The sequence below is a fragment of the Nicotiana tomentosiformis genome, chromosome 9 (genome assembly GCF_000390325.3).
Source record: "Nicotiana tomentosiformis chromosome 9, ASM39032v3, whole genome shotgun sequence".
Taxonomy (NCBI): Eukaryota; Viridiplantae; Streptophyta; class Magnoliopsida; order Solanales; family Solanaceae; genus Nicotiana; species Nicotiana tomentosiformis.
In genome coordinates this window covers 39,538,196-39,599,143 of record NC_090820.1, presented here as the reverse complement: position 1 = coordinate 39,599,143, position 60,948 = coordinate 39,538,196, and the positions used below count along the sequence as shown (strand labels likewise).

The following is a 60,948-nucleotide window of genomic DNA, read 5'->3' as shown; positions in this document are numbered from 1 at the left end:
AAAGTATGTACAAAGAGAGTCTGCAGCTCAACTCAGTCTTTAGACTATCTAAAAAGGAGATTTACGATATATACAAACGTATAAATGAAACGAAAAAACGATCCAATAACAAGCATAAAGAAGGTGCCTGTGCCTCAGTAATCAATAGACCATCCACCCAGCATATAAGAGTTGAATAATCACGGCTTTAGGATTAAACAGTTAAGAAGCATCAGCCAAGTACTGCAATAACAGCAATTTCTCCATTCAACTTGGCGATTTCTTACCTATATTAGTTGCCTATGCATGATCGCGTCTATAGCAGATAATTTTGAGAAGCAATGAAGAAAATTAGTATCAGATTGATCTGAAGTTAAAGTATTTTGACAAATTTCAAGTAAAGATTACGAATTGTAGAACTCTCATTTCATTTCACATGTTGGTGATAATTCACCAATTTTTACGTCCACATGATAAGAAAGAGTTACAAAAATGGAGGTATTCCCTATCAACCTCGTCAGTTACTGCATTTTGCTCATGCGTTGAACTAGAGAAAAATTAGAGGAAGGAAAGAAGTAGGCTTACCAGAAACAAGTAAAAGGCTAATGGATAACTGAAAATTAAGCTCCACCAGCCATGTCCATATCTGTAACTCCATCAATTCCCTTGAAAACAACACGTAATTTCCTTGAACATGATTGCTTTGTATCTCCTTTTCCGGCTGTACCAGTAACATGAACAATGTCTCTTGGAGTTTTGCTCATAAGCTCAAACAATGGTAAATCCAAATTCGATCGAGTCATCTCTTCCAGTACTGGAGGTGCTTGCATGTACAGATTCTTCCCTCGATACGTCACACTTACTCTAGTTAATAGTAGCTTAGAGTGATCTTCTAGCAGACCAATGAACTGCACAACACCAGAAAAGAGACGAAAGCTCAAACATTATTACTTGTATCACCAACCAATCCATTTATTACCCTTTTGTTGTGGTAGAATGTCTAACATGCTCAAACAATAAGGCGAAATTGACAGGAAGTTAGTGCATCAATTTATATGGTCTTCAATATAGGTATATTCCCATGAGATTTTTATGGCAGATACCTCAATGTATCAGAGAGAGTAATTCCGAAAGTTCTTTAGCAATTTCCAGCTTTCAATACAGAGAAACTATGTGAATGAGATCCTGCACACAGTCGCAGATCTTCCAGACATCATAAAGGGCAAATCAGTGGGAGTAGTGAACTCCGACCCCCCCCCCCCCAAATAAGAAGGTCTCTCCTCTCTTATGCTTATTCAATTGTTCAAAAGATAGTTTAATTAAGCTTTTATCCAACCGAGAGTATGATCAGGTCCTATGTGATCATTCCAACTTTTACTACAAGCAATCCATACCAGGAAGTTACTATGAACAGCACAAAGAACATTGAAGCATCTAAATGGAACTTCCAACGAATTGTATTCTGCTTTTTCATTTTTGGTATAAAGAAAACTATGTAAATGATGAAGAATCCATTTTAGACATTATAAAATTCTTGTAAGAAGAGCAAAGATAGGTTTTTGATTACTTTCTGGAATCTGTAAATAGTTACCACTTACCAGCACAGCTTTTGTGCTGTGTTTTTAATATAACTATTACCATTCTAAAAAAAAAAATGGAACTTCCAACTTATCTGCTGTACGAGAGATTCTTGTTTCAAGGGTGCCATACTTTGATTATTGTTTAATGTAATTACTGCAGTTGCCAAGTTATCTCATAAGTTCCAATTTCTGCTTTATTTCCTTTTACAATTATCCTTCTTTAGATGGGTTTAATAATATTATATTGGGTGGTTAAGAAACGAAATATTTTCATAATTAAGATTACCAATTTTCTGTCTTTGAGGCTGTATACATTGGTTTTCAGACATTTTCAAACTTTCATGACAAGTTTTTCCCTTTTCTTACAACAGGTTCTAGGGACCTTAGGATTTCTTGCTTGTTCCTAGTTCCTACTACTCCGCTTCATGAAGCTTATCTGGTCTTGACACTACTTTGCCTGTAGTGACAGCAGTAACACCACTCATGATCATTATCAGGAGTGACCTAATATAGTTAGGTGGCCAACATACTAACTCCAGTATTTCAGCCGAATTCTATTCTCTTTTTTGATACTACTAACTCCAGTATTTCAGCCGAGTTCTATTCTCAAGAATCAAAAGAACAGTCATATCAAGGACACATTGAAACATGCACGATAAGTTGACAAGGTCAATACTGGGACGTTCTTCCCCAGTTCAGCTGGTTTCTTTTTTCTGAATGTAGATTAGGAAGCACTCTATTAGCTGCTTTTGAGATACGATATATCAAAAAGTTGCTGAGGAGGTGTCTTAGTGTTTTACTGAACAATCTTGTGAGTGATTAGTAATCTTAAAGAGCTGGGAAATAAAAAGAACAAGAACCTTTTTCAAAGTAACTGAAGCTTCTAACTCAATGAGAACGCCAGGACCACAAACAAGACATTCTTTGTCCCTCACAAACTCGGTCACTTTGGTGTGCAGACCTTCAACTCCATTGTACCTTCAACAGGTACAGAATTCCACATAAGTCAACAGAGCTTAGCCAAATGTTTTAAAGGGAAATTCAATTTGTAAGTAATGATAATGCAAAAAAAGAGAGAGAGAGAGAGAGAGAGAGAGAGAGAGAGAGAGAGAGAGAGAGAGAAGAAGAGGAACGCAGATGAGCTGTTGCAAGGGGAGAACCATGGAATACAAATTAGGGTAAAAAATCCTAACATAATGTTACAGGCATAAACAAAGTAAACAACTCATTAATCAAACAGAAAGCAAGATACAAGACATTAACAGAGAAGACAGGAAACTAAGACTTCTATTGCTTCAGGATAACTTAGTTCTTAATTTCAAATGAATCACAAGTACATAATTGCATTTCTGTTGAAGAAGTCATAAGGAAAGATTAACCTTCAAGATGTTATCAAATTAAAGTGCAAATGTTGACGCTAAGATCATGGATTCATAAAGACACAACCTGCAACAGTGGCGGAGCTAAGTAAATTAGGATTTAAACAGACTTACGTCAAGTAATTTGATAAAGTTTTGCTGCATCCAGAGACAAGCTTCAAGGTCTCCAAAGCACAGGCAGCAGAAATTATAGCATTGGTGGATGCTATAGCAGGAATGATATTTTTAACAACACCCTGTAAGCAATAAAGAAAGATTATTCAATATGAACTGAGAACACATGACTGCACAAAACCACTATACCAGCCTAATATGGCTGGAGTAGATAGGTTCTCACCTCAATGCATAATGAAATAAATACTTTGTTTGGCCATATCTATAGGAGGATGTCTAGTTGTCTACAGAAGGCTAAAACTTCCATACCATGAGCTTACCTGGGTCAAAGAATAGGTAACTCCCGGAATTCCAAAGAGCTCTGCTCTCTTAACAGCCTACAGCACATGATCAGAGAAGTCGAGGATTGAGAAAGGAAACATGAGAAATGTAGCATACGTCTAAGTACTAGGAATGGAGAAAGCAAAGAGCATAAATTAACCTCTGAATACACCCATTGCATGTGTTCAGGGTCATCTGGATCAAAAGTTTTGCCACTATGAACCTGCATAAAACTTTTGGGGTGAAAAACAGTGCAGTTGGTCTAGAAGCATGGAAAACCAAGGGCTGGGAAGTTCAATACTTACCTCATCCCATTTGATTAGATGTGCATACTCAATGCAGTGAGCAGCAGTTCTTGGAGTTTCAGCAAGAGTACATAATGGAAACTTCACTTGTGGGGGAAAGAGCCATATTGTACACTCAAAGCAGGGGGTAACACCTGGCATTATAATCCTTGCGTGGCCCTTGAATCCTTCAGTCCCACCATCAACCATAGGCTTAATTGTCTCTTCTCGTGGGTTATCATCAGAATCGTACTCTACACATAATGTCAGATGGATGAGCTAAATCTAGTGCACTTTCACCGACCTCCTTCCACTAAGTATGAAAACTAGCCAGGAGCATGAGACACATTTCCCCATGGTCTGAAGGAGCTGCAACCCACACTTTGGCTTCTGAAAATGCCTAGTTAGTTGAATATCTTTATTTAAAATTTATTCAATCAGATCCATCTCTCCCTCCTTACTTCGGTATCTTCTTAATTCATGTCTGTTTAATCAATTTGGTTTTCCTATACAATAAAAGGGCTGGTTCAAGCTTGCAAAAGTGGAGTAAATTGGGGGGAAAAAGATCCATTCCCTCTCAGTTTGCATCTCCCCAAAATTGGAAGAGAATTTCAGAGTTACATTTCAAAATCAAATAAACTGATAGCACTCAGAAGTTCAAATACATCCATAGTTCTATAAGACTGTCAATTTTAATATGATCATTGAATTTGTGAATCAATTTTGTACCACAAAATTAAAATGTGTTTTTAAAAATAGGAGCAGTTTGACTAAGAAATTGGTTGACGTAACAGTTAATGGTCTTCAACTTATAACAAGGGTTCCACAACCTTGATGTCAATGACATTCCTGTTTATCTTTGGGGGCTAGACGTTTTGGGGGTTGGAGGTCACAGGTTGGTATGGGCCACTCTGGCCCTGAGGCTAAAGACCACTCTTGGACAGTAACGGGCCAGTTACGCAAATGGGAAGGGCCAATCCAAACCGCACAGGAGTTGAGATCGGTTTCAGTTCCATATTTTAGTTGCACCAATTTAATCATACTATCACTTTTCTCCTCCTTATGATCAGATCACTTCTCATGGTTTATGCAAATTTTTGATTGGTCATATTTTGTACAAAATTTAATTAAACAAACACTTGCACGAGAGATTGATTAGTAGTGATGTGGAAAAGATTATATATTAGTTCTTTTCTAATGCTAAGGCTCCTTTTAGTTTATTTAATTATGTTAGGTCATCGGTAATGAGGTCCATATCTGTTAGTTAGCTGCCAATTATCTAATACATACACGCATAAACAACTAGAAGCAATTCGCAAAATCTGGACACATTTTAAACAATAAAATCCTAATATAACAGCCCCTTAGTTTAACCACATTAAGGTTTTCAGGACTAAAATATCATCTCACTTTCATTTGAGGGTTTTGATAAAGGTCCCCCTTCCCCAAGGATTATTTGATAAAACTGCGTATATCACATCAGTACTCTGACTGTATAAGTACAAGTAATAGTCCCCATTTGCTCTTTAGTCAGTGTTTTCCCTTTCAAAGTCAAATGCAAACAACAACAGAATAAATAAGAAACAGCCGTGAAAGAAGAACATTAAATACAACAACTACGCCTCAATCCCAAACAAGTTGGGGTCGGCGAAAGAAGAACATTAAATGATGCATATTTTTTCTCTCATGTATGTACACTTGTTTTTTTCCATTGGAAACTGTTTAGTATGTTACTTATTTCAGTATTTGCACGTTATCTTCAAAGTTGAACACTCTTATATGTCTAGTTGATGATACAGATATACAAATATGAGCAACATAAGATGGAAGAAGCGTCTTTGTGCAAATCCAAGCATGTGGGGATTCATATATTTCATTTTTACATCTTGATGCTTAGACAAATATCCAAGTCAAACTACTCTATCTTCATACTAGAATCTAATATCTGTTACTTTGCATTTATCTCCTTTTCTTACTTCAATTTTGGCCTCTTATAAAAGTTATAGAAACTGGTTTCAATAAGCATGTGCCATAAATGGTAACGGGAAAATAGAAATGGATATATACTTGTCTCATTGTTGATCTGGGCCCAATCTTTATTCATCTAGAACACATCTAGCTAGAAGCCTAAGGATCTGATGTTCCACAGTAAAAAGAATGGCTCTCCATTTTATTCATCAAAGAAAGAAAAAAGGTGGTTTTGCATTTTACGAAGAAGTATCACTTACAACCTTCCCATTCACCCACATTGTTTCAAGATCAGCAACAAGATGACAGGAGAGAGGGGATGAGTGGTTGGATAATCAAACAGAAAAAATCTAATAATCTACTACTACTCAATCAGAAACTTTTGTTCTCCTAAGCAATTAATAAAAGAATGGGCACAATAAGCATTCAAGTAAACTACTCAGAATATAATTTGAACAGCCAATGCAGCCCATGCAGCTTGTTTGAAAAGCATAAGTAGAAAAGACAAACCTAGAAAGCCGCAAGCTACAGAATTTATATAGCTTCGAGCTTCGACAGAATCAAGACCAAGAACAATAATTTGGAAATCACTGTAGAAGCTTATTGGTTTGTCCTCAATCCGACAGAAATGTGGCTTGATATCTACACCATTGACTCTCTCCATCACTTTTTTAGCAGCAACTTCTGCCTTTGGTTTCCCTACATCTTCAAGTCTACATAGGAAGAACTATAAGAAGAAACACTAATAAACATATTGTTGCTAAAATTTATAAAACAAATTGTGCCTGCAAGCAAGCTAAGGGGATACATCTATACCCTAAATCCATAGTGAAAGTAGACTCAAGGATCATATACTTGTACATAGCTATAATCATACATTAGAAACTACAAAATGGAAGAAGGATAAACCCTCCTTTCATAAACAGGGAGAAGGACATTATCCTCCTCGAAAATAACAGCTACACGAATGAAAATGCTCTGTGCACCATCCCACACCATTCACTTCATCTTGGGTTTTGTAACCCTAAAGTGCCTTTTTGAAGAAGTGAATAAAAATTACAATTTCAACAATGAGAATTTAACCATAAGGTCGAATTGCATAAATTCAGAAAACGATGCAACTCAAAAAATACTCCGCACCTGAATAAAAGTTAGCAATTGAGATTGGTAACTTTATTACACTACTTTATAATGTATTCCTCTATTCTATTAAGACCGAGAAATTCGTGTGGGTCAAACTCATAAGACCAACCACAACCTTCGAAACTTGGGGATAATGGGTCCGCCCCTCTACTCTTCTATATTTAAATTCCAGGCTTACTTTGCATGGCACAGGGCTAGAACTTGTGATCTAAGTCACTCTAAGTCACAAGTCCCTCAACCTCCTCCACTTGAACTAATGCACCCAAGGGTGTGGCCTAGTAGTCAATGAAATGGGTTGAGAACTTGAGGTCTCAAGTTCAAATCCCAGCAGAGACAAAAACACTAGGTGATTTCTTCTCACCTGTCCAATCCTTGGTGGATAGAGTTACCTCTAGTGGAAGGTAGCATGTATCCCGTGGATTTAGTCAAGTTGCGCGCAAGCTCGTCCGGACACCATGGTTATTAAAAAATAAAAACAAAAACTTGTGATCTAAGTCACAAGTCCCTCAACCTTTGCCACTTGAACTAAGCCCTTGGGCTACTACATAATGTGTTCTTTAAAGTAAACTACAGGTTCTCTAAAACTAGATTGTTTCAAAAATCTCATACTTAATAATTCTAACTAGTTTGTATCGCCTATTATTTCTTTTGCTTTCACAATGTACTTTTTTTAGCTGAATTTGCATAGGAAAAGGAAATTGCTATCAGGAAAGAAGATAAGGCCAAAAATCAGTCAATACAAACCACTTCAATAATACACACATTACAAATTCAACAAAAATGTCGAATTGCATAGTTTAAAAACGAAAATATTACGGCACCTGAAGAGAAACTGGCGATTAAGATTGGTAACTTCAATTCGGTCCATATCAATGACCTCGAGGTTACGAAATCCTGAGAAAGCCAAATCCTTGAGCAATTCGCAACCTAATCCACCAGCACCTATCACTAACACTCTTACATACTCCTTTAAATCATCTCTCAACTGTTAAAAGAATACAAGCGATCAATATTATATTCGTCGATTAGTTGCAACATGATCGACTTAAAGAAAATAAAAAGGAGTAGGGTTTTTGATGGGGGATTTTACCTCCGTACCGGCCTCGAAGGTCGGCCCAACGAGATTTCCGGGGCGGAGGAGGAGCTTGTCGAGGTCCCTTGATCTGCTTTGTGATGTCGAAACCGCCATCGGAGCAGCGAAAGGGAGAAGTTCGCGTTTATGTTGGACCTACTAGCTTCCACTTTACGCAGGTGTTTATAGTCGCACTCCCCCCCTTATTGCAAGCAGATGATGAAAAAAACAAATTGTTGTATTTCAGAAAAAAGGGACTTTAACTTATGCGAAAAAGAATGATGGATTAGAAATATGAGACTTAAACCATACAAAGGATATACTTAAAAAACGATATTTTTATTAGTAGAAATTTATACAACGTATTTTAATTTGTACTTTTTTAACTAAGGTAGCTCAAAATAATTTAAATATCACAATAAAAAATTGTTGACTCCTTGTATGCCATGTAAGATGGAAATGGAGTTGTAATAATAATAATAATTGTATTCATTATAAGATAAGTTGGTATGATACACACAAAGAAGTCATAGTTAGCTATTTTTAGGATTAACTAGTATCTATAAACGTGCGTTGCGCGTTAATAATAATACATGATGGTTTAAATATTTATTTATATGAATGAACAAAACAATTAATTAATGAGAAAAATATTATTACATTATCATAATACGTGAATTTAAAATAAAAATATGTCATCAAAACTTATACAAATGATCAATTTAATCATATTGATTAGATAATAATTATAGCTTAAAGGTATCTAATGTGATGGTATCTTACCAAACACTTCTTTGTAGACGATATTTTTTTGTGTATGTTTACTTTTAATGCTTTGGTTGTTCTGCCATAACCAGAACTCTTGTTGTCGATATTGATATCCCTCTTGAAAGTGCAACATATAGTTATTCGTGCAAGAAAATATATTGTTGTAAATATAGTCCAATATTTAGGATGTATGTCCTTGTACTTTATTTATTATAATAATTATAAAACATAAACATACTGAAAAATATTTTTACACAAATTTAAAAGGATATTCTTTAGTTTCAAAAGACGAAAGTTGATTTTAGGGATAAACACATACTTAGAAGCACATTGACCAGTATCATAATTTCTGCATGTATATGACGTTATTGTCAAAAATTCTACATACTATATATGTACTATTACATATGCTATTCGGCGGATTTAAGTTTAGTAAATTATATATATGGTGACACTAACATACGTAAAAAATAATGAACTTGACAACAAACCTGGATGGTAGAAGGCCATTTGATATTAAAGTATTTGAGTATTCTTTTTAGTAGTAATTGTTGGTATCATCTTTTGCTGAATCAAAACTGAAAAATATTTTGTTTTTACCATAAAACTTAGCAATCAACATTTTATTTAGTTGATCAATTTATTTCTGCTAGCTAAGATAACTCTTTAATTTCTATCATGTAATTTGCACAAATTGCATTTAATCTAATGATGATAATATTTTTTCTTATTAAATGCACTACTATTACCATTGTGGTTGATAACCAAGTGTTCTAGAAGAACCAAATCATCTTTTTTGTTTTCGACCGCAAGAAAGAAGGCACTGAATGTTAGATCTATTCTTATTTTTATATTTCTTGTCATTTGAATATTTTTTCATTTGAGGCTATAAGTATAATTTTGGCAAGCTAGCTTATATGGTCTTTGCTTTTATAGATTTTGGAACTGCTGATATTACTTGACAGAAACCATCTCACAACAATTACTTTTCTACCAAACGGTTCATTGATATCAAATATATCTCTAGAACTCTAGGCAATTGTTTCGATTCGTTGATGCTTAGTCATAAGTGTTTCATCCCATATTATTAATTTGGCTTTCCTTGTAAATTTAGCACTATCGCTCTGCTTTGATATATTTATGATGGTTATTTTAATTTTTTGAAGAGGTATATCAAATCTAAAGTGAGTCGTACGACCTCATAAAAAAATTATTGTTGGTACACTACTTATTATTATTACTAACAATATCATGCCTCTTGATATGATATTTACAAGTAATGACATAGTAATATTATTTCGATTCCGCCAGAGACATCTACAAAGGATAATCCTGTTATACCATAGTCGACTCTTTATAATATAGTTTTAAAAGTTTGTTCTTATTCAGAATTTAGCTTTGACTGTGCTTCCTCAGACACTTGTATGGCCTTCGTAATACTATATTAATCTTTTTTACTTTGTGATCAAATTTCTTTTAATCTCTACCGCTCCTTTTATATAATAAATTTATGTATCTTAAGATTTTTTTTTAACTTGAAAAATAATTTTACTCATGCTGAATTTAAAAGATAATTGAATTGGATTCTCTTGTTAAAGATTTGATTATTTGGTCTTAACATAAAAAAATAATTTATTTTCTGTTCATTCAGATTCTTAAGATTAGTCCACCTCTTTGTTTTAATATTTAATTGTAATTATAATTTTATCCACCATAAATTTTATTTTCAAAGAGTAAAAGACTAATCTGACATTTCACTTTTAAATCTTTATATTTGTAAAATCATCAATGGTATTAACTCTTACCAACCTCTTTCTTTCTCTTTCTCACACATTTATATTCTTAAAAAAAATTTTAGTTCTTTAATAATTGGGAAATAATAATTACTTTATAAATTTTCTCATTAAATTTGTTATCTTCTAAAAATTGTATCACAAAAAGAATTCTTTTGCATCTTGTTCGTGAAACTAATATTTAGGAGGAAATTACAAAAAATTACGATCAAGACAAAAGTAATGTTTATCTAGCACAATAAAATTTTGAAGGATAAATTTAATTCGCATAGGATTATACGGTGATATCTTATTACTTTACTTTATATATAAGTGACTTACTTTGAAAAACGGAATGGATTCTTATAAATTTGTGATCTTTGGTTCTAGAGTTGCTGTAGAAATACACATGTAGTCTCCTACTCTCCTACACGACAACAAAGAGGGTTTTGGCGTTAAATTAGTAAAGTATTCCCTTTTTTCTCGCGATTTTATTAACTATGATTGACTTCATAGTTAATTATAATTTTATCCTAAATAAAGTTATTAAATTGTTCAATATTTTAAGGTTATTTTGGTAAACCGATATTATATTCATATTTTTATAATAATATAGATATAGATAGATATGTTTGAAGGTGTCCAAATCAAAGTTTTACTTATGTATCAAAAAGGGAGAATATACCATTGTGGTTTTATTTTGGCAAATACCCGTTTGTTTATAGATTTTATTCATATTTTGGCAAATTTTTAAATTCCAAAACCAGCTCAAGAGCTGTGTTTATACAAAATATTACCGTTTGATTTTTTAAAAAAAAGTAAAATTGCCCTAAACTTTTGTATTTTATAAAAAAGCTCATTTTCTGTTATTATGACCAACTAATCCATATTTACCAACATTTTCCTCATTAAACTCACGCGGCTTTGCCCTTCTTTATAAACAGAAGAAAACCTCCGCCAAAGTTGTTGTGCCAATCTATGGCAATCCACCGCAAAGATAAAATTTAAAGATAATTTGCTAAAATCTACTAATGTTTGTATAAATTTTCTTCATGTTTATTTCGCTTGTTTTGTATGAATTTTCTTCAGATTTGTTTCGCTTGTTTTGTAATAACTTTCTTCAGAGTAGTTGGGTATTTTTAATAGTTTTTAAATCTTATGGGTATAGGTTATATTTCATAATTTTTTCAAAAAATAAGTGAAATATATTTTGAAAAATTATGTCCAAATTTTCTTCTTCAAACCAAACTTCATCCAAATCAGATTTTTTAAAATAAATTTGAGAATTTATGGCCAAATGCTAGCTAAATGTATAGTAATCATTTAAAATTTATTAATTTTACAAGAATATGATTGAGAAGCATAGGCTTAAAAACATTATCTAATCAATAGCTTGACACAGTGCATAGACTATAAAAGAAGATAGATTTGTTGTTTGATTGGAACATCGAATATCATGCCAAAATTCATTTCTCATACATAAGATAGAAAAAAGTACTAAAATAGATGATTATTGTATACGGTCAAAATAGATTTCGGCCTTCGTATGTTTGATCGAGTTCGAATGGTAATCGACCGAAGTGAGACTTCGAGATGAGTTTCAAAGATAGTACAAACAAGCTCCAAGACCGATCGAGGAATCACCTCGGTATCATTATCGAGCCCATGACCAAATCGAACCACAGGGCAACGTGAAGGTTGTCGGAGATGCACATACCGATTGACACTCACCCCGAATGTCGAACTCAAACCAAGGCCGAGGGTTCGACCCAATACCGAGCTCGAGCCAGTATCGAGCTCGCAGACAAGAACCGTTGCAACCGCACAGGGGGAGAGAATCTTGCGGGAATCGAGGAAGAGACAATTCATCATGGGTTCTCCACTATATATTTTTTATTATAAATAAAGTAAGATCCCTCAACTATAAAAGGGAAAATCCTAGTAAGCACATGGCAGGTTCACATATTGTAAGAAAAGACTACCTCTCTTATTGAATAATAAATCTTTTGAGCTTGTTTTACTCAGCATACTCACTCTTCTTGTTCAATAATTTATCTCCCGTTTTTATAGCCAAGAATCTAAATATTTTCACTCCTACGAACGATTTATGTCAAGTTATATCACATATCCTTAGAGCTACTTATAACTTTAACTATATCTTATTTTTCGGGTAAACAGTTTGGCGCCCACCATGAGGCTAAGGGTAATAGCGGTTGTTTGATACAAATATGCAATACACACCAGTTTACAACTTCGAATCAGCAATGGCAAACCCTCGATTGATGGCTTTACCTATCACCACGAAGTTGTCCTTCAAGATGAAACTAACAACTTGATACCCAGGACCGGAAGGCCACTTAACGATGTCACTGAAGCTCGAGTCGAAGTACCTGAAATCCGAGTCGAAGTACCGCTTGATGTCAATTCACAAGTGGCTCTTGAGGCGAACCAACATTCCGAACTGGAAAAAAACATTCAAGGTGGTACTCGATCCGTAGCTCGAGACACCCATAACGTGGAAGAGATCAGAGTCAGTTTACGGATGATCTTCGAGATGTTACAAGCCCAGCAAATAGCAATAGCTCAGTTGCAGAGACAAACTCAGGTAAAAAGCAGGCCGGAAGCCCAACCCGCTTCGAGAAATCACCCACAGAACGGAGCCAACCATAGTGAAATCAAATGAGCAAGAATCGGGGACTACTCCCGAAATTACTAAATTGCTCGAGGAACTCACAAAACGAGTCGAAGCCAACGATAAAAAAGTAAAAACATATAATTCCAGGGTCGATCAGATCCTGGGAGATCCACCAATGATAAAAGGGTTGGATTCGAAAAAATTCATATAAAAGCCTTTTTCCTCGAGTGCAACCCCTACGATCGATCACAACGAACACATCACCTCTTACACGTGTGCCATCAAGGGTAATGATTTGGAAGACGATGAGATCGAATCCGTGTTATTGAAAAAATTCTGAGAGACCCTTTCGAAGGAAGCGATGATTTGGTATCAGAATCTGCCACCAAATTCCATCGATTTTTTTGCCATGTTAGCGGATTCGATTGTAAAGGCATATGCTGGTGCCATAAATCAAGGAAATCTGACCTCTTCAAAGCAAAACAAAGGGGTAATGAAATGCTAAGGGAGTTCGTGTCCCGATTTCAAATGGAACGCATGGAATTGCCACCGGTCACAGACGACTTGGCCGTCCAAGCTTTCACCCAAGGGTTGAACGAGAAAAGTTTAATAGCATCACGTCGGCTGAAGCAAAATTTGATTGAGTATCCAGCAATAACTTGGGCGAATGTACACAACCGATATCAGTCAAAAATTAGGGTTGAAGACGACCAGTTAGGAGCTCCTTCCGGATCCATGCATCAGAATAGGACAGCTATTAAAAACCAGAGGGACATTGACATAGAGCAAAGGTCGAACAAAGACCGATATCAACCGTATGTCGCAGATCGAATGAACAACGATTCAATGCGCAATGCCACTCGGAACAATCAAAGGAGTGATCGAGGACAAAATTCTCGGGGGCTTATGAGCAAGAGTGGCTTTGATAAATATGTTGATCCTATAGAGGTACCTCGGCTATCGGAGTACAATTTCAGCGTCGATGTATCGGGCATTGTATCGGCGATCGAAAGAATCAAAGATACTAGGTGGCACAGACCCATGCAAACCGACCCTTCCCAAAGGAACACGAATTCGATGTGCAAGTATCATGGTACGCATGGCCACAGGACCGAGAATTACAGACAATTAAGAGAAGAGGTAGCCCGTCTATTAAATGAGGGCCACCTTTGAGAGTTCCTCTGTGACCGAGCTAAGAATCACTTCAGAGAAAGGGACGCCAGCAAAAAAGATAAACAAGAGGAACCTCTGCATATCATTCATATGATCATCGGTGGGGTCGATACTCCACAGGGACCCATGCTCAAATACGGCAAGATATCAGCCACAGGGGAAAAACGAACTCGAGGTTATGTACCCGAGGGCACTTTATCATTCAGAATTAAAGAAGACGAGGGCATCTCTTAACCTTACAACGACGCTATGGTAATTTCTATCCTATTAAATAAAGTTCAAGTTAATAGTGTCTTAGTAGATCCAGGTAACTCTGCGAATATCATCTGATCTTGGGTAGTGGAGAAGCTCGGTTTATAGAATCAAGTCGTGCCCGTATCTCGGGTCTTAAACGACTTCAATATAGCCAGTGAAACGACTAAAGGGGAAATTATTGTGCCCGTAAATATGGCTGGAACCATCCAAAACACCAAGTTCCACGTAATCGAAGGCGATATGAGGTACAATGCCCTACTCGAAAGACCATGGATCCACAATATGAGGCCAGTGCCTTCGACTCTACACCAAGTGATGAAATTCCCTACGTCGGATGGCGTGAAGACAGTATACGGGGAGCAATATGCTGCGAAGAAAATGTTTGCGGTCAATGAGATAACGCCGATACCAACGTTATCGGCCTCAGAAAGGTCGAGCACAAAAGATAGGTGAGAAACCAAATAGCAATCACAACAACCAGTCTCGACCGAATTAGTGAAGCAGGAAATAGAAGATGACGAGGAAGAGTTTCCGACACCTCGAGCTCTCATCGTCCCTGACGACTACGACGCCACCAAGTCGACGATCGAAGAGCTGGAGCAGGTTATATTAATCGAACGTCTGCCTGAGAGAAAGATATACGTGGGAACGGGGTTGACCCCCGAACTCAGGAAAAAACTTATTCAATTTCTTATTGATAACATAGATTGTTTTGCTTGGTCCCATTTAGACATGATAGGGATCCCACCATCGATAACAATGCACCATCTGAGTTTGGACCCTAGGTTCAAACCGGTGAAGAAAAAATGAAGACCTCAATCCGAGGTAAAACACGCATTTGTAATAGATGAGGTAACTAAACTTCTCACAATAGGGTCAATTCGGGAAGTAAAATATCCTGAATGGTTAGCCAATGTGGTTGTAGTCCCCAAAAAAGGGAACAAACTTAGAATGTGTATAGATTATAAAGATCTAAACAAAGCATGCCCCAAATATTCTTTTCCACTGCCTAGCATCGATCGCTTGATCGATGCCACAACCGGCCATGAGGTCCTCACTTTTATCGATGCCTATTCCGGGTACAATCAAATTAGCATGAACTCGGAGGACCAAGAAAAAACTTCATTTGTCACTAAGTATGGAACCTATTGCTATAATGTAATGTCATTCGGGCTAAAAACGCAGGGGCTACGCACCAACGCCTAGTGAATAAAGTGTTCGAAGAACAAATAGGTAAATCGATGGAAGTTTACATTGATGGCATGCTAGTTAAGTCCCTGCGCGTAGAGGACCATTTGACTCATTTGCAGGAAACGTTCAAAATTTTAAGGAAATAAAACATGAAGCTCAACCCCGAGAAATGTGCTTTCAGGGTTGAATCGGGCAAGTTCCTCCGGTTCATGGTGTCCGATCGGGGGATCGAGTTCAACCCCGACAAAATCAAAGCCATCGAAGACATCACCGTCGTGGATAGTGTGAAAGCAGTGCAAAGGCTAACCAGACAGATAGCTGCCTTAGGCCGATTCATTTCAAGGTCATCAGACCGAAGCCACAAAATCTTCTCTCTACTAAAAAAGAAGAACGATTTCACCCGGACCCCAGAATTCCAACAGACACTAGAACAACTGAAGCAATACCTATCGAGCCCACCATTACTTCACACTTCGAAGATAGATGAGAAGCTTTACTTATACTTAGCGGTATTTGAAATCGCGGTAAGTGGTGTCCTAGTTCGAGAAGAGCAAGGTACACAGTTTTCTGTTTATTATGTAAGTCGGACCTTAGGAGAGACAGAGACTAGATACCCATACTTAGAGAAATTGACGCTTGCATTGATAAGCGCCTCTAGAAAGTTAAGACCATACTTTCAATGTCACCCCGTATGCATTTTAACAACTTGCCCACTTCGAAATATTTTGCACAAGCCTGAACTATCGGGCTGACTATACAGATGGTGCTTCAAATGTGAAAGGATTCGGGCTTGGCATCGTATTAAAACCTCCCACAAGTGGCATTATTAGGCAATCCATCAAAACTACTAGATTAACTAACAATGAGGTCGAGTACGAGGCCATGATTGCAGGTCTCTAGCTAGCTATGAGTTTGGGAGCAGAATCATTGAAGCCAAATGTGACTCTTTGCTAGTGGTGAACCAAGTGAACAAAACTTTCGAAGTTAGAGAAGATAGGATGCAATGGTATTTGGTCAAACTACAGGTAACTCTACACCGTTTCAAAGAATGGACCTTACAACATGTGCCTCGAGAACAAAACAGTGAGGCCGACGCACTCGCAAATCTGGGGTCGTCGGTCGAAGAAGATAAGATTGACTCAGGGACAGTCGTTCAATTTTCGAGATCTATAATCGAGAGAGGGAATGCCGAGATAAATTCCATAGGCTTAACCTGGGATTGGAGGAATAAGTATATTGAATACTTAAAGAACGGAAAACTTCCATCGAACTCTAAAGAATCGAGGGTTCTACGAACCAAGGCTGCTCGATTCACGTTGGTTGAAGATGGAACATTGTATAGAAGGACGTTCGACGGACCACTGGTAGTATGCTTGGGACCAGGGGACATCGATTATGTTTTACGGGAGGTCCTGAAGGCACCTGTGGAAACCACTCGGGCACCGAACCACTAATTCGCAAAATCATCATAGCAGGATACTACTGGGATAGCATGGAGAGGGACACTAAGGAGTTGGTTTGAAAATGCGATAAATGTCAAAGGTTTACACATGATCCATCAACCCGGAGAGCAGCTTCATTCAGGCATTTCTCCATGGCCATTCATGAAATGGGGAATGGATATCGTCGGCCCTCTACCATCGGCCCCAGGTAAAGCTAAATTCATTTTGTTTGTGACTGACTATTCTCTTAATGGGTTGAAGCACAGGCGTTCGAAAAAGTAAGAGAGAAAGAGGTTAAAGATTTCACCTGGGATCACATCGTGTGTAGATTTGGTATACCAACATAAATAACATGTGACAATGGTAAGCAATTTATCGGCGGTAAAGTGACAAAATTTCTCGAAGATCATAAAATAAAAAAGGATACCGTCAACACCATATCATCCTAGTGGGAACGGACATGCCGAATCAACGAACAAGATTATCATCCAAAACCTAAAGAAAAGATTGAACGAAGCTAAAGGAAAGTGGAGAGAAAATTTACCCGAAGTCCTTTGGGCATATCGGACAACATCTAAATCTAGTATAGGAGCGACTCCATTTTTCTTAGTGTATGGCTCCGAAGCTTTAATTCCGGTCGAAGTCGGGGAACCAAGCGCAAGGTTCCGACATACATCGGAAGAATCGAACTATGGGGCAATGAATACTAGCCTCGAATAATTAGATGAAAAATGAGAAGCGGCACTGGTTCGAATAGCTGCACAAAAACAACGAATCGAAAGGTACTACAACAGAAGAACCAACCTCTGCCATTTCAAGACCGGGGACTTGGTCCTAAGGAAGGTCACCGTCAACACTCGAGATTCAAATGAAGGGAAGCTCTGACCAAATTGGGAAGGACCCTATCAAGTCCTCGATATAGTCGGTAAAGGGTCTTATAAACTTGGAGCAATGGATGGAAAACCATTACCAAACAATTGGAACATATCGCTTCTCAAACGATATTACTGTTAAGGTATGATTTTCTCTTCTCTGTCGTCTATATACGTATATTCGACACTAACTCATTACAGGAATTCGACAAAAAAATCAAGACCTCTGGTTTCAAAGCACGCGTTGTACTCTTTTTTTCCTTAGTTCGGCTTTTATCCCAAATGAGTTTTTTCGGCAAGGTTTTTAACGAGGCAACAACTATGTGCTACCCGAGGACAAATCAATAGTATCCGAGGCTCCTTCGTAATCAACCTCGAATATTGGGGAGCTACCAATCGAATAAATCAAGTTCGGCATAAGAAAGTTATTTCATATCAAATTCATGTCGAACAGGGTCTCGATAAAGAAAAATGTAAGGGTCAAATGGTCAAAACGAACCATGCCCACGTAGTTTAGCTCGAACTGTGGCACAAGATACAAACACATGTATAATGACTTATAAAGGAGTACTTTTTTCCCCCCAAATATCTCATACTTTGAAAAGATCTTCCTGCTTCATGATTCAAACAGGCTTAAAGGCCAACCACCATCAAAAGAATTTTTGATAAAGTGATCATAAAAAAGCCTAGGGGCTAAGATACATTGAGTTCGAGTTCGAAATAATCACTCTCTCAATTATTAAAGCCTAAGGGCTATCTTACTTCGAGTTCGAGCAATCACTCACTCGATCATAAAAAGCCTACTGGCTAAGATACTTTGAGTTCTAGTTCGAAACAATCATTCACTCAATTATTAAAGCCTAAAGGCTATATTACTTCGAGTTCGAGCAATCACTCACTCGATCATAAAAAGCCTACGGGCTAAGATACTTTGAGTTCGAGTTCGAGTTCGAAAGAATCACTCACTCAATTATTAAAGCCTAAGGGCTATCTTACTTCGAGTTCGAGCAATCATTCACTCGATCATAAAATGCCTACAGGCTAAGATACATCGAGTTCGAGTTCAAAACAATAAGTCACTCAATTATCAAAGCCTAAGGGCTATCGTACTTCGAGTTCGAGCAATCACTCACTCAATCATAAAAGGCCTACGGGCTAAGATAATTTGAATTCGAGTTCGAAACAATCACTTACTCAATTATCAAAGCCTAAGGGCTATCTTACTTCGAGTTCGAGCAATCACTCACTCGATCATAAAAATCCTACGGGCTACGATACTTTAAGTTCGAGTTCGAATCATTCACTTGATTGCTAAGCCTACGGGCCACTTTTATTTCGAGTTCGAGCAAACACCCACTCGACTATTATGCCTACGGGCTACTTTACTTCGAGTTCAAAACGTTCACTCGACTACTAAGCCTGTGGGCTATTTTTATTTCGAGTTCGAGCAAGCACCCACTCAACCATTACACCTACGAGCTACTTTACTTTGAGTTCAAAACGTTCACTCGACTACTAAGTCTATGGACTACTTTTATTTCGAGTTCGAGAAAACACTCACTAGGCCATAAAGGCTATGAAGGTCGAATTCGATGAGATCGCCTAAATACTTATGAAAACATTTGCAAGGCATGAATGAAATCTTCACAAGGCAAGAAAGCAGAAGCAAGTCAGTAAAAGAAAAAGATATTTGTATAAATATACAAAGATTGTTTACATGAATAAATGCAACATAGAAGCTAAGGGCTAAGCTTCTGGGTTATCATCGAGAGTGGTCTCTTCTCCACCGGGCTCCCCCGGACCCACTCTTGCTACCATCATCATCATCATCATCATCATCATCGTCGTCAGAAGCCAAGGCTTCAGCATCAACTTCGAGTTCTTTGCCCCTTTTTATCTCTTCAGCAAGATCGAAACCTCGAGCGTGTATCTCCTCGAGGGTCTCCCTCCGAGATCGACACTTAGCAAGTTCGGCAACCCAATGTTCTTGAGAGTCGGCAGTATCCGCTGCCTCTCTTGCCTCCATTTGAGCAGCCTCAGCATCGGCCCGATACACAGCAATAGACTTGTCCACCATGACTTTTGATGACTCAATATCCGCCTTGGCCTCAGCAAGCCTTGTTTCAAGATCCTCGATCCTCTTGGCCTGAGCCGAACCTTTTTGCTTGACTCTTCGAAGCTGAACATTGGCCGATGATAATTTGGCCAAGATAGTTTCTTTTTCTGCAGCTAGGCGGTTGATAGTCTCCTTCCACCGATCACATTCGACCTTGATTTGATCGACTTCTTCCCGAAGAAACCCGATCTTTTCAACCTTTTGCTGCAGCTGAGATAATGAAAGGTTAGCTTCCACAGTCGGGTCAAACCCATACTCTAACAGAACAAGGCTCACCTGCTTATCTAGTTCGGCCTCTTCTTCACGAGCCTTAGCCAAATCTGCTTGGAGGTCCTTTATAACCTCGTCCTTTTGGTCGCAAAGAAGCCGCAGAGCATCTCTCTCCCCCGAGACCTTCTGAAGCTCGACCTCACACTGGATGAGGTCGGCTCGAAACTTGCTAATGGCCTACACAGAAGCGAAAAAACACAAATCAGGTTTAGAAAAGAACGAAGAAACCAAGCGCAGTAAAATCATTACCCGAGAAATGAAATGTTGGGCCTCTTCTAGGAGAAGAGAAGCGTCACTAATATCGGAGGCATCATCGACTCCAGTAAAGCAATCCCGAAAAGGATCCCCTACACTAGAGCCTCCGCCCATACCAGGGTTCTTCAATTCTCGAGCTTCCTTTAACGCCTCCTCAGAAAAGGTCGGAAGAGAAGGCAAATGACTCACTATCATGGTCCCGAGCGAATCGCTTGGGATGCTCTGATCGAGACTTGGGGTATCGGAACCAGCCCCGACCGGTGTAGCCGTCATCGGCTCAGAAGGTCTGGCGACCTCGATAGCTTTCGCAGACTAGACCACCAAAGTCAAAGCATCTTCTTCTTCTTCTTCTCTCAGTCGTTAGACCGAGTCCATCGAAAGAGCGATTTCCTTCCTCCTCACCCTTCGAGTTTTGGGATTGAGGTCCTCTGACCGAGAGACAACTTTTCGCTTTTTATCTTTCCCCGGTATCGAGACTGGGGACTTGGTTCCTTCCTCACAACTCGAGGGCCTCAAAACGACATCCTTGGTTACGCCTGCATGAAAGGAAGTCAGTAACGAATGGAGCATAAAAAAGGTTTCGAAAAACATGAGAAATGACCTTTAACGTGATTCTTGGCTTCCCACCTACCTTTCGCCAAATCACGCCAAACGCGTTCGGCATAAGAGGAAGTCGAGGCTCACTTCCGAACCCAATCCTCGAGGTCGGGGACCGCTTGTGGCATCCAGGGGGCAGCTGTATATCAGAGGGAGATATCAGATAGAATCAGAGAAAGATACTAAAAGCAACGCCTTATGAAAATCACTTACGGTCGAAATTCCATTCATCGGGGAACGACATCTTCTCTTCCGGGATAAGGTCACGGGTTCTCACCCGAATATAACGACCCCTCAAACCCCGATCCTTGTCTTCGTCGATGCTCGAAATTAAAGCTTTCGTTGCCCGACGATGGAGCCTGATTAATCTTCGAAAGATTTGAGGCCAATACAATTGTATGAGGTAATTTAGGGTAAAATCCATCCCCACAGCCTTGTTGGAGAAGAAGCAAAGTAAGATTACTATGCGCCATAGAGAAGGATGAATTTGACTGAGGGTGACCATCATCTTTTGCAAAAATCAATGATCACTGGGTCGACGGGACCCAACTTGAAGGGGTAAGTATAAACACCTAAAACCCCTCCACATGAGTAATGATGCTCTCTTCGGAAGAGGGAATTTGCAACACAACCTCGGAACCCCAGTTGTAGTCTTTCCTCACAGCCTTGAGATGGCCCTCTGTTATCGAGCACATGTACATCGACACATGCTCATATCGACCCAGAACCGACGAAGGATTTTCAATCTTAAAATCGATCTTTAGAGGACACGGGCCAGGAACATACTCATGGGGAGGCGGCTCCATCGGCGCCTTGTCGCCGGACGACCGTGAAGAAGAAGCTTTCTCCTTCTAAGATACGGTTTTTAAAGTTTTTGCCATTGATATAAGAAAAAGAAAAACAAAGGAAGATGAAAGGTTGATGGTGCCAAACGCTGGTGAAGGTGACTCTACAAGCGGTGAAAGAGGGACAGAGAGAGTAAGAAAATTTGGAAGATTGAAGATGTAAAAGTGGTAAATGATAAATGGAAGGGTTATTTATATGTTTATACCGTGACGGTTCAGTATCAGCGGTGGCCGACCACCGTATGACATGTATTAAATACCTTGAAAGACTAAATCGACGGGACAACTATCACGTATGTCATGATCGAGCCCAGTAAAAACGTCAGCTTATAATTCGATCAAGGAAAATCATATCGCTTCTCATCACATTCTTCCTGAGAAACGAGGGGACTATCTGTATACGGTCGAAATAAATTTAGGCCTTCGTACATTTGATCGAGTTCGGATGGTAAGCGACCGAAGTGAGACTTCGAGATGAGTTCCGAAGATAGTACAAACATGCTTCGAGCTCCAAGACCAATCGAGGAATCGACTCGGTATCGTTATCGAGCCCATGACCAAATCGAACCGCAAGGCAATGTGAAGATTGTCGGAGACGCACAGACCGATTGATACTCACCCCGAATGTCGAACTCGAACCAAGACCGAGTGTTCGACCCAATACCGAGCTCGAGCCAGTATCGAGCTCGCAGACAAGAGCCGTTGCAACCGCACTAGGGGAGAGAATCTTGGCGGAAATCGAGAAAGACAATTCATCATGTGTTCTCCACTATATATTTTTTATTATAAATAAAGTAAGATCCCTCTACTATAAAGGGGGAATCCTTGTAAGCACAGGGCAGGTTCACACATTGTAAGAAAAGACTACTTCTCTTATTGAATGATAAATCTCTTGAGCTTGTTTTACTCAGCATACTCACTCTTCTTGTTCAATAATTTATCTCCCGTTTTTATAGCCAAAAATCTAAATATTTCCACTGCTACGTACGATTTATGTCAAGCTATATCACATATCCTTAGAACTACATATAAATTCAACTATATCCGATTTTCCGGGTAAACACTTATAACTTTAAAATATCTACGTTCGTTATCCCATGTTAACGTGAAGCACTCCTATTCAATGAGAATTAATATGGCTAGAGCTTTGTTTGGGCTTTCAGCTCTCCCTTTTAGAAACCCAAATTCAGTTTATTTAAAATTTTAAGAAAATTACCTTGAACCTCCGAATTTAAGTAAAGTAACATTGTGTATTGTTAGTACCAATTTAGCATTTTTCTTTTCATAACCATGGTGTTCAGGCTTGCCTCACCACTAAATCCACGAGGTACATGCTGCCTCCCAGCACATATACCAAATAACTCTGTCCACCGAGACTTCGATAGATTTGAAGAAATCATCAAGTGTTTTTGCCATCTATATTTGAAGTTAATATTGGAAATTTGTGGACAATTCTAACATTAAGGATAGACTTAAAAGCAAAAGAGTTAGTACTTAGATATTGAAGGAGTAGAATTGCTTCATTTTTGGAATCCGGATATGCAGGCTAAGTTTAGTTGCATTATGTATGTCTCAATGCAATCAAAGAATACAGACAGAATAGTTTAATTGACAGAACTATTTCAAGTTAGATTCTTTTCTTTGTCCAGCTACAAGTTGTAACCAAAACTTGATATCTCTACATTTGATGCCCTAAAAGCATGATAATCACTACATTTGAAATACTCCTATCTATGAGGTTATATCTATTTTATTCTATGACCCTGTTTACAACTTGCCCCTAAATTGGGCTTCTCTTCAGTCAATACCCACTCTACATAGAAGCAAGTCTTGAAACAGCCACGAGACAGGTTCTTGCCTTGCCTCCTGTGTCTGGTAATTTTTTGTATCTCCTCGATACTGTATTTTATCGGACAAGCATCCTTATATTTGACACATCTTAGTCCTGTGGAGAGCGTACAGATGTAGTTTACATCTCTTAGCAGCAACCTCCGATCATTGTACCTGGATGGTTGAGGTATTCCAAGTTTGAGTTGCTTCGCGCTTCATAAATAGGGCATAGAGTAGCTCATTCCATGTATCTGGGACTCCTGGCAGGCACCAGTGGCTGCAATCTTGCCTATTGATAGGTGCGGGGCCTACCTCAGGACCCAAATAGTACATAGATGAATGTCCATCTTTTCTTCTGGAGGTCAGATGTGTTACGTTTAGAACATGTAATGCTCCTAGATTTGACGAGTTTGAGCGAGTTGACATTACATCACGAAATATACTGTATCGAGCCCACGTGTGGGGTGGCACCAATGAAGAGCCTAAATCTGGAAGTGCCTCCAGGTGACAGCTTCCCCCGGTTCTCCAGTCTCCACCTCTGCAAATCACGCAATATATAGCTTTGTCAATAACCACAGGCTATCACCAAAACAAGCAGAAATGATCATATCATCCAGGTTAACAGCAAGGTGAGGGAGCGGAAGTTTTTTTTTCCCTACAGAACCCCCTGCCTAAAAACAGGTGCCCACATATAAGAAAAATGAAGGGGCAAAAGGAACTAAAGAAAAAGACAACCACTCAAGAAATAACTAAAAGAAGACTGTCTGTTTTTTTAATATAGAAATTAATATAGGGTAAAAAAGAAGACCATCTGTTCAAAGGTCAGCGTATTGAACTTATGAACAGAAACAGGATTCATGCCCTTTGGAGCACTAAAGAAAGCTCTAGAGCACACAAAAAATGGTATTTCCGCTTATGCTTTATGCTTTGAAGTATAGAACAATGTGTCAGAAAGTGCTCTGACCAATAGCCAACTCCAGTGCCAAGTCAATCGACCATAGATGTTACATGTATGTACCAAGTCCATTCTATTGAGGTCATATTCGTGTCTTATGATCCTCAAGTAGCACAAACTCCGGGTTTGTCAACATGAGGGTATAGTAAAGCTTAAGATCGCTAACCAAGTTATGTCATGACTGCAAGGTGAGTAGAGGTGCAAAGTGTTTAACAATTATAGGCCCAAAGAACAAATTAGCAAGGACAAAGAAACTTGGAACCAACCTGAAATGTACCGGGGCATACGTCCGAAAGAAGACCTGGGTTTTATTGGAGTTTACTTCACGATTTACCCAGTCTAACACCGTTTGCAAAGACCTCTCATAGGCAGTATCCACTCTCATATTCATCTTCACCTCTGACCCCTCTTGGAAGTAACAACCCCTGAAAACATTTTCATATTGCAGTTTAATACATAAGATAGCACAGTATCACAAACGATGAAGACAATGTCTACATCAAAGACACTGCTTAGTTTCAGAATGGCTCGACTAAGCACGGCAGAATCAGTATACTAACATTAACAGTTCATCTTGAGAATCATAAGCAGATCGAAAGGAAAAACAAGAGTTAAAAAAATAGAGTTAAGTGGGAAAATTTACCCTCTTATGGTCTTCTCATAGTTCCACCAATGTCCGGTATTGAAAACAATGACATCTGCATCCCTCCATTTTAAAGAACTCCAGTCCATTTTATCTAACTTTAGAGTTGTTCTTATATTGGCTGGGGATCCAGCAGGAGGTCGGCTCTGCAGCACGAGAAACGGCGCCCTATAGTATTCCACGGTGCAATTGTAATCAGCAAACTTGAAGACCAAAAACCCTTTGTGTTTCGTGATAGGATTGCCATTTACTTCATAGATTGTGTCCTTGTTGGCTATAGCTGAAGAAAGGATGCAAAGCAAAGACTCCCACTGGTTTCTCCCAATTGAGTCTCCGGCAAACACTATACGTTTATTCCGCAGTTTCTCTAGCATGGTCCTGGGATTAAATCTGTTTCATGGATTGAAAAAGTAAATCTCTAATTTCTTTGGTTGAATTGTGACTTTTAAGACCAAGTGATAATCTCTGTTTCTGTGACTTTTTGGTTGAACAAGTTTAACACTACCCCTTTGATTAAGAAAAGCAATATGCTGAATAGACATCACAATCAAGTCACCTTCACATAACGTTATATTGTTAAGTAGTGTGGATTATGCCATTATAAATGCTAATAAAATAAACATAGACTAAAAGAAGGACAAATTTACAAATGCAAATTTCATCAAAAACATGTTTCACCAGAAAGCAACCCAAATTGACATGTCCAATGCTAGTTTTCTCCAAAATATTGCAAATAAAAATAAACTCAAAATACAAATACTATTTCACAAACAGAATTCAAGATACTATCACAAAATTAGGGTAAAATTTAAAATTAAAAAAATGCAAACTTTGGATAAAAACCTGGGCAAATTGCAATGTTTAGGCTGCCATCTCCATTTTGTATAGAACAAATCAGGCCTTCCATTTTCAGTACACCTGAAACCTTCATCTAAGAATTTACAATCTCTAGAATTATACAAAGGATAACTGTCATCCCAAACCCAATCACCATCAAACACATTACAAACACTGCCATTTTCACTCAAAAAATCAACTCTTTTACTTTCAGCAATATTATTTGGCCTATTAAACCTCAACCATAAAAACCTCTGAGACTCTGCAGAATATTTCAAGACTTTAGCCACACTTCTGTAATCCAACAAGGCAAAGCACAAAACAAGACATATAACTAAGAAGAATCCAAGAATGCTCAAAGAGGGCTCAAAAAGCCTGAATCTCTTCATTTTCTTAACAACAATCAAGAAAGTAACTTTTTCATATTCTTTCTGAGATGGGGTTTCAGCCATTGTTGTGAATTTCTTGATAAAATACAAACTTTATAATTTAAAAAAAATAGTAAAGCAAAGAAGAGTTGTGGGGTTCAAGCAAGAATGAAGGGGAAATAATCATAACAAGTTGGTTCGAATCATTGTTCTTTACTTGCTACAAGAGTAAGGCAAGAATTATTAACTTTGGGGCTTTTTTTTTTCTTTTTTTTTTTTTGTTGAGTAAAGATTAGTTAGAACAGAGAGGGGTGTGGAGAAAGCAAGTTACTAAACATGGAAGAAAGAAAATGGAGAAAAAGGGGAAAAGAGGGGGGTGAAATGGGAAGTGATGAGTGTACTTTGTATTTGTAAGGGGTGGCACTAGTAATGAAGGGTTAAATTTCAAACCTAGTAAGGATCTTAAAATAATACTGCATTTATGGTATGGAATTTTTTAACTTATTTCAAATTTTACCTGTTAACTGTTTAAAAAATTCAGAAACTGGCAAATTCTGTCCAAACCCATTCTTGAAGAAATAAATGCAAGAGAAAAGGGAAAAATTTCCTACATTTTAGCCGGTAAAAATGTTTACGTGTGTTTACACATAATCAATGAATAAAAAATATTTTTTTCCATGCATATAAGTAGTACTGTTATTTTTTACTACTAAAGTTAAATTATTTGATGTAAACATCTTATACGAATAATTTTTTACCTTAATTCTGATAAAACATTTTTTCTATTTTGAAAATTGGAAGTATTAGTTTTCAAGGAAAGGACATGAGTTTTGCAAAGTAAGTATTGTTACACAAAGAGGGACTTCTATATATACAAAAGTTACCTTTCTATTAGAAAGAATTAAAATCTAGATTTAGACAATCTTTGTGATCTCAAATATTTGGTAGACTTTATTATTAGTAAAGAATGTAGTATTGTGCAAAAGTATAAGTCTTACGGTTATAGGTATTTAACTCAATCTCGCCAATATAGGAAAATGAGGATTAAATCTCTTCATTCCTTTCTTGTTTAGAATAAAGTAATAAACCACGTGAATATCTTTAAATGTTTCGCTGTGCTCTTTTTCCTTTTGTAATTTAGGAATTTTCATCTCTTGTTTGAACAAAAGAAGATATTTAGAGTTCATTTTTACGATATTATCATAAATGCTACCAGATTCGAATTCATAACACTGTAATACTAAACTAGTCTTACAACAACAACAGTATAATCTCACTAGTGGGTATGAGGAGGGTAGTGTGTATACATACCTTACCCCTACCCTGAGATAGAGAGGCTGTTTCCAATAGAAACTCGGCATCCTTTACTCCAAGAACTCCTCATCTTGCTCTTGGAATGACTCGAACTCACAACCTCTTGATTGGAAGTGAATTGTGCTTATCGTCATAGCAACCACCTTATCTTACATAAATTAAATACTAAGATATTTGAAGTATTTGCTTTATTTTCAAGATACCAAGGCAAGATTGGGTGAGGACAAGATGGTTATAGGTCCACCCTTCTTCAATTCAACCTTTGTCAAATAAAGGTCAACGGAGTAGGAAACATTTGCATGAAGCCCACTTAAATATGAACCATATTTGGATGCTGTGGCAATCATTTTATAATTTTATTTAATACGAGAAAAGGGGAAAAAAAAGAAAAGAAATCCCATTAGAAAAGAGAAAGAAAATGGACAAAATTGTCGTTAGTAGTTGTGAGAGCGAAAATGAAAGAAAAGACATTAATAGCATATGTAGAGAAAAAGGGAGTTTTATATCAGTCCCCACGAGTGGGGGAAGTTAACTAGGTGTCTGCCCACGATTTTTATGTACATCCCCACTAAATACTAATACATCCTACCACAATGTAATATTTTTATTCTTTTTTGTTTTTAATTGTTCACTCTATTAATTCACTCTTATCCAAACTATAAATTATTTAATATCCTAATACAAACAGCACTTAATTTTCCTATAAGCAAACGCACATTTAAAATTTTAATTAGTTTGTGAACGTGTACTACCATTCTACCGAGTTCATTACTCAAATGGTCACTCAACTATCCCAAATTATCTGGTAAAGTCATTTTTCTTTCGTTTGTAACAACAAAGTCACTTAACTATGCATATAGCACTCAGAAGGTCACTCAACTATTTTTCAAATTTTTGATTGTCAAATACTTATTTTACCCTCTAAATTATCAATTTTTTTTAACTTTTTAAATATTATAAGTTTTCTCTCTCTTTAATCTACATTGTGGACTTACACCAATAGAAAAATATATTTTATTTATAAAATAAAAAATTAGTTTTCAGCTCATATAATGACAGAATAATAATATAATTGAGCATAATTTTCAACCATATATAATGTATATTATAAAAATACCTTTATTTAATAAAATTATTTATATTACGTGCATGAAATATATATTTTACAACCTTTATTTTCTTTCATTCTCAATTATGTAAATAATTTTTAAAATTTTTGTGGTTAATACGAACAAATTATTCTAATTAATTTTTTTACTTGCTCATTATTTTGTTATTCCAGCATTATATATGCTTAAATACTTTTTATTTTTTTAATTTATAAATAAAATTTATTTATTATATAGGTAAGTCCAAAATATAAACTAAAAAGAGAAAAATCATAATTTTAAAAAGTTAAAAAATAAAAAGAAGATAAATGTTTATAATTTAGAGGGTAAAATAGATATTTGATAATCCAAAATTTAAAAATTCTAGTTGAGTGACCCTCTGAGTGCTATAGGCATAGTTAAGTGACTTTGTTGTTACAAAAGAAAGAAAAATAACTTTAGCAAATAATTTGGAATAGTTGAGTGACCATTTGAGTAATGAACTATCATTCTACCTATTATTTTGGCTCGAAATTTGTAATGAATATAGAATTATGAGGGAAAAAGAAATACGAAATTTATAGTTCAATATTTAACATTTAAGTTAATTTGCCCATTCAGATATTAGGCCCCCCCCAACTTTTTAATTCAAAATGTTCTAAAAAATTAGAAGCTGTTAAAAGACAAAGTTCTTGACAACTAGGATAAGAATAGACAACTGATGCTTTCTCTAGTAGTTTAGATATTAGAAGCCATATACACGAAAGAGAGAACACTATTGATTTGATAAGTGATAACACCATTGATCCGGATAATTGAGAAAATGTAAAAAAGAACTAAGGAGATAAATATGAAGGAAAACTGATAGGTCCAAATAAATTAAAAAGAGTCTATTGTCCTCTCGAACTGCACTTCATCAACTTTCTCTTTTCTAGAACCAAAAAAATAGAAGAATATTTTTTTTCAAAGTTTCATTCCACTTATTCCTTTTTCTAATTGACAAATAGACTAAGCTTTTAAAATCAGTTTATTTTGTGAAGTATTTAAAAAAAAGATATTTTTCAAAAAAAAAGAACCTTTCAAAAAAAGCTACTTTTTCTGTTTATTCAAACACTACTTATGCTTCTATTCAAATTACTTTTTTCCTTCTAAAAGTATGGTGAATCGCCTTAATTTTGATTTGATCTAAAGAAAACTAAAGGAATATAGATCTAAAGAAAACTAAAAAATTAACTAAGAAATCCCCACAGACGACGTCAAATTATTTGATCGAGAATATAGATCTTGAGTCAACCAATTAAATTTATATAAGGAAGAGTTAATCTAAGCTAAAAATAATATCTGGAATATAAAGGTACAAGTGTCAAGACAAAACAACTAGTATATTTTGTCTAGAGGGCAAAGAATGATAACAATATTCAAAGATCTAAAAAGATGGAATATGACATTAAATAGTAATAAATAGCAATAAATATTAATTAAGTAAATAAAGCATGTGAGTCACCCGAAAAGGGATGAGATCAGTGGGTATTTTTTCTCACAATGATGAATGATAGGGATAGCCACTTTTTAATATGGTATTTAGTTTTTATTCAGTATTTTTAATGCTGAGCAAAAATAGCCACTACTCCATTAAAATTAATACGAAAATATATTTTTACCCTTTCTTCATGAGTGTTGTGTAAATATTAGGGACATGGTGTCCTTAACATTTACACTGCACACATGAAGTTAAGGACGCCATGTCCTTAATATTTACACTACACATATGAAGTTAAGGACATGATGTCCTAAAGTTTAACAACGGAAGGTGCAAATACATGACACTTTGTCCTTAATATTTACACAACATTCATGAAGTTAATGACACAATGTCCTTAATATTTACATAACACTCATAAAGTTAAGGACACTATGTCCTTAACATTTACACTGCACAAATGAAGTTACGGACACCATGTCCTTAACATTTACACCGCACATATGAAATTAAGGACATGAGGTCTTAAAGTTTAACAACAGAAGGTGCAATACAAGTTAAGGATACTATATCCTTAACATTTACACTACACATATGAAGTTAATGACACCATGTCCTTAACATTTACACTAGATATATGAAGTTAAGGACATGAGGTCCTAAAGTTCAACAATAGAAGGTGCAATACAAGTTAAGGACATTATATCCTTAACATTTACACAACACACGGACGCCATGTCCTTAACATTTACACTGCACATATGAAGTTAAGGACATGATGTCCTAAAGTTTAACAACGGAAGGTGCAAATACAAGACACTTTGTCCTTAATATTTACACAACATTCATGAAATTAAGGACACCATGTCCTTATTATTTACACATTACCCATGTCTAGCCCATTGGTATTTTTGTCCGGGCGGGTAAAAATTTATTAAGCATTAGCTAAAGAGTAAATACATTTTAAACAGTGGCTAAAGAGTAAAGACATCTCTAATTAGTGGCTAACTGTACACTTTCCCTTGTAATAGGACCAGATTCCCTCTATATAATCAATGTGTTCTTTACAAAAAAATATCTCATGTCCCATATCATTGTATCTCTTTTTATTTATAGGGAGTGTGTCCTAGAAACCCTAATAGTACATGTGCAGAGAATATTCACTAGAATATTCTCTTTTATTTCTGATCTTAGAACTAACCGTTATTACTCTGTATAGGATGCTCGACCTCGACATCGACCTTGAACTACGATGATTTCGCGACCTTGATCTTTGATGACTCTTCGACCGCACCTTTTATTATCTCGAGGCTACTTCGCCCCGAGGACAATCTTTGTAGGGACCTTACTGATAGCACGTGGCGGTTGATGAAGGCTATAATGGTGCTGACGTGGCTTGCCCATTTCAAAGATATTTTTTTGCCCATATAGCTATAATTGTCAATCACATAATTGGGGATACAAAGATCATGTCAGTCATTCAATACCAAAGTAAATGTTATACTCCTAAATCCTAATACCAAAGAATACTAATAACACATAATCATTAGTTTCAAATTTGTCATTAGTTATTGTTCTAAATGTTTGTAATTAACTATAATCATTAGCTGTAATTATTCAGTGATTTGAGGAAAAATCGGCCCCAAATTAAATGGTGCCACGAGCGGGAAAGAGAAACAAGCGTTCATATATGTTGCTGACGGCATGAGACACGGCTATATATATGCTATCCAAAAACGTTTAGGACTTTCTGTAATAATCCCAGCTGTTAAAATTTTCAGTGCCAATTCATTGTCATTTATATTTCACGTAATATTTAATTTGCTTGTCATTTCTATCTCAGAAACTCTATATTGGAGTAAGAACTAAGAAGACAATATGAAATTTATATTTTGCTCCAAGTGAAGTAAGTCTAGGTTTTTCAATTGTTAATTATATGGAATAGTCATAATTTTTCCTATTAGTTTTTATATTTATCGATAAAGAATGATATAATACAAAGGTAATTTATCGTACCCTCTCAATCAAAGTTCCCAATGTAGAACAAAAAATAACGAGATTGAAGTTGCAGCGTATTGATCTCATCTTCCTCTATTCACCAGCCATCTTACTCCAAACAAATTTAGGTAAAGAAGAAAAAAGCCATGAAAGACAAATTTTTAAACTTTCAAACAGGGCGCTAACTTAAACAAATAGAGAACAAAGGAAGAGAATAATAAATTTTATTTTCCCAAGATAGAATTATACCACATTAATCTATGAGGATCTTCAAGTGTTGACTCACATTTCACATTAATATCCAACTAAGCTCTGAACAACATAACGTATCAGTTGTGTATAATGTCTAGTCTTAGTTAAATACAAGTAATGAGATTTCCCTTTTTCTCTTGCTAATTCAGTGCTAAAGCGTGTGTTTAGATTTGCAAGGGCCAAGGTCTCTCAAGTTTGACTATTCATTTGACACCCATTACTTAAAATGTCTAATATATACTACTAAAATCATTTAGGTATATTTCAAGGAAAGTTCTAAGTTGACTTCATTGTCAGTGTTTTCAGATTTGCATTGGCCAAGGTCTCTCAAGATTGACATACATTTTTTAAACAAAATACTTGGTATGATGTCTACTATTATTTCCTTAAAAAAACCATTTAAGACTATTTCATGGAAAGTTCTGGGTTGTCATCCCAAGAGAACTTTACATCTCATCAGCCTTGATTTCTATAGAAATAATTTCATTTAACCAAATGCTTCAACCGACAGTTTTTTTTCTGAATTACAAATGTGGAGCTATAAGGTTTTATAGTGATGAGAAACTATAATAGGCATTTGTGATGTTGCTTCGGCGAACTCCATCTTGAAGTAAAGTTAAAGAAATCACTATCTTTTTCTTTTGATCTTGAATAGTGTTATGTTCTGCTGACTTACTGCAACGACGATTTATCCGAAAATGGATAATAATTGAATTTATACGTGTCACACCTCCTTTCTACCCCAAATGATATAATGTTTGTTATTGATTGTGGATGGTGGGTTAAAAAGTTTCTTCAATTAAAGTGACAAATTTGAGTAGGGATTATTTTATTTATAGAGTCGCCACTTGGAATTGATTTTTTGGTGTTCCAAGTCACCTTTTATTTGAATCCCTAATCGAAGGAAGGTTTGACTCTTTTATTATTGGTCTGCGAAAATAAAGTCCGGATAAGGAATTCTGTTGACCGGGGAGAAGGTTCAAGGCATTCCCCGAGTTCCGTGGTTCTAGCACGGTCGCTTTATTGACTACATTTGGCTTGAATTAATTTTGGATAAACTGTAATTTATTGATTTTCGTGCTTTATCTATCAGCTTTTAATTATTAAAATTATTAAAGAAAATTTTGAATAACATTAAATTGTCCTAACCACACCACGCAGGCAAACGTGCGACCGAATTTACTTTTAAAATTACTAAATTCGAATAAATTAATTTTTGGAATTTGTTAAATGTCAACTATCGCGCTACGCAAACGAATACGCGATTTATATCAAGGGATTAACTAATTTAGTAATTAATTAAAGCTAATGGATATGATATGAGATTGTTTGAATCAATTGAATATTAAACATCACGCTACGCAAGCGAGTCCGTAAAGTTAAAGCGCGACTACTAATTGTCTAGCATTTAAATTAATTACTAAAAAATAATGAGTTAATTAATTAGTAACAAAAATCTTATTTTTATTGGAATTAATTGCTGTACACATGAAACTTTAAAGCTTGGTCCAACTTGAGGCCAAAATTGTTTCATGACTGTTTTACAATTGAACCCATTTGAATCACATACAACAGATTATTCTCAAAAAACTTAAAACTAATATTTTAACAAGCTACTTTGAGATGAAAACGACATAATACATTATACTCTACAATTTCCAACACACTGCCTTAAAAAACGGAAAAAAGTTAAACCTCATAATTACTACGCTCATTCAAGTGCACAAAGAGCCGGACTCTTTTAGAAATAGATATGTCCAAATAACGGTTGAATTTGAAAGCATACTACTCTTAAAATCGACTCACAACATAGACTATTATTTAAACATGGTATAATCTCTAATAATGAAATAATTATGTGAGCAGATATCAATGGACATTCTATCCCCTTTTTTAACACATAATCAATATCACAAAACAGTAAGGAATCCAAACAATTTAAACAACCAGAACATGCCGATTCTAAGTGAACAAACACAAATATGGAACACAATACCCAATTTCTCATATTATAGTTGAAAAGTAATTTTCAGTTGGATTGTACATACCTAAGAGCAGAATAATAACAGAATAGGAATCCAAACAAAGGTGTTGAACTCTGAAGATGAATCCCAACTACAACAGTACAATTACCAGCAGTAATAAAATTTTCAATAGCCAAACAAAGGCTTGACAGCAACAGTAAGGCCTCAAGAATAGTCAAATGACGACTGAAAATCAGCTACAACTCTATTTTTCCTTCTCTTCTTCAAAACCCTTTTTTTTAATCTCAAATTTTGAAGCTTTTCTCGTTTTTGAATTTCAGATGCTATTGTATGCGAGTGCAGTGAGTGAGGTCAATATCTACGAGTCTATGAAAGTGAGTGAGTGAGATGAGTGAAATGAGAGAGTTTGGAGGCTGTTTTCTTTTTCAAGAAGAAATGAGCAGAAGGGTGTTAGTCATGGGAGGATGCGGTTGTTGCTTCCCTGTTCAAGATGAGAGAATGAGTGAGTCCCTCTTTGTGTGTTATGTGTGTCTTTTAATAGCTGAAAATGGGTATGGGGTTTATGATAGGGGACAAGCATGAGGGACAAGGAGTGGGGAACAATGGAGAGTGGAATGGGGAGCAAACATGGGGGGACAAGGTATGGTGGGGAGGGGACAAGAATGGCGGGACAAGGTAGAGTGGGGACACACGCGGGGGACAAAGTAAAGTGAGGACACGCGTGGGAAGATGGGAGCGGGAAATATTCAAATACGGTAAAAAAATTAGGTGCTCACAGCATGCCCCTCTTGGCTTGGAAACATTAAAAGTTTTCAGGCAAAGATAAAGTGAGCCGTGTGACTAAGTTTTGACCATATCGTTACTCAAAAGAGGACGAAAATAAAAGAAAAAGGTACAACCGAGTCCTGGTTTTGGACAGCCTATATATCCCGGGTTATAAGAGAATCAGGTCGCGTGTAGTTCAAGGAAAGTGATAGAATGATGAGTTGGAGAGTCGAGTGAGGTTCCGTCGAGGCTCTGGTCCGTGGTCTTGCTATTACATCAAAATTGAAAGAAACTAAACAAGCCTATCAACTATGAGTTACAAGATTCCTATCTATAAGTCTTTTGGAGCTTGATCTTGAATTTTGACTGGTTGTTCATGCAAACTCTGATCTGAACCTTGATGCTTGCTAGCTGTAAGTGCTAGTTCATTCTTCTACGGCTTCTTCTGAGCAAAACGGGAAATATGAAGCTCGTAACTTCAGTCATGTCTTGAATAGTCCGTATCCTTTCCATCTGCTTCTGCATGTGGATTCCCTTTCTTTTCCTTTTCTTTTCTTTATTTTTGATTGAGACTTTTTCTTTTGTTCATCTCGAATACTGTGCCTTGAGGAAAAACCTGCTCAGACATCACAACAAACAAACGAACGAAATTTTTCTGCCCCAGTTTTCACTAGGAAAATTTCGTGAGTTATTGTAACAAAATTCTAAACTACTTCTTTATTGAAAGAAATAAATAAAAAAAAATGGGAATGGTGTATCCTGAAAAGGTCATGATCCCAAAAGAATGTCTCAACTAAGTATTGGTGTACCTTATGTTGGGAAAATGTGGCAAGGTAATGGGAAACCCTATATTGGCAATGATATCAGGAAGTGGTGTACCATGCATTTAAGCTCAAATCAACTAGGGAATGAAGTATCCTATGTTGGATAACACAGCTAGGGATTGGTGTAGCCTATACTGAAAAGGAAATGTAACCAGGGGTTGGTGCCCTGTATTACTGAAAAGGAAATATAACCAGGGATTGGTGCCCTGTAGAACTGAGAAGGAAATGTAACCAGGGGTTGGCGCCCTGTATTACTGAAAAGCAAATGTAACCAGGGGTTGGCGCCCTGTATTACCAAAAAAGAAAAATATAACCAGGGGTTGGGGCCCTGTATTACTTAAAAGGAAATGTAACCAAAGGTTGATGCCCTATATTACTGGGAAAAAGAATGTTGAATCCCCTTGGCAAAAAAAAAAAAAAAGTTCTACCTAGGTTAAACTATGAAAAACAAGACTGGACAAAGAGTACTTCTACACGGATTAAACCAAATTATGCAAACATGGGCGAAGAGTACTTCTAACTGGAACTATGAACTGGATCCCCCTAGGCGAAAAGGTTCTACCTGGGTTAAGCTACGAAAAACAACCTGGGCGAAGAGTACTTCTACCCGGAACTATGAACTGGATCCCCCTAGGCGAAAAGGTTCTACCTGGGTTAAGCTACGAAAAACAATCCTGGGCAAATAGTACTTCTACCCGGAACTATGAGCTGGATCCCCCTAGGAGAAAAGGTTCTACCTGGGTTAAGCTACCTAAACCAATCCTGGGCGAATAGTATTTCTACCCTGAACTATGAACTGGATCCCCCTAGGCGAAAATGTTCTACCTGGGTTAAGCTACGAAAATAACCTAAGCGAAGATACTTCTACCTGGAACTAATAGTTGAATCCCCCTAGGCGAAAAAGGTTCTACCTAGGTTAAGCTACGAAAAATAATCCTGGGCGAATAGTACTTCTACCCGGAACTATGAGCTGGATCCCCCTAGGAGAAAAGGTTCTACCTGGGTTAAGCTACCTAAACCAATCCTGGGCGAATAGTATTTCTACCCGGAACTATGAACTGGATCCCCCTAGGCGAAAAGGTTCTACCTGGGTTAAGCTACGAAAATAACCTAAGCGAAGATACTTCTACCTGGAACTAATAGCCGAATCCCCCTAGGCGAAAAAGGTTCTACCTAGGTTAAGCTACGAAAGACAATCCTGGGCGAATAGTACTTCTACCCGGAACTATGAGTTGGATCCCCCTAGGCGAAAAGGTTCTACCTGGGCTAAGCTACAAAAAAAAAAAAAAAACTAATCCTGGGCGAATAGTATTTCTACCCGGAAACTATGAGATGGATCCCCTAGGCGAAAAGGTTCTACGTGGGTTAAACTACATAAAACAACCTGAGCGAAGAGTACTTCTACTCGGAACTATGAGTTGGATCCCCCTAGGCAAAAAAAAGGTTCTACCTGGGTTAAGCTACCTAAATAACCTGAGCGAAGAGTACTTCTACCCGGAACTACAAGCTGGATCCCCCTAGGCGAAAAGGTTCTACCTGGGTTAACCTACGAAAATAACCTGGGCGAAGAGTGCTTCTACCCGGAACTATGAGCTGAATCCCCCTAGGCGAAAATGTTCTTCCTGGGTTAAGCTACGAAAATGAGAGGTATGAACAATAGTTACGCATGCTAAAAATAAAGGAAAATGGAGATTTTGAGGAAACTTACTTTTGGCGACATTCGTCCTTTAGAAATCACCATTCTTCACTGTTTTGTTCATGCTGCAAACAAAGAAAAAATCTGTGAGTTTTTAAAGTGGTGGTCGGTTTGTGGCCTTGATTCCCTTAGTAGTTTGAATTTACCCCTCCGCTGTCGAAGAACTGATTTTGTCAATGTGATACCGAGGTTCCCGAATACTCTGTATCGCTTTCTAGAGACATTGTATTTCTGACGTTTCCCCTGGTTGTTTCATACCCGGATGTCCATGGTACCGCTGATCCTTATCCCTAAGGCAAGACAATTTTCCTTTAAAATCAAACTTAGTTGTCTTCCACCTAGAACCAATCTTTGTGTGTAGTGCTTATCAACTTTTCCCATGAAGCAAGTCTTGCTAAAGCGACCTTTTCAGTTTCTTTGAGACACTTTGTCCGCCTTATCAAAAGAGATCACATATGGATTCCTGCCTTCATCAATGCCGTATATGCTCCAAATTATGCTTGGTATTACGGGGAAACTGTAGCCATTTTTGCAGCCATTTTTGCTTTGCTTTGGATGCAAGATTAGACCGGAAGGGAATCTAGAAAAAATTATGGAAAAGAATAGAAGAGCAATTGGAAATGAAAAAGGAATTGTGTCTAAATAAAAGGTGTCCCTTTCGGGGAAAGAAATAAGGAGACTTATCTGGAGATATGTGCCGACTTCAATGCAAACCAAATGAATCAATTAGCCTTGGCCCTCAAGTTCGATCACCCTCAAACCAAGTGGAGAATAAACTAATATGAGAACAAAATGACTAAATATTGAAAACCAGAAGAAAGACAATATATTGCTTTATATTGCATGAAAAAATCTCTCCTTCTACAAATGATCAGACCCCCTTTATATAGCAAGGAAGTTATACTCTTGATATAATTCAAAATACAGTAAGGAATCTCATGATAGGTTAATTAATTGGCATTTCCTTGATATGCGCAGGGATTTCCGTTGTGAATCTCGGCCAATTGTGGATATTCTGGCTTTCTATTTTTGGTTCGATAAGCTTCCCTCGGTTTCGCTCGATCTCTATCTTTTCGGTCTCGATCTTGGACGGTTCCGATCTCGATCGGTCTCTTGGTTACCTCGCATCACAGTTCGATATTGCACAAGTTCGAGCCTTGTCCTATTATGTTCCAATCTCGATTAGTCATATGAAGGGCAAGCTCGATTTTGACCGTATACAGATAGTCCCCTCGTTTCTCAGAAATAAGATGGCGAGAAACGATATGAATTTCCGAACTCCGACTAGATGGGTAATGACATTGTTGGCCAAAGTAAAGAATAGTTTTGAAGATTGACAAAGGAACTCAGGGATGAACCAGGTCCATCACTGGTAGGCATAAACATAGGTAGATTCAAAGCACGTGAGATGCACATGCAAGAGATAAACGAAATCTGGCATAATAATAGATATCTCCTAATCGAAAAGATTGCATAATTAATAATGACTTCTGTGGCACACTAATGCTACAAAGGCCTTTGGTGGTCTTATTGGCGCATACCACGGTGGGGTCTTTGACTGGGGTGAAGTCGTAACAAGGTAGCCGTAGGGGAACCTGTGGCTGGATTGAATCTTTCACGATGGAAATGCACTCTTCCCCCAGTCCGCTCCATTATATTCCCCATTATTTCACTTTCTCGCTATTCGAAATATCATAAGAGAAGAAAGCTGGCAGAAGGAGAATGACTCCTTACTCAACGAGAATATTATCCAAGATAAGGAAGGAGCTAGGAGTTGATATTAACTAGAACTCTTCCACCAAGGAAGAGTAGAATTAGAACTCTAGTTATTTTCTACTCTACTAACTCTATAAATCGTAAGATGTTCTCATTCTATAGGGATCGCACAAAAGCAGAAGTTAAACATGAATTGAGAGCAAAATAGCAAGGCATTTTGCAAGTAGTTCGTGTGTGATTCAAGTGTGCGAACCTGAAGCTACGTGAACAAGATAGAAGATCCAGTTCCAAGTGTCTGTCTTATATTCTAGTTCAATTGTAGTAGGTGTTTTCATATTGTACCTTTCAGCTTTATCTAGAGGCAATTGTAATAGGTACTCAGAGTATTCAAGTTAGAGTTAACTTGAAGTTGTCGCAACAGTTAGAGGTTGGTTGCCACAACGGGATTAGAGTTAATCCTAGGTTTACAAAAGTATTTTGTAAATACAGTTTTTGGCTCAGTGATTTAGTAGAGAGTTTGGAAAAATCCTACTGGGAAGTAGGTCGTGGTTTTTTCACTTTTTGAGCCAGGTGTTTTCCAAGTAAAAATCTTTGTGTTCTTTATTTTCTGTACTTATTATTCTGTAACAGTAGTAGTTGGAACACATAGAAGAACCATATCCTTCTATAATCTGTGCACGCGAAAAAATGGACACCACATAAATCACCCCCTCTTGTGTGGTATTGATGTATAAAACATCAATTGGTATCAGAGCAGGTTATCCTTGAAGAGGCTAACACCTTAGGAGAATATCAAGATGAGTGCACCACCTGGAAACTGGGAAGGGCAATCCACTGCTAGGCCACCACTCTTCAACGGCCAGTATTACTCCTGGTGAAAAAATAGAATGAGAGACCACATCATAGGAGAAAACTATGAACTATGGGACATTGTCACAGATGGTCCATTGGCTACCATAAAGATAAATGATGAAGGAGATGAGGTGCCAAAAACAAGAGCTGACTGCACTGCTGACAACTTGAGAAAATGGGAAAAGAATGCTAAGGCCAAGAAATGGCTTGTGTGTGGATTTGGTCCAGACGAGTACAACAGAATTCAAAGTTGTACTACTGCTAAGGAAATTTGGGACATCTTGCAAGTGGCTCATGAAGGAACTGCTTAGGTGAAGAGGTCTAGAGGTACTTTACTATATTCTCAATATGAGAATTTCTCTATGAAGGAAGGAGAGACTATCCAAGAGATGTATATAAGGTTCACCACACTGACTAATGAACTGAAGTCTCTTGGAAGGACTCTTCTTGAAGAAGACAAAGTTGAGAAGATTCTGACTATGGTTCTACCAGTTTCTTGGAAAAGTAAAATCATTGCAATTCAGGAATCTAAGAACATTGCAACTCTTAGGTTGGGTGATCTAATTGGAAATCTCACTTCTTATGAACTTAGAAGGCAGACCATGAAGATGGATGTGCCCAAGAAGGAAAGGAGCCTGGCACTCAGAATCACTAAAGGTGCTGATCTGGAGGAAAATGAAATGGCTATGATCACCAAGGACGTCAAGAAATACTTTATGAGAGGAAAAGGTTTTTCAAGAGATGGAAATTACAACAAAGCAAGGGTTCCTGAAAAAACGACTAATGAGGGCTACTACAAGTGTGGGAAGACTGATCATCACATCAAGAAATGCCATCAATGGGAAATTGAATGGAAGAAGGAAAGATCTGAACGAAGGAACAGGTTCATCCTAAGAAGAACAAAGGATCAACAAAGGCTATGGTTGCTGCTTGGGAAGAAAGTTCAGATGAGGAATCAGATGAGGAAGATGGAGATGAACAAACACTTATGGCAATTGGAGAATCAGATGAGGAATGTGAGGTAAGTATAATTCATCTCAAAGACAAGATTAAATTTTTGTCTAAAGAAAAACTCTCTGAATTATTGCTAGATTTCATTGATGAATCTGAGGTAATAAATAAAGAAAAAGAACAGCTGTCTAAGGATTGTGTGATTTTAAAAGCAAAGTGTAAGAACCTGGAGCTCAGAGTTAGTGAGACTGTGAGTGAAAATACTGCTCTGAAGAACCAGGTTCATACATTTGAAGCAAATGTTCTTTGAGTTAAAATTTGAAAATCTAAAACTGAAACTAGGAACGAGTAAGAAGACAGCTGATTGCACACAACTTACTTTAGAAGAAAATGTAGGCAAACTAAAAGATGAGTTGTATATGAAGGATGAGCAGGTAAGAGTGCTAAAGGAGGATCTAGGCAAGGTCAAGCATAAACTAGACAGAACTAGTAAATGGAACAGGTCCTCCGATGCTTTGTCATGGCTACAGGAACATCACAGTAGCAATAGAAGAGGACTTGGCTTTGGGAATTAGCTACCTAAGTGGGATCCTAAAATCAAGTATTTCACTCTTCCTGAGAACAAGATTTGTACTCACTGTGGTAAGACTAGTCACTATAAAAGTGAATGTAACGCAAAAGAAAGGGCCAGTCAAAAGAACAAAAAATTTGTTCAAGGGAAGAATTGGTTACCAAGTTGGGCTAAAAGGAATTTAATTCATCCTTTTGCTTATAGAAAGGGACCCAAACTTACTAACCCCTGAATTCCTTTTGTAGGTTCAAGTGAAGGAGAGCAGCCAAATATGGTACATGGACAGTGGCTGCTCAAAGCATATGACAGGAAACAAGGACCAATTCCTTTCACTTGAGGACCTCAAAGGAGGAAATGTCTCCTTTGGAAATCGAAAGAAAGGTGAAATCATTAGGGTTGATAAGGTAGGTATGGATGACTCTCATTCCATTGAGAATGTCTACTTGATAGACGACTTGAAGTATAGCCTAATCAGTGTGTCACAATTGTGTGATAGAGGTAACTTGGTAGCATTCACCTCTACTAAATGTTTTATGATAAATCTTATCACTGACAAGATTATTTTGCAGGGTAAAAGAGTGAATAATATATATATATTTTGTGATAAATCTTATCACTGACAAGATTATTTTGCAGGGTAAAAGAGTGAATAATATATATATATTATAGATCTGTCCACACTCTCAGAGAATGAACTAACTTGCTTAAGTGTGCTGGATAGTGATCCCCTCCTTTGGCATAAGAGGCTTGGACATGCAAGTCTAAGTCAACTCAACAAATTAGTCTCCAAGGACTTGGTGATAGGACTGCCTAACATTAAGTTCAAGGAAGACAAAGTTTGTGAGGCTTGTGCAAGGGGGAAGCAGGTAAGATCCTCTTTTAAATGCAAGAAAGTGGTAAGTACCACCAGAACGATGAAACTGGTTCATATGGATATCTGTGGTCCAATGAGAACATTAAGTAGAGGTGGTAAGAGTTATGTGATGGTGCTTGTTGATAATTATTCTAGGTTTACCTGGACACTATTTTTAACATCTAAAGATGAAGCATTTTACATGTTCACTTCCTTTGTTAGAAAAACTCAGAAATAATTAGGAAATCAACTTGCATCAATTAGGTTTGATCATGGTACTGAATTTGAAAATGCTAAATTTTCTGAATTTTGTGATGTGCATGGCATATATCATAATTTATTTGCCCCTAGAACTTCACAACAAAATGGAGTAGTTGAAAGAAAGAATAGGACTCTTGAAGATATGGCTACGACTATGCTTCTTTCTAGTAAGCTGCCCCATAGCTTCTGGGTAGAAGCTGTAAATACTGCATGCTATATCATAAATAGGTGCATGACAAGACCTCTAGTAGAGAAAACTCTCTATGAGTTACTTAAAGGGAGAAAACCAAATATATCCCATCTTAGGGCATTTGGATGCAAGTGCTTTGTGCACAACAATGGTAAAGACTCCCTAGGCAAGTTTGATCCCAGAAGTGATGAGGGAGTATTCTTCACATAGTAAAACATATAAGGTATATAACAAAAGAATATGTGTGTTGAAGAAAGTGTTCATATGATTTTTGATGAAACTAACATTCTTTCTGAGAGGCAGGAACATGATGATGAAGCAATTGGGCTAGTAAGAAACTTTAATAAAACCACAGCCTAGACTGAAGTTGTACTGGAAAAAGGAATAGGTGATGGAACAGGTCCTTCTACCCAGGGTAACCTGACAGGGGGAATAAAACAAAGAGTAAATGATTCTCAAACCTCAAGGGAACCTGTCCATGAACCCGTTCCACAACAGCAAAGCATTGAAGGAACATCAAAGGGAAACCAGTTGGTTGTGAAACCTTACAAGTATCAAAGTTCTCATCCCATTAAGAACATAATTATTGATCCAACCTCTGGAATCAAAACCAGATCTACATTAAAGAATCTTTGTGCTTTTGATGCTTTCTTATCTCTTATTGAACCTAAAAATATTGTTGAGGCTTTGCAGGATGCAGACTCGGTAAATGCAATACAAGATGAACTCAACCAATTTGAAAGGAGTCAAGTTTGACATCTGGTGCCAAGACCCTTGGACAGATAAGTAATTGGTACAAAATGGGTCTTCAGAAACAAACTTGATAAAGATGGAACTGTTACAAGGAACAAGGCAAGATAGGTAGTTCAAGGATATAGCCAGGAGGAGGGCATGAACTATGATGAAACCTTTGCTCCAGTTGCAAGGTTGGAAGCAATAAGACTCCTCATAGCCTTTCCTTCTTATATGGAATTCACCCTCCACCAGATGGATGTCAAGAGTGCCTTCCTCAATGGATATCTAAAGGAAGAAGTGTTTGTCAAGCAAACTCTAGGGTTTGAAAGCAAGGAGAGTCATTATCATGTATACAAACTTGACAAAGCACTTTATGGGCTCAAGCAGGCTCCAAGAGCATGGTATGAAAGATTATCAAAGTTTTTCCTTGAGCATGACTACAACAGAGGTAAAATTTACAATACTTTGTTCTTGAAAGAAAAAGGTAAAGATCTCTTGGTAATTCAGATATATGTTGATGATATAATCTTTGGAGCAACTACTGATAAGTTAAGTAAAGATTTTGCTAAACTAATGGGGAGTAAATTTGAAATGAGCATGATGAGTGAGCTTAATTTCTTTTTAGGCTTACAAATTAAACAAAACTCAAATGGAACTATGATCCATCAGCGGAAGTATGTAAAAGAGTTGCTTAAAAGGTTTAAAATGAAAGATTCCAAAGAAATTGACACTCATATTGCAACATCTACAACGTTGAATATGGATGAACCTGGTTCATCTGTCGATCAGAAGTTGTATAGGGGAATGATTGGCTCATTATTGTATCTCACTACTAGTAGACCTGACATTATTTTTAGTGTAGGCCTTTGTGCAAGATTGCAGGCAAATCCGAAGGAGTCTCACTTGACTGTTGTCATTGAGATATCTAAAAGGCACCACTGATCTTTGTCTTTGGTATCCAAAATATAGTAATTTCAATCTTCTGGGATATGCTGATGCTGATTATGCAGGTTTTCTTGTGGATAGAAAGAGCACCTCAGGTATGGCATACTCTCTTGGCTTATGTCTTGTGTCTTGGGTCACCAAAAAGTAAAATTCAATGGCCTTATCTACTGCTAAAGCTGAGTATGTTGTTGTTGTTTCATGTTGTGCTCAATTGTTGTGGATCAAACAACAATTAAAGGACTTTGGAATTGATGTTGGTCGTATTCCCATTTTTTGTGATAACACTATTGCTATTAGTATGACCAAGAATCCGGTTCACCACAAGAGAACTAAGCACATAGATGTTAGATATCACTTTTTGAGGGATAACCATGAAAAATGGTTAATCACTGTGGAATTTTATGCTACTGACAAGCAAATAGCTGACATCTTCACAAAAGCCCTAAGTAGAGATCACTTTGAAAGGAACATGTTAGAATTTTGGATGATTAAGATCACCTAAAAGGACCAGTTCAGAGTACACAACGAAAAACAAAATTGGTTAGAAAATCTAAAAATTGTGTACATAATTAGATTAATTTTTGCTTAGTCTCATACTTTCAATAGTACTCTTGTGCCATGTGTTAAAATGACTCATTAATGTCTAATGATATTTTTTCTATTTTGGCAAATTTAGACTTACACAAGAGTATTCTCAGTGAAGAACCTGGTTCATCAAGATAACACGGTATGTTTTCTACACTCTGCATAATTCGAAATAATAATATTTGGATCATGAGCAGAGTCCTACTTAATTCCAAACTCCTTTTGGACTTATCCGTTACAAGTGAACCAGGTCTGTTCAAATTAGTCCCAACCGAATTAAAGTACCTAGATTCTAGGGATACACTCCAAAGTCTTTTCAAAACTGAAATTCAGTTTGATTAGACTTCCACACCTACTATCATCCCTTCCACCACCCCAACCTTTAAGAAAAGAGTAAAGATGCTTGCTCGCAAGGTTGTTGCGGGGAGAGAACAAATAGGTTTGTACTAGTAGGGTCTAAAGCAGGTGTTGAAACTACAAAGTCTGGAGGAATTGGTGGTAAAAATAAAAAAGAAAAAGAAAAAGTGAGCAATGGTGTTCGAAGTGCTGTGAGGGGAAGGGGTGAAAAAGTGGTTGATTCTTCACCCACTCATGTGAGTTTAACCAAAGACACATGTGCAATGGTTGTTTGGGGAGAAAAATCTGCTGGAGTAGAGGAGAGTGTAAAGAAAACAGGGGGAGGTGGGTCTGGCGAAGCCGCTGAAGGGCTGGTTCAACTTGGGAAAAATATAGATGAACCTGTTTCATCTGAACAGGAAACCCTCGCAGACCTACTGAAGAGAGTGACTGAAAGTTATAATCTAAAGAAGAAAGGGAGGTTGGTACAAGCAAGGATCATTTTGGAGCAAATACGCTGCATGCTTATGACTATGAAGTCCATGTCACTCCTAAAGAACCTGGTTCATCTAAGAAGGTACCAGTGAATAACAAGGTGCGAGCCTTGGTGCAAGAAAGTGCGGCTAAGGATGCTGAGATTGAGAGGCTAAAGAAAAGGTTGGCTGAAGTAGAGTCTAAGAGAGATGCTCTCAGAACTGAACTAGCAAGGGAAAATGAGAAGAATGATGGAATTCTTCAAGACATGCTGAAACTTCTCCAAGCCATAAACCAAGCCCCCAGTTCTTCCAAGCCTTAACTTAAACTTGTAGCCTAGTGTAGACCTTTCAGTGACCCAGTTTGGGATGTTATGTTTGCTCATGTTTTCAGTATTTTTATTTCTTTTTATGCTTTGTGGAAGAATCGTATCAATCATCAATGAAATTCACTGTTTTTGCTCTAACTGTTTGTTTATATTTCTTTAATGGTTAAAATTCTTAACTTGATCTATAATGATTAATCCATGATTGCATTTGAAGTATCCCAGAGGCCATGAGTAATTTTTAAAATCTGGTTATCTCACATTTTTTATGCAACTTTTCGATGATGCCAAAAGGGGGAAAAAGGTTGTGCTTTACACTTTGAATAGTGATGTTTATAACCTAATGAACCTGGTCCTTGATGAAAAGTGATAAAAAGGAAAAATGTTTCTAACATTGTGTTGATGTTGAGCTAAGTTGAAACATGCCCTAAGCTTATGGAAGCACAAAGTTTGTCAACATCAAAAAGGAGGAATTTGTTGGCCAAAGTAAAGAATAGTTTTGAAGATTGACAAAGAAACTCAGGGATGAACCAGGTCCATCACTGGTAGGCATAGATACAGGCAGATTCAAAGCACGTGAGATGCACATGCAGGAGATAAATGAAATATGGCATAATAATAGATATCTCCTGATCGAAAAGATTGCATAATTAATAAGGAGAAAGACTCCTTACTCAACGAGAACATTATCCAAGATAAGGAAGGAGTTAGGAGTTGAGATTAACTAGAACTCTTCCACCAAGGAAGAGTAGCATTAGAACTCTAGTTATTTTCTACTCTACTAAATCTATAAATCGCAGGATGTTCTCATTCTACAGGGATCGCAAAAAAACAGAAGTTAAACGTGAATTGAGACCAAAATAGCAAGGCATTTTGCAAGCAGTTCGTGTGTGATTCAAGTGTGCGAACCTGAAGCTACATGAACAAGATAGAGGATCCAGTTCCAAGTGTCCGTCTTTTATTCTAGTTCAATTGTAGTAGGTGTTTTCATATTGTACCTTTCAGCTTTATCTAGAGGCAATTGTAATAGGTACTCAGAGTATTCAAGTTAGAGTTAACTTGAAGTTGTCGCAACAGTTAGAGGCTGGTTGCCACAACGGGATTAGAGTTAATCCTAGGTTTACAAAAGTATTTTGTAAATGCAGTTTTTGGCTCAGTGATTTATTGGAGAGTTTGGGAAAATCCTACTGGGAAGTAGGTCGTGTTTTTTTCACCTTTTAAGCCAGGTATTTTCCACGTAAAAATCTCCGTGTTCTTTATTTTATGTACTTATTATTCCGCAACAGTAGTAGTTGGAATACATAGAAGAACCAGGTCCTTCTATAATCTGTACATGCGAAAAAATGGAAACCACACAAATCACCCCCTCATTTTGTGTGGTATTGACGTATAAAACATCAGACGTCATCGACGAGCCCGATTATGATGTATGCGATGAAACGTCCCGTCGGTCGAGTTACCAAGGCATTAGATGCTTGTCAGTCGCTGGTCGGCCATTACTAGTTCCGAACCGTCGCTAGCAACCTATAAGAATTTAAACTTTCACACTTAAAGCTCTTTCTACTCTTGCTTCTTCTTCAGAAAATCCCATTGCTTCACAATTTTCACACCCAAATTTATAGAATTCTAATCAAACCGCATACCATCCTAATTCACTTTTCCCTTGTTCATCAATGGCGAAAACTTCCAAAACCGCGCCACAAAAGGAAAACACTTCTTCATCACGATCCTTTGGTGGCGAGGCTGCGGCGGAGCCCCACCCTGAGGAATTCGTTCCGGTTGGGTGCCAAATCTTCATTGATTTTAAGGTCGAAAAGGCCTCCTCGGTACCGGGCCGATGTGAGCCGATCTCGAGGTATATATGCACAATCACCGAAAAAATCCTCAACAAAGTTAAAAGAGGAATGCAACTGGGACAAAAAGCATGTAGTAGTCCCATTGCCCGAGGAATCGATTACTACCCACGTGTAGGGGTTTCTAAGTGTTTACACCTACCCCTTCACGTTGGGTCCCTTAGACCTTGTCATCGTCGCCTTTTGCAAGAGATACGACGTGACCCTTGGCCAGATCCATCCTTCAATTTGGAGAATAGTGATTCTCCTCCGATTTTTAACAAGCAAAACCGAGGGATGTCTTTTCACCCTCGATCACCTTATGCGCCTTTACAGTCCCCGAATCTATCGGGGAGGGCTGATCAAGCTTGCTCGTCGGGCCAACAAAGCCTCATTCTCGAGCATAGACGAAACTCGTGACTGAGGTTGGATGGGCCTATTTGTCTGAATAAGGACTTCGGACCTGATCCCTGCTGAAGACATGTCATTTCCTAAGAGATGGAACATGAATCGTGAGTAGTATTTCGCCTTGAATGTTCAATTTTGTTCTTTTACTTCTTATCTTCTTTCCTCATCTATGCTTTTGGTGTTGCAGCTGTGGCCCAGATGCCGGACCCGATTCCAGAACTCAAGCAATGGGTCGAGGGCCTGGTGTCGCAGAGACCATATTCCGAGCGTGCCTGGATGGAGTTATCAAAGGATCGGTGGGAGGCCCGCAATCATGGTAAGTTTATCTCTTAGAACGGTTATCGTTCGGGCTTCTTCTCTTGTTTACTCCCCTTTTTTACTTTGTAGGCCTCGGGAATGATGTTACAATAAGGCCCCCATCTGGTGACGAAGAAGTCCTTCCACCTGCTCCGAAGCAGGCCAAAGAGAAGAAGAGAAAAGAGGCTCCGAGTTCCCCGGGCTCGGAAAAGAAAAAACCGGCGAGGAAGTCTCGCAAGCCCAAGGGGGACACTTGTGTTATGCCTTCGGAATTAATCCGCCGATTAAGGGACGAGCCCGAAGAAGGAGAAGAGGAAGATAGTTCCAAATTAGTGGCCCGTGCGGGCTGATGCTTCGATATAAAAGTCCTCTGAACTGGCGGAGGTTGATGAGGGAGCTTTGGCCGAATTTCCTGAACCAGTAAGAGTTGAGGCCACCCCGTCCCAAGCTGAGATGGTCGAGAGAGAGATCGGGGGCGAGGCTTCCCGGGCAGCGGAAGATGTCTCGAGGGACGAGCTCGGAGTGATCGATATTTCTGGATCCTCTCAGATTTCAGAAGCTATGATTCGCGAGGCCAATATGTTGGAAGGTCGTTCTTACAAAGGTATTCAGGGGGCGACTGATATCCATGGCTTCTTGGATGGGTTTGAATTCGCTACCTAGGAGGATATCACCGGGTTTGGTAGTTTACCGGTACCGAAGAAAGTACCATCATCGGGCGCTATCGGTTCTTTATCGAGCCCAAAACTGGTGGACCGATTCCCAACCCCAAGTGTTAAACCTGACCGCAGGCGGAATATAATGCTTTCTATCCCAGAGGATGCCCGGATTTTCTCTCCCCCCGTGGGGATTGCTATCTACCTTAGATTCTTGGTGACCGAGGAAGACCAAACCGTGATGAACGCGGTGGGAGCCGCTTGCCTTTTTAATGAGGCCCAACATGCTCTGAATTGGGTAACTTCGAGGGTCTCTCCATTATTTCTTTTAAACTCTGAATCCGGGAGGAGCACGAGGTTGAGATTTGGGACCTCACTAAGAAAAGTGATACCTACAAGCTTCTCAGTGAGAAGCTTTAGGCCGATTTTGTAACGGCTCGGGATGAGCATGCCGAGATGGCCGAGCAGGTATTCCAAGTGCTTCACGATAGTGAAGACGAACTGGAGATAACTATTAACGATCCGATTCTGCAGGTATGGCAGAGGCTCGAACAAATCGTACGGCTCCAGACGCAGGTGGATGCGATACAGGCCGAGGCGGAAGAATTCAAAAAGAATATGGATATCTTAGCTTCGAAAAAGGAAACCGTCCAAGTGCAATTGGAGTCGGCCGAGACCCAGCTCCAAGCTGCAAAAGAGAAGGCCTCAGTGCAGGTCGAGCAGATCAAGGAGCTTCAGTATCAGTTGGATTTGTCTATTTCTGATAAGGAAAGCTTGGCCAACGAACTCGAAGTGGCCAAATTTGAGGTGGTCGTGGCCAGATTTGAGGTGGCCGACACAAAAGCTGATGCTAAAGTGGCCCAGTTTAGGGTCGAGGCCATTTAGGCCAAGTCCAAGGGCATGGTGGATCATGCAAAATGGCAAGCTCGAAGGGAAGCTCTCGAGGGAGTTAATGCCTAGGGCTTCAATATTATGGCCGAAATCGAAAATGCCAAAGTAGAGGAAGTCGGGGCCCGAAGGCTGGCCTTCCTTGAGGAAGACTCCGAGAGCTCAAGTGAATTAGAAGACGGAGAAGATCCCGAGGATGGAGATGAAATCTCCGATGAAGACCAAGCCACTTAGGACTTTATATTTTTTGTTTATCTTTTGTATTTTTTCTGAGGCCGTTTTTGGCCGTTGTAAATTTTTTGTTTTAGACCGACTTGGCCTTTGTAAAAAATTATATAAATATAAGGCTTTTCTTTCCCTTTCGGCTCTCATATTTTTTCTTTGCTTTATTATTTGTATTCGCAAAAGTTAAATGCCTTAGCATGAAACAATAAGGTTGTATTCGAGGGTTCGAACAAACCTTGCCTTTATTGCCTTTCTGGGTTAAGGCGTTATTGGGGTTCGATGTTACCAAAGTTTTTCCCGAAAATATCTTAAATTTGAGTGACTGAATTGGCCTTATATATATTGGGATGGATCTTCCGTGGGCTGAATTGGCCATATACAGTAATGAGTGACTGAGTGTGTCGAGTGATTGAGCATGATGAGTAGAAAGTGTGAGACCGCGAGATTGAGTACTGTGAGAGTTTGAGTACATGATCTCATCACTGAGATACATTGCATTTGACATGCATACTTGAGATACATGCATAGAGGTGCATTTCTTTCTACCACTCCGATTTTTGGTGTCATTCATGATTCTACATGCATATTGACATGTAGGCATAGAGATGTAATTTTCTCATGATATTTGATAATGAAACATCTTACATGTTGTTGAAAAGTTTTCGGGGGAAAATCAAAATTTTCAAACTTACTCATAAATTTGGTGATTTCAGTAAAGGATTTGGGTTTTCACTAATATATACTTGAAAAGCAAGCCTATTTTTCTGGAACTGTGAATGAATTAAGCATTTTATCTCTGAGCTACTTCTTTTATTACTTCCATTATGTTGTTATGAACTGTTATTGGCTATTGGTGTTGGATCCCGGCCGGTGTTCCAGTTCGTCACTACTTTCAACCTAAGGTTAGGTTTGTTACTTATTTAGTACATGGAGTCGGTTGTACTCATACTACACTTCTGCACCTTGCGTGTAGGTATTGGATGTTGATCTTGTTGTGATCGATGGTAGCTGGAATTTAAGACGTATCTGCAATCCACCTCTTATTCATGGTAGCCTTAGATTTATATTAAAAAAATTGTTTATGTACATTTCGGACAAATGATGTATTTATTTCATACCAGCTTGTAAATTCTAATCTTAAAAGCACATGATTTGTACTACAAGTCCTTGGGAATTCCTGTATAAAAGCAGTTTTATTATCATTTCTTTTCTTAATAAATCTCATTTAAATTGGATAGTTGTTAATTGGCTTACCTGATGGGTTGAGTTAGATATCATCACGACTAGGTGGATTTTGGATCGTGACATCTATATTTACATCAAACACATTAGTTTGCAATCCAATTTAAAACATAAGATTTAAGAAAAAGACCAGACTCGAAAATGTCTTGTTTCCATAGCCATTCTTTCAGTTAATTAAACCTGACAATTGCAAACCTAATAATACCAACATTAAGAGCAAAATTATACTTTGCAAATGTTGAAAATGTAGCGAAAACAATCAGATGACATGACATCTGCATCAAGGAGTCTCCTTTCTATATCCATCTGTTTAAAATTATGTAGCTTTCTTTCACCATATGTATGAGTGAAAGCATGCTTCTTCACACAAATGCAAATGTCTGCAATTATGTGAGATGTATGCATTGTTAACAAAGTAATAGATAGCCAATAAACATAATTATGACTGAAAGCTACTCCAAGATAGCAGAGCAAGAGTCCATGATTGTCGATGAGGAGGATTAGGGCCCTCATTCATCCAAACTTAGATATTGTGACCCCATTTGTGGAGTGCCTGTTAGATGAGTGCCACTTTCATCATTTACCTCCACCTCAATTAGATGCCTTTGAATTCCTCTCTATCACCTGTTAAAATCCTCTCTCTTATTCTTCTCCTTAATTACGATAACTTAAAAGTAAGCTTATTGTATTCACTTGCAAAGTATGGGGGAACATATATGGGCAGAAGAAATGTTTTTCTACACAACTCATCTAATCACTTGGATATGAATGTGGGCTATAAAACTAGACACTTATTGTTATACGGTTGATTCAGTTTTTATCCTGACTCAAGCGCAGATTCAGTTCTTCTCCTGACTCTTAAGCAAAATACACACCAAGCAAGCAAAATCTCCCTCTCTCAATTTGTATTTGTGAACTGAGGTATCTAATGTTAAAATGCTTTCTACGCTGCCAACTATACAAACTTTGCATACTCCAACCAGCTTATATCCAATCTCCCAAATTAATTCTTGCTTGGTTGATCTTCGAAAGAAACTCCTGATTAGCATCTAAATCAAAATCCTTACTAACCCAAACAACTGCATCTACAATTTTCCATTCATGTCTGATACATTAGTCCTATACTAACTAAATGGAAATTGTTCAAGCTGCTTTAGGAGAAGTTCCTCCCAATCATATGTAAAACTTCCTCTTATTAGCGTAAAAATAACACGGGCTAGTCAGTTTTCGGACTGGTAATTCAAAAATAGCCAACGTTTGCAAAGTCATTGAAAAATAGCCACTATTTTGCTGCAACACGGACCGGTCCAACATAATATACTGGAGATTGGTGCACCTATGTATGAACTTCCAGCATATTATGCTGGAACTCCAACACGCGGAAAGTTCCAGCATAATATACTGGAGATTGGAGCACATGTGTATGAACTTCCAGCATATTATGCTGGACCGGTATATTATACTGGAACTATACCGGAGCTCCACTATATTATTCTGGAATATTTTCCGTATTTTGAACAGTGTTTTCGTTCAGATTTATCTTTATATAAAAAGTGGCTAAATTTCGATTACTTTTAAAACTGTGGCTATTTTTCAATTACCACTTGTAAATCTGGCTATTGTGAATTTCTCCTGCTAATACCTACAAGAAAATATATATTCTCTGAAAGCTCCACCTGAAATCTCATAATAACCATCCTATGCTTCTCCAAGTGTTAGCAGCTTCTTTTTTTTTTTGGTAACAGAGAAATCCCAAGGGCCAGTTGACGCACGGTTCAAAACTCAGTGGATAATGGAACTACGCCTCTATCCTTCCCCACTTAAATACTAGATTTTTGTCTGCTACAAGGATCAAACTCATGACGTGCACCTAACCCACATCACGAGCTGCGCTCTTACTAATGAGCCAAAGTCTTGAAGTTCTCCGAGGGTGAGCTACTGCATTTTTTATCTTCCTCCAAGTGAGATAAATAGTTAAGATCGGTGTCTCCTTAAGAATTTCTACTATCCCTCCAAGCCTCTATTTCTCCACACCATTGTATAAAAACAACAATGATACAGCCATCAAAAGGCCACTACAGAAGCAAAATGAAGACACCTAGGCACTGTACTACTCTAGTAGGTATTTAAATCACTAATTTCCTCTGTTTCAGTTGAACCTTTTATTTATTTAAGAACTTATAGAAAGAAGTGAACATTCAAGGAACCAAAACAATTCGACAAGGAGCTCTTTCGAAGTAATAAAATGATCATTCTAGTATCGCCCTGAATCCAGGCAGCTATATCACAACGTGAACATGTAGCAAAGGTGATTCAGTTCTTCTCCTGGCTCTATGCAGAATACACACCAATAATGCAATATCCCCCTCTTTTTATCTTTGTTTGTGAACTCGGGTATAAATGTTAAAATGCTCTCTAAGCAGCTAACCACAGGAAAACGAATATTTAGCCTATTCCAGTATAGAATATCCCCATAGTTTTTTCTTTAAATCTTACGGGAAAGTCTGATTAGCATTCAATTCCAAATCCTGCAGATACTTCAGAATCTTAAAACCCAAACAATTGTATCTCAGATTCTCCATTCAGGTCCTCATTTTCCGATACATATTTTGGTAGGTGGCATCGCTTCAAATACATAAGTCCTGGTTATTAAGTAAGTGGAAATGGTTGAAGTTGGTCAATGGGAGAAATTTCTCCAACACTGTGTCAAACCTATTGCTTAAATTGAAACCTCTTTTCTGCAAAAGAGGTAAAGTAAGCCTCTAAACCTATGTTCTCCAACACTGTTACACAATAACAACCATGACACTGCCATAAAAAGCCACTATCGAAATGAAATAAAGACACCTAGGCACCTTACTCGTCTAGCAGCTACTTGAAACAAAAATTCCCTCTGCTTCAGTTAGAGATTCTGTCAGTTTGAGAACATAGCAAAAGAAGATCAACAATTAAGTAACCAAAACCATTTGTATAGCAGATTAGCAGCTCAAGAAATCAATGATCATTTTCATGTCACCTCTTACACCTAATACAAAGTGCCATTGACTCCTTAGCTCTTGAAATAGAATAAAGGAGTTGAAGATAAAATTGGTTAAAATCGCCGAAAAGAAAATCAGTAATTTAATCACTCACCAAAACATGGGGCTACTATTAGATACAGTATAGAAATAATCAAATAGCCAAAGCTTGATAGAGTCCCCATTTCCAACTCTCTATCCCATGCCAAATCATGTTTCCTAAGACCCTGACTTCCTTATCCCAACTCACATCCAAACACACAATCAGCACCTGCAGCATTACTTACAATATCAAATACCACAAAATATTGGAACCAAAAAAAAAGCTAGAGAAAGATTTACCTCCTATCCTTTATTAGCATGGCCAAGAAATAACTGCCTTGGTCCACCTCCAAAGACAAGATTTTTTTCCTTTCTACTTAAAAATAAGTTTCAAATTCAGACTTCTATGAGCAAGAATTTAATCCAATAAAGAGCTTTTGACACAAAAATGGGATGATTTACCAGGACGGCCGCGTTGTGCAGATGCACCCACTGCCTTCGACCGTAGATGTGCATACATTTGTTTTTTGAATATATATTTATGCTAAGTCCAAATCAATTGTGAAAAAAAAAACGATTGAAACAAAGAAGCAGTAGACACATTGCTACTCCACCTACTGACTTAAAATACTGAATCCACCATTTGGCTGGATAAACCAAGAATAGAGCTAGGTGTCGTCAAGGGGTTCAATTGAATCCACTTGGCCGGAAAATTACATTCCACAATACGGCAAAAATAACTTTTTTTATTAAATGGAAACAATTGAATCCCCTTGGCAAAAGGAAAGATTTCAGTGTAGTGGAGATGGGGTTAAAAATTGCTTTATGTCACAGGTTCAAGCCCTAGGATTGATACTCTAGTATCCTTTTAATCCCTTTGTAATGTATTCCGACTCCTACTTTATCGTAAACATACTTAACAATCATTAGGATCAGCAACATAATATGGATAACCTTTAAACAATGAGTTATAAGAGAAGAGCTACAGGGCTGAAAATTATAAATATTGAACCAGTTTTTCCACACGGGATCAAGAAAAAAAGCAAAAGCATTACATAAAATGAACCATAACTTAAAATGAAATAGTCATAAGCTTTGGTCTGACTCGGATTGTTGTTGTTGGGATGATTCAGAGTGGAGGAGAGCTTGTTGTGACTGTGTTTTCTCAAGAAAGGGCTTGAACATTAGCTGCAAATTCAGGTAACCAAATGCTACAGCTCCAATTACTACTAACCCAGATCTCAGTGCTTTCATTTTTGTCGTATCCCTCATTCTTCTTCTACCGCTGTTTTCACTCTTCTTCTTCTTCTTCTTCCCTTGGACAAATATGCTGAATCTTGATTTTATCTTTTGGTTTTTGCTGTTTTCTGAACTCAGATTTTACTAATATTACTCAACGACCTAGGGAAAGTTCAGAAATAACCTTTGATGCATAGGGGTAGTCTTATATGTAGAATAAGGACATAATAACGGTTGTTCAAAGTTTAGAAAGGCAATTACATGAAAACCAGGGCAGCTCGATACTATTTGTGGCCTAAAGCAAAAAATAAATAAAAAAGAGAGACCTTAATTTTTTTATACATATGTGTACTTAATAGTTTCGATTTTCTAATTATTTGAAATGCGAATCTATTAATAATTTCCTTTTTAATTTATAATATAATCAATCCATTTTATCTTACTTGACACATTATTGAGCATTTATCAATTTTAATTTAAAAAAACTTTGTAAAGACAGATGTCACATGAGTTATTAACATTATTCTAAATAATATAAGCATTTAAAAAAGAATCAAATTATTTTATCTTATTTGGTATATCTATTAAAGTATTGTCATCTACTTGTATTATTTCCCTTAGTTTAAATAAGTTTAAGCTAACACTTTCATAATGACTATTTTTTTTAATAAACTTTAACGCTTAAGCCATTAATATTTTAGATTCTAATCATGTAGTGATCTTAAACTAGCGTTTGGACATAGATTTGGTTGCACTAGAAAAAAAAAATAAGTTTTTGAAGATGAGATGATTCTTTTAAAACAAATCTTATCAGTTTATTGTCAATATTCTGGTCAAATTATTTTTTTTATACATGTTTACGTTTATTACGGCATTGTGTTTTATATTCTTCTCAAATGCAATCAAATATAGCATTAACACTTTTAGTTTTTGATGATTCTTCACTAATCTGTACTGATTTCAATGAAGTATTTTTATTTTGTCAAGTTTAATGTGAGACCAAATAATCAATTTTGATTATAAAGAAAAAATCCACTATCCTAATACTTATAAGAAAAAAAGCCGTGGCGTCACTGGCCTAGAGGGTGAGCCGGTCCTGATGAAAATTTATAGTGCATTTTATTTTTCTTTCTTACCTCCATGACGTGAAGGTATAATAATGGTTATGCACCATTAATCAGTGTGATGGAACTCCTAACATTCAGTTATCGCTTTCGCTTTACATCTTTCTTCTAAATTTCATGATATTTCTATTTTTCTTATGACTGTTGTGGTGATACTAATATTGTCTCCCTTTACTTTACATCTTTCTTTTGGATTTTATGGTGTTCCTATTTATCCTATGATTGTTGTTGTGATACTAATATTGTCTCCCTTTTTGCCCCTTTTGTCTTTTTATTTTTTTGAACCGAGGGTCTTTCGGAAACAAACTCTCTACTCCTTCGGGGTAGGGGTAAGGTCTGTGTATACACTACCCTTCCCATACCCCATTAGTGAGATTTTACTGGGTTGTTGTTGTTGTTGTTATTGGGCTAGCCCATTTAATTGGGCTACAAATGATGAGTCCACCTCATTAGGCCCAAGATATCATCTTCCTAGAGGCCCAGTTTGGTGCCACATGCCAAATGACGTGGCACGACAAGTCAAACAGAAAAGCCAATAGGATCATGTCACGTGTCAAAATGACAAGGCATGCCAGGTCAAATTAAAAGGCTAATGAAATCGCGCCACGTGTGTCAATGACATGTTTGGGCCAATCAAATGCGGTCTTGTCACACTTCAATTTGATTGGTCGGAAAGAGTTTGTTCTTATCATAACTCTTCCCTCCCACAATTATAAATAGGGTTCTTCATAACCCAGAAAAGAGACCAGAAGTTATAACAAGAAGCAAAAAAGAGCTCGTGGATCAAACGCCACAAATTTCTCTACAAGTTTCAAGCTTCAAGCAATCAAGTTCAAGTTCAAGAAATCAAGTTCAAACTCAAGAACGAAGAACAACAAGGTTCAAGGAGTACGAGTTCAAATCAAAGTTTGTGCTAGTTGAATTCAAGATCATCGTTCGTGACAACAAATATAGATTCAAGATCAAGCTCAAAGGCCCTTGAATTTACATTGGAAAAGTTGAATCAGAGGATTCATAGAGATTGTAACACTAAAATATTTAAAATAAAATACTACGATTGTTACAATATTTTTTAGTCTTGATTTTATTTTTTTGATGCAAAATTTATTGTCTACAAATTCTGGCATGCTCAATGGGACAATCTCTGCCTCTCATTTTAACTTTTCAATCATCAAAGTTCAAGAACATTGAAATGGCTTCAAAGAAAATCAACTCCAGTTCAACTTCCACCAAGGCTGCTAATTCCAGGTTCTATGCTGATGTGGAAAACATCCTCGACGTTACCTTTGGAAGCTTTGGACCAGTTAGGAGGAGCAAAGCAAGCTCATTAGGACAACAAGCACACCATGTGCCGTCCGCATCAACCCATGTTTTCGAATTTTCATCCTCAAAAGGAGCAAGATCTTCCACAAACATACTCGAAGGAGGAAGCGATGTTGCTGAAATAATCAAGAAAACTCTTGCTCTGCTTGACCTCTGCGGATCCAAGAACTCGACTGTGAAGGAAGACGATGATTCTTCAAGTGATGGATCCTCCCCACTTATACCACATAGCGTGAGCCAATCAAGGATCAATCTGTGTGAAAATCCATGCTACTCTCCATCGTCCACGATAATCATGCAAGCCATGGTGACAAATATTTCATCTGTGGAGGAGCAATTGGCAAACTTGACGGAAGCAATCGCTGGCTTGACCAAGTGCATGCAAAATCAAGATACTAGAATCGACAAGCTAACAGATATGGTGTGAATATTGATGGAAGAAGAATCCACCCATGCACCTCGCAAACTCCTAGAAGTTCAAGAGATTGATCCTCACCCACGACAAGTTGCATCCACCAAGGAAATTCCAGTCTCTTCGGAAGGGATGATTCCAATTAATCAACTAAAGGAGTTCATTGAAGGGATTATAAAAAACAAATATGAAGTCGCTTCTAGGTCCTCCTTTACCTACGCAAAGCTGTACACTTCAAGGATCGATATGTTGAAGATGCATGTTGGCTATCAACCTCCGAAATTTCAACAGTTTGATGGCAAAGGAAATCCAAAGCAACATGTGGCTCACTTCGTTGAGACATGTAACAATGCTGGGACTTATGGAGATTACCTCGTCAAGCAATTTGTCCGCTCATTGAAAGGAAATACTTTGATTGGTACACGGACCTCGAGGCTGGATATGTTAATAGCTGGGATCAACTAGAGCAAGAATTCCTCAATCGCTTTTATAGCACGAGATGTACTGTGAGTATGATAGAACTTACAAATACTTATCGACTTTATCAATCGTTAGAGGAATGCAAGCCTCAACTGCAAAGACAGGCTTAGTGAAGCTTCGGGCATAGAGATATGCATCCAAGGCATGCATTGGGGATTGCGCTACATCTTGCAAGGTATCAAGCCTAGCACATTTGAAGAATTGCAACTCGTGCCCATGACATGGAATTGAGCATGGCCTCTGCTGGAAATGTAAGGGTGCCCATCTATGAACCTCGCAAGGGGAACGATAAGCAAAAAGTCAGGAAGTGGGGCAAGTTCGTACCCAAGACTGAAAGCAAAGAAGCTATGAATGTCAACATATCACCTGTAAAGTTCACTACGAAGGTGAGCAAGAAGCAGAGTATGAAATCCACTTCTTTTCAAGATAAGCCAAGTGGAAAGTTGACTCTAAAAGAAATGCAAGAGAAAGAGTACCCATTTCTGGATTTTGATGTGCCAGCTATTTTTGAAGAACTCCTCGAGTTAAATCTCATTGAGATTCCGGAGATGAAGCGACCAAATAAAGCTGGAAAAACAAATGACCCAAATTATTACAAATACCATCGACTTGTGAGCCACCCTCTGGAGAAGTGCTTTGTCTTCAAGGACAAAGTTATGGACTTGGCTCGCGAAAAGAAGATCGTGCTTGAAGATGAGAAAGCAAGCGCAAACCAAGTCTCTATCACCTTTGGCTCATTCAGTCCGGATGAATTATGTGGTTTTAAAGAAAGTAAAGATAAAGATTTACTGGAGAACGACAAAGCTGAAGTCAATCAACTTGATGATGATGAAGGTTGGACATTGGTGACTCGTCGCAGGCATCACAAAAGGAGTCCACGAAAAGAATCAGTAGAACAACCAA

General features: G+C 37.6%; 4 protein-coding genes and 1 non-coding gene across 5 annotated transcripts; 1 reads left to right on the top strand and 4 right to left on the bottom strand.

Moving 5' to 3' along the window:
- Window positions 1-321: 321 nt before the first annotated feature.
- Window positions 322-8,062, bottom strand: LOC104084891 (NEDD8-activating enzyme E1 catalytic subunit). Its single transcript, XM_009588850.3, has 9 exons — window positions 7,859-8,062; window positions 7,590-7,753; window positions 6,136-6,338; window positions 3,679-3,911; window positions 3,534-3,596; window positions 3,373-3,429; window positions 3,053-3,174; window positions 2,420-2,537; window positions 322-887 (listed from the first exon to the last, which is right to left on the bottom strand). Exons 1-9 carry the CDS (start codon window positions 7,955-7,957, stop codon window positions 600-602), a joined length of 1,347 nt encoding a protein of 448 aa, XP_009587145.1. The 5' UTR covers window positions 7,958-8,062; the 3' UTR covers window positions 322-599.
- An 11,648-nt stretch (window positions 8,063-19,710) lies between these two features.
- On the bottom strand, window positions 19,711-20,862 carry LOC138898635 (uncharacterized). The gene is made up of 2 exons (XM_070184715.1): window positions 20,686-20,862; window positions 19,711-20,511 (listed from the first exon to the last, which is right to left on the bottom strand). The coding sequence occupies exons 1-2, from the start codon at window positions 20,860-20,862 to the stop codon at window positions 19,711-19,713; spliced, it is 978 nt and encodes a 325-aa protein (XP_070040816.1).
- Window positions 20,863-23,634: 2,772 nt separating this feature from the next.
- On the bottom strand, window positions 23,635-26,881 carry LOC104084880 (protein trichome birefringence-like 10). The gene is made up of 4 exons (XM_009588839.4): window positions 26,303-26,881; window positions 25,460-25,849; window positions 25,083-25,241; window positions 23,635-24,399 (listed from the first exon to the last, which is right to left on the bottom strand). The coding sequence occupies exons 1-4, from the start codon at window positions 26,746-26,748 to the stop codon at window positions 24,027-24,029; spliced, it is 1,368 nt and encodes a 455-aa protein (XP_009587134.1). The 5' UTR covers window positions 26,749-26,881; the 3' UTR covers window positions 23,635-24,026.
- A 23,628-nt stretch (window positions 26,882-50,509) lies between these two features.
- Window positions 50,510-50,938, top strand: LOC138898634 (uncharacterized). Its single transcript, XM_070184714.1, has one exon. The coding sequence runs from the start codon at window positions 50,510-50,512 to the stop codon at window positions 50,936-50,938; it is 429 nt and encodes a 142-aa protein (XP_070040815.1).
- A 3,860-nt stretch (window positions 50,939-54,798) lies between these two features.
- On the bottom strand, window positions 54,799-57,046 carry LOC104114224 (uncharacterized). The gene is made up of 2 exons (XR_001972836.2): window positions 55,768-57,046; window positions 54,799-55,696 (listed from the first exon to the last, which is right to left on the bottom strand). It is a non-coding gene; the product is annotated as an uncharacterized protein (transcript).
- Between the last annotated feature and the right edge of the window lie 3,902 nt (window positions 57,047-60,948).

What these genes read in the sequence shown, in the direction of transcription:
- LOC104084891 (XM_009588850.3), bottom strand. Translation starts at nt 7,957, where the DNA reads ATGGCGGTTTCGACATCACAAAGCAGATCAAGGGACCTCGACAAGCTC. An exon ending in TGCAATGGGTGTATTCAGAG is followed by an intron (nt 3,430 to 3,533) that starts GTTAATTTATGC and finishes CATGTGCTGTAG; the next exon opens with GCTGTTAAGAGAGCAGAGCT. An exon ending in TTACCTATTCTTTGACCCAG is followed by an intron (nt 3,175 to 3,372) that starts GTAAGCTCATGG and finishes TATTGCTTACAG; the next exon opens with GGTGTTGTTAAAAATATCAT.
- LOC104084880 (XM_009588839.4), bottom strand. Translation starts at nt 26,748, where the DNA reads ATGGCTGAAACCCCATCTCAGAAAGAATATGAAAAAGTTACTTTCTTG. An exon ending in AAACATTGCAATTTGCCCAG is followed by an intron (nt 25,850 to 26,302) that starts GTTTTTATCCAA and finishes TCCATGAAACAG; the next exon opens with ATTTAATCCCAGGACCATGC. An exon ending in TATGAGAAGACCATAAGAGG is followed by an intron (nt 25,242 to 25,459) that starts GTAAATTTTCCC and finishes AAATGTTTTCAG; the next exon opens with GGGTTGTTACTTCCAAGAGG.
- LOC138898635 (XM_070184715.1), bottom strand. Translation starts at nt 20,862, where the DNA reads ATGACGGCTACACCGGTCGGGGCTGGTTCCGATACCCCAAGTCTCGAT. An exon ending in GTATGGGCGGAGGCTCTAGT is followed by an intron (nt 20,512 to 20,685) that starts GTAGGGGATCCT and finishes GCTTCTGTGTAG; the next exon opens with GCCATTAGCAAGTTTCGAGC.
- LOC138898634 (XM_070184714.1), top strand. Translation starts at nt 50,510, where the DNA reads ATGGCCGAGCAGGTATTCCAAGTGCTTCACGATAGTGAAGACGAACTG.